Source organism: Gossypium raimondii, chromosome 3 (genome assembly GCF_025698545.1).
Source record: "Gossypium raimondii isolate GPD5lz chromosome 3, ASM2569854v1, whole genome shotgun sequence".
Lineage (NCBI taxonomy): Eukaryota > Viridiplantae > Streptophyta > Magnoliopsida > Malvales > Malvaceae > Gossypium > Gossypium raimondii.
Genome location: NC_068567.1, coordinates 5,870,094 through 5,942,182, shown reverse-complemented (window position 1 = coordinate 5,942,182; position 72,089 = coordinate 5,870,094). Strand labels below are relative to the sequence as shown.

Sequence of the window (72,089 nt, the reverse complement as noted above, 5' to 3'; positions counted from 1 at the left end):
TCCTATTTCAAACAAACATGCACACGACACACGTTATAATAATAATAGAGAAAGAGTGGGGAGGGCCCACATTTCTTTTTAATTATTTTATTATGCCTTTTTTCACATATATTTTCAAGCTATTTTTTTATAAAAGTAAATTTATTATTTCATTTAATAAATAGAAGTATACAATTCACGGAAAAAAAAAATAAATACTCATTATAGATGGTGGATAATCTCCATCAACATAATAAAGACTTTATTATAGTATCAATAGAATATTATGAAACGTTGGTAATTAACTTTTTCACAACTCAAATACGACATATTTTGAATGATTGTAAATACTTAATACGATAAGAAAATTAGTCCCAGATGGTCCAAAATGGCGAGTAAAAATTAATAAAAGAGTCGAACATTCATCAAACTAGGGAAGACTACATCTAATACATTTGCAGTTGCATGTGATTAAAACCACGGTAACAACAAATAGGGTTAGCAGAACCGAAGTTTTCCCCCTATATTTAAGGGTTTCTTTCAGAGTAAAACCTATTTCCGGTGCTGATGATGGACTACTATTGCTTGCTGGGTTTGGTTTCTTCAAAAGTAGAGACAGAAGTACATTTAAAAACCAAAGGAGAAGTACACAATAGATGCACCAGCATTCCAATATTACACGATTAGGTTAAGCACATGACATGAACCAGCAAAAATATTAGAAACAAACAGCAGCAGCATTAGAGTAAAAATATTCAACCAAACACACAAGGCTGCGTGGGACTTCAAACCCTTTGCTGCAAGTCATCAAATTTGCCCATACACTTGGAGGCTAGCAAAGGTCACGATTCAGTTGACTGACTGTTAACAAAAATCAAAGGATTTGGCCTATTTGACCCCAGTTTAACAAAAAAAAATTAAAAATTAAAAATCATTAAATTTATTAAAAATTATTTTATAGATTCGTATAATAGCAAAAGCAAAAGCAAAAGCCTACATTAGAGAGACTTTTTTTTTTTTTAATCATTACATATTCGTATAATAGTATAACATCTCCTCCAGCAGTAATAGGGTCATTGACCTGCAAACCAAAAAAAGATTAGTGAGGAATCAGTTCCATAGTTGATAAATTATACAGTCTTATATATTGTCACAAGTTGGCTATCCGGTTTTGAAAATAAAGTTGGAATATGATTCCTTTTTATTTGTATTTATGTTTTGGAGATTATACTACATGCACGCATTTTATGAAATAGGAAAATGATATTAATGGAGACCCCCCCTGCAAAATACATTAAAATGAAAAAAAATAGAACAAAGAACATGCAACAAACTTCGGCTTTGGAAGGGTTTATGTTTATCAATGTTTTGGGGTTTAGAGGACTCCAGGGAAAAACCAGCTTCAATTTAATAGAGCAAGAAAATGTGGGGTTGCAAGGAAAGGCTATAAGAACATGAAAAGAAAGATTAGATAATTTGTTATTAAACCTGCTTAATTAGATCTTCAAGGGTACTAATTTAAAGTTTAGGGGTTTAATTAAATTTTTTTAAAGAAATGGAAATGAATGAGAATTTCCAAAAATTAGAAAGAGATAAAAAAAAAAGGCATCTGTAATAGGGCCCAATCGACCCAAGCCCAAACATAAAAAAAAACAGCCCAAAATAGTCCCTAGCCCAACAACTAAAGAAAACCTAAGTGAAAAATAAACCCTAGCCGCATGTCTCCCCGACGCCGCCAGCAAGCATCCAACCGCCGCACGCCTCGGGGCCACTCATCCACGAACGCTCCGTGATACCTGCAAACACGGACTCAAAGAGTCCGAGAGAGAATAAAATAGCAAAATAGCAAATTATATTCGTTTTTTGCTTTTGTTTTCGGGCTATAAAAGGCCCTTTTGTAATCTGTAAAAAGGGGATATGGTATTAACGGAGAAAATACACAAGAAATAGAAAAAAGCACTGAATACAGATTGTTTTTTTGATTCAAGGTGAATTTTTTTCGTTTTTTTATTCTCTTTATTTCATTTGTTCTGATTTAAAAATAATAATAATAAAACAAAAGGGAAGAGGCTTACCTGCGTGGTCTTGCCGATGAAACCCGAAGCTCGCTTCGCCATGGACGGCCAGGATTTGAACTGGCCGATTGGTTGAGGGCGACGGCGGCGCGGAAATGAAACCCTAGCAGAGGGTATATGAACTTTTTTTTATTTCTTTTTCTTTCATTCGGGTTTTAATGGTTTTTTAGGGAGAAAATCTGTTTTAAATAACAGATCAAAACGGCGCCGTTTTGGTGGCCATGACCCGCGCGTTGACCCGACCCGGGGAGGATCCGCGCGTTTTGAATTTTAGGGAGATTTGCGCTATGGGTCCCTCCTTTTTGTGGCGCACTTCAATTAAATCCATTTTTATTTCTTTTAATTTTAGCCGCATATTTCGTTTTTGTTTCAATCTGGCCCATATATGCGCAGCGTTTTGGGAAGGCAGGGATAATTTCCCTTTCGATCCTCCATTGTTTCCTGAGCATTCAAGTTGGTTTTTTTTTCATTTATTTCAAATTTGCCCCGTTTTTTCGCCTTTTGTTCAATTTAATCCATTTTTTTGAACTATTTTACTATTTAATTAATTATTTATTATTATATTATACTTGTTTATTATTGTTATTTATTATTTTTAATATTGTAATTATTATTTTCGTGTACATACAAATATTTTTTTTCTTTTTAATTTCAAAAACCTTTTTACTTTTATAAATATGTATATACTGTATATTTATTTAAATGTTTTATATGCATATGTTATATACGTAATTATTATTATTTTATAACATTCATGCATTGTTTTTGTAATACATGTGCATACGCATGGCTTTTATATAATATATACATATATGCACTTTTTTTTAAAGTATATAATATACCTATATATTTTATACATTTTTATTTTATTTTCTTACTTTCACATAGATAAATAAAACTTTTATAGTTTTTTGTTTTTAAAAATATTTATGTACATATGTTTTATTTTTATTTTGTTTTTCTCACGATATACTTATACTTTTCTTTGTAAATATATATACATATGCGTATTTTGATATTTGTTATCTTCACAATTTTCACATATACATACACGTGTTTTGCATGCATATTCTTAGAAACTATTGTGAGCTTGTTGTATATATTTCTTTACCTTCCTTTTATATGTACACTTCTATGTATGCATTAAATATATGTGTACGTATATTTGTAAATTTGTTTGTGTATTATATCTACTTGTATATGTATTTGTAAATACTTATTCATTTATATTTGAAATTAGAGTATCTGTTTCATGTTATACCTTAACATTTTTAGCATCCCTTTTCAAAAAATATATTTTTTGATTTTCTCAAAGTATTGAAATCATCCTATTTTATAAATTCCAAAATATTTGGCATTCACGATTCTCGGGAAAGATTGTGTCCTAACTTACTGGATCGCGATTATTTTTTCGATGAATTTAGAAAGCCAAGTATTTGTTTTGCAATAAATTCGCAAATTTTAAATAAAAAGCTTATTCTCGGGAATTCAAAATGTTGGGTCCTAACTTACTGGTCATGACATTTTCTTCTCGAAATAAGAATTTTCAAAAGCAAAAGGCAATATTCGGGTATTTTGAAGATTTAAAAACATTGTGACCTAACTCATTGGGTGTGGTGTTTTATTTCTTTGAAATAAGAATGTCTTATTATTCATTTCTTTTTAAAATCTTTTCAAATTTTCGACACCAAGGCGTTTAAAAAATCAATTTGGTACCAATTTTGGGCGTTACGAGGGTGCTAATCCTTCCTCGTACGTAACAGACTCCCGAACCTGTTTTCTCAAATTTCGCAGACCAAAATTATTTTTAAGGTGGGCCGATCACACCTTAATAAAGGATCGGTGGCGACTCCAATTTTTTTTTTAAGTCGACAACTAAAATTTTTGTTTTCAAAAAAACGGTTTCGACAGCTTGGCGACTCCGCTGGGGACTTTGAGAGTCGAGCCATGAATTGATTATACTTTGTCTTTTTGTCGAATGTCAAAAGTTTTTTTTAAAAATCATGAGTTCTCTTCGCATTCATTGATTTTTCGTATTGGTATGTTGGCAACTTTGCATTTTGCATTGCATGGTCCGTTTTACCCCCTTATGTGGGAGCGAGAAACTAGTTCTTCGTGAGGTTTTCACATCCGTGTAGGGTAGTGAACCGCTTCCGGGATACATCCGTACCTATGTCTTCGTGAGATTTTCATCTCCGTGCAGCCATAGGGAAATGTATTCCCCTGAACTGAACTCGATCCATATGAGCCTATAATGGGTGAAGATCGAGGAATCTGCTGGTTCGGGTACCTTTACCTTAGAAGCCAAACCGCATATAGTGAACCTTAGGAACTTACCCTAGGTAGAATTACTCAAAACCTTAGTAGATACCAGATTAGGAGTTTTTATTATTTCTTGATTGTATTGGATTTAATGTTTATACCCGATACTAACCCGTTTTGTTTTGTTTTGGTTATGATTGCATTGCATTTGCATTTTAGAAAAGAGATGTTGATTCAAGTTTGATTACTAATTTAGAAAGCCTATCATAAGAAAACGGGTTTCTTGATAAAATGGAAAATAGTACGGCAGCCTGAATGTATTCCAAGAAATACAAGAAGGGCGATGGAAGAATTCGTGACTTACTTCGGGTCCCGAGGATTCAAGATGATTGTCTAAGAGCTTTCAACATTCCAAATTTCTTAAAGAAGCTAATGAGCATTGCGAGGATAGGCAGACAACGGATTGCGACCAGAATGAAGCAGAAGGAGCTAGCAGTGACATCCTTTGGAAGTTCGCGAGGTTTATCTTAACATCCGGATGAAGAAGGAGAAGATGTCTTTGCTTGGAGTATGAGGGCAAAGCCGTATATATATCCGCTTTATGTAAAGAAATTTGTTCTCTAGTAAAGTTTTCTAAATGGAATTGAATCATAATTAACGTCTCTTTATGCATTCATCTCATGCATCGCATCATATGAATTAAAAACCTTCAATTGATCTTAATTAATTAAAATTATTGCTTACTTAATCTGGAAACCAACCAACCAACCCGACACCGATACGGCACTCGAGCAAAGACAAAAGATATGGATCAGAGATTAGAAAAGCTTGAACAGTACCAGAAAGAGATGCAAGACCGACTTCAGCTACAAATGCAGGAGCGGTTAGACAAGATGAAACAAGAGATGTCTGAGAAGATGCGAGAATCCCAAGAAGATATAGTGGCAAAGTTAACCCAACTGATAACTAAGGGAAGTGGTAAAGGAAAGGGCCCCATGGCAAATGTCGGTGAGGGAAATGATGATGAACCTCTCTATTCTCCAGGTTTCACCCCTCCACATATGCAAACTCAAGCTGAATACCCGCGTAAATCTACTGTCACCATCATGCCGCAGCAATTTCGAGCTGGTGTTTCGAGCTTCCAAGCTGGACCGAGATTTAATCCCGAAAATAATCCTATTAACTCTGCCATTCCTGACTTTGATGAAGTGGTTGAGAAGGAAAGAATGAAGGAGGAGTTACCGAAACAGTTAGAAGAAAGGTGTAGGTGGCTCGAGGAGAAGTTCAAGGCAATGGAGGTCACTGAGAGTTATCGAGGCATTGACGCCAAAGAGCTGAGTTTAGTGCTAGATTTGGTACTCCCTCATAAATTTAAGATGCCAGAATTCGAGAAATACAATGGGACAACTTGCCCAGAGGCTCATATCACCATGTTCTGTAGACGAATGGCAGGATATGTTAACAATGACCAGCTCTTGATACATTGTTTCCAAGACAGCCTTACAGGGGCAGCATCCAAATGGTACAATCAGTTGAGTCGTGCCACGATTGGTTCATGGAGGGACTTGGCGCAAGCATTCATGAAACAATATAGTTATGTGACAGACATGGCTCCTGATAGAATCACCCTTCAGAATATGGAGAAGAAGCCGAATGAAAACTTTAGGCAGTATGCACAGAGATGGAGGGAGGTCGCAGTCCAAGTTCAGCCACCGCTCCTGGAAAAGGAAATGACCATGTTGTTCATTAACACCCTGAAAGCACCTTTCATCACACATATGTTAGGAAGTTCCACAAAAAGCTTTCCTGACATAGTCATGAATGATGAAATGATTGAAAGCGCTATAAGGAGCGGGAAAATTGATGCAGAGGAGAGTAACAAGAGGTTAGTCCCAAGGAGAAGAGAAAATGAGGTGAACAACACGGGTTACTCTAAATTAGTTACTGTGAGTCAGCCAAGAAAGGTGGTTGGTAATCAACAGAATTCATCGAGGCAAGATTCCGGCATAAAGATTGAGAGGCCCCAATTCACGCCAATTCCGAGACCGTATAAGGAACTGTATCAAAATTTGTTTGATGCACATGTTGTTTCCCCTTTTCATGTGAAGCCTCTACAACCGTCGTATCCTGAATGGTATGATACGAACGCACAATGCGAATATCATGCAGGAATTACAGGACACTCAATTGAGAATTGCACTGCGTTTAAGAAGCAAGTTGAAAGACTTATCAACATGGGTATTATCAAGTTTGGTGACTCGTCTAGCGTAGGAAATCCGCTACCCAATCATGATTAAGGATGGAGGGACTGCAATGTATGAAGAAGTGGTGAGAAATTTGCACATCGATGCCATATATGCGGACACAATTAAAAGGGTCCGTGTTAGATATTCGCCTTAGAGGTGTTCTAAATAATGAGACTGCAGAGGAAACCCCTAAAGTATTTAGAGTCTATTAGAGTAATGTTCAGAACACACTTGTTGCTTTCAGCCTAGAAGCAATAAGGATTTCTTTGTGAAATAGGCTCACGTCTGAACATTATTATTTTAATGAAATACATTTTTGCAATCATCTTTGAGCAAATGTTCTTTCACTCTTTACGATTTTTTTCATTCTTTTGATTTTTTTTTCTGCCAAACCATTCATTCATTCATTCATTCATTCATATTATTCATACATTCTTTTGTATATTCTTTGGTACCCGCTATGGGTCCCCAAATATCAATGACATGAGTGACGCTGCTACAGACTCAAAATTTCCTTTTGAGTGAAACATGTGTTTAGAGGGATCTCATGACTTTGAAGATGTCATAAATTGTAGCTTATCTCCTGACTTGTTAAGAATGGTAAAGCAATAAGAGAAACAAATGAGACAATAGAGACTGTGACCTTGAGGGAGCATGCATGACCGAAGAAACAAAGCAAGATATTGTTGAGTTACTTCAAGAATTGAAAGATGTCTACGCATGGTCATACCAGGATATGCCCAGGTTAAGCACTGTCATTGCAATCTGAACAACAACACGATATCAGAAATTTGCAGTATGTTCGAGGTTAATATCATGAATGATGCAACGAAAACTCTACCGGAGTAGTGCTTATCACTTTAGTTCATCACGATTTTTTCTATTGAAGTTGAAATTCTTTCTCTCCGGGTATTGGCTGAGCGAGTTGGATGAAGCAGAACGGATCCAATCGCAATGTGATCAATTGAACTTGATAGAAAGAAGAAGACTAAAAGCTATTCATTACGGTCAGATATACCAGAAATGAATGATGCGAGCCTATAACAAAAGGTTCATCCTAGAGAATTCCACGAGGGTGACCAAATGTTGAAGATCTTCCCTCTATAAAAAATGTTTTGGAGGGGAACGGATGCCAAATTGGAAAGAACCTTATGTTATAGAGAAGGTTTTTTTTCCCAAATGAGCTTTGATTGTGAGCAAGATGGATGATAAGTCCTGTAAACTCAGATTCAGTCAGGAAATACTCCGCTTAAAGAAGGAGATGACTAAGGTAAAAACCCACAAATGGCACTTTGAGTCGTTAAAAAATGATGAAGTGAAAAAATGAAAAAGTGAAAATGAAAAAAGAAAATGGAGAGGCTAAGGTGAAAACCCGCAAAGGGCGCCTTAGACCAACGGGGATTTGAGTTGAAAACCCAAAAAGGGCGACTCAAATGTTGACCAAAATGGCGTTTGAAATTTTCAGAGCAACTCAAATACTGATCAGAATGAGGGCTTGCAGTGGTCTTGCTATACCTGAATCAACAGGAAAGGGTAGGCGACATCTTGGGGCATCGACAAAGTACTCCTAAACACATGTTAAACTCAGAATGGTCTTAAAAAAATCTGTACAGAGAAGTTCAAGTTGCGATATCTGGGGCACCTAATCCTTATATTATTTTTTGTTATTCTTGAAACACTTCATTCATTTCCAAGATATGCATTCCTAAATCAATTTCTTTGTTATCCATCTTTATTATCTTTGACAACTTATTCATTTCGAGCTATGCTCAGAACCAACTCAATTCTTATCCATGATCTTTTTTGCAAGCATGTTGCATTAGAATAATGATTAATGGACTAATAAAACTTTCACAAGGGAAGTTTTACATATTACTCTAGAAGTTTCTGAATAATATAGGAACCTCAAACAGGACTATTGTTTAGAACGCACTAGGTTGGAAATCTGATAAAGAAGAGTCTAAATTAAGACTATCCCTTTGAATTTTCTTGTCTAAAGTATTAATTGAACAAAATGGCAAGATGCCATGTTGGTGACAAAGCTTCAATGAACAAGCAAGCAATGATCATCGAATAATAAGAAGAAGTTGTTCTTGGAGAAGATTTCTTCATTTGTGCATGAGCATTCGGTACAACACATTGGGAATGGTGTAAGAGACCAAAAAGTTTCACATCTTGTATCCTTGAATTGTGATAACAGAGGATTGAGAAAAGGCCAAATCTATTACTCTTGGGTTACAACGGGAAAAGATGGTACAAATTTTGCATCCTAGTGGATCAAACTTGGAGGTTTACAGTGAGGGGCAATCTGGTCAAGCGCCTCTTTGGAGACGCTAGCCGAGCAAAGGTGTTATAACACATTAGTGATGAAACCTTAATAAACTTGGAGTAATAATAACCCAAGCGTTAAAATATCATTTTCATGACATTCTGCATTCATTCAAATGTCATTCATACATGTCTAGTTATGAGCATTTGATTCATTCTGATCATGACATCCTAATCATTAGGCATAATTAGGCTCATAAAGTGAATCATACAGGTCATGTTCCATAGAGAGCAGATCGACGAAATCATAAAGCCTTATCTCCCTGACTAATAGTGGAGTAGGTTGAAAAGCAGCAGATCTTGTCTTCATGTACTGGCGTGAAGTAGATCAAAGCTAACAGATCTTATCTTCCCATACTGGTGGCGAAGTAGATCGAAGAAAACAGATCTTGTCTTCATGTACTGGCGCGAAGTAGATCAAAGAAACAGATCTTGTCTCCCCATACTGGTGGTGGAGTAGATCAAAGAAAACAGATCTTGTCTTCATGTCTTGGCGTGAAGTAGATCAAAGAAGATCTTGTCTCCCATACTGGTGGTGGAGTAGATCAAAGATAGCAGATCTTGTCTTCATGTACTGGCGTGAAGTAGATCAAAAAAACAAATCTTGTCTCCCCATACTGGTGGTGGAGTAGATCAAAGAAAACAGATCTTGTCTTCATGTACTGGCGTGAAGTAGATCAAAGAAACAGATCTTGTCTCCCCATACTGGTGGTGGAGTAGATCAAAGATAGCAGATCTTGTCTTCATGTACTGGCGTGAAGTAGATCAAATATAGCAGATCTTGTCTTCCCATACTGGTGGTGGAGTATATCGAAGAAAATAGATCTTATCTTCATGTACTGGCGTGAAGTAGATCAAATATAGTAGATCCTGTCTTCCTATATCGATAGCGAAGTGGATCGAATATACATATTCTATCTCCCCATACTGGTGGTGGAGTAGATCGAAGAAAATAGATCTTATCTTCATGTACTGGCGTGAAGTAGATCAAATATAGTATGTCCTGTCTTCCTATATCGGTAGCGAAGTGGATCGAATATACATATTCTATCTCCCCATACTGGTGGTGGAGTAGATCGAAGAAAATAGATCTTATCTTCATGTACTTGCGTGAAGTAGATCAAAGATAGTAGGTCCTGTCTTCCTATATCGGTAGCGAAGTGGATCAAATATACATATTTTATATTCCCATACTGGTGGCGAAACAGATCGAAGAAAGTAGATCTTGTCTTCATGTACTGGCGTGAAGTAGATCAAAGATAACAGATCTTGTCTTCCCATACTGGTGGCGAAGTAGATCGAAAGAAGAAAGCAGATCTTGTCTTCATGTATTGGCATGAAGTAGATCAAAGATAGTAGATCTTATCTTCATGTATTGACGTGAGGTAGATCAAAGATAGCAGATCTTGTCTTCCCATACTGGTGGCAAAGTAGATCGAAGATAGCAGATCTTGTCTTCATGTATTGGCGTGAAGTAGATCCAAGGTACAAATCTTATCCCCCTGAAGTTGCAGTGGGCAAATTGAAGATGGCGAATCTCATCTCTCTCAAGTTGCAGTAGAGCAGATCACATCAGATTTATCTTGAAGTTGTAGCAGAACAAGTTGAAGCTATAAGTCTTATTTTCCTGAAGTTGCAGTGGAGCAGATTAAAGATGACAAATTTTGTTCTTTTTGAGAAGCTACAACATACGAATTCTATCACCCTGACATTACAATAGAGTAGATTGAAGCACTAGTTCTTATACCTCTGAAGATGGAGTAGGAAGAAACAAGGCTACTGGAAAGAGAAGCATGGAATAAGTTGGGGCTCAGTAGGACCGGGCACAATTGGGCCTTGTAGTCTTTGCTCTATTCCCATTACACGACAATGAGCAAAGAGGGGCAGCTGTAATAGGGCCCAATCGACCCAGGCCCAAACATAAAAAAAAAACAGCCCAAAATAGTCCCTAGCCCAGCAACTAAAGAAAACCTAAGTGAAAAATAAACCCTAGCCGCATGTGCGCTTGACGCCGCCAACAAGCATCCAACCGCCGACGCCTCGGGCCACTCATCCACGAACGCTCCGTGATACCTGCAAACACGGACTCAAAGAGTCCGAGAGAGAATAAAATAGCAAAATAGCAAATTATTTTCGTTTTTTGCTTTTGTTTTGCTATAAAAGGCCCTTCATGTCTCTAAAAAGGGATATGGTATTAACGGAGAAAATACACAAGAAATAGAAAAAAGCACCGAATCTGATTGTTTTTTGATTCAAGGTGATTTTTTTTCGTTTTTTTATTCTCTTTATTTCATTTGTTCTGATTTAAAAAATAATAATAATAAAAGAAAAGGGAAGAGGCTTACCTGCGTGGTCTTGCCGATGAAACCCAAAGCTCGCTTCGCCATGGACAGCCAGGATTTGAACTGGCCGATTGGTCGAGGGCGACGGCGGCGCGGAAATGAAACCCTAGCAGAGGGTATATGAACTTTTTTTTATTTCTTTTTCTTTCATTCGGGTTTTAATGATTTTTTAGGGAGAAAATCTGTTTTAAATAACAGATCAAAATGGTGCCGTTTTGGTGGCCATGACCCGCGCGTTGACCCGACCCGAGGAGAATCTGCGCGTTTTGAATTTTGGGGAGATTTGCACTATGGGTCCCTCCTTTTTGTGGCGCACTTCAATTAAATCCATTTTTATTTCTTTTAATTTTAGCCGCATATTTCGTTTTTGTTTCAATCTGGCCCATATCTGCACAGCGTTTTGGGAAGGCAGGGATAATTTCCCTTTCATCCTCCATTGTTTCCTGAGCATTCAAGTTGGTTTTTTTTTCATTTATTTCAAATTTGCCCCGTTTTTTCGCCTTTTGTTCAATTTAATCCATTTTTTTGAACTATTTTACTATTTAATTATTTATTTATTATTATATTATACTTGTTTATTATTGTTATTTATTATTTTTAATATTGTAATTATTATTTTCGTGTACATACAAACATTTTTTTCTTTTTAATTTCAAAAACCTTTTTACTTTTATAAATATGTATATCTGTATATTTATTTAAATGTTTTATATGCATATGTTATATACGTAATTATTATTATTTTATAACATTCATGCATTGTTTTTATAATACATGTGCATACGCATGGCTTTTATCTAATATATACATATATGCACTTTTTTTAAAGTATATAATATACCTATATATTTTATACATTTTTATTTTATTTTCTTACTTTCACATAAATAAATAAAACTTTTATAGTTTTTTTGTTTTTAAAAATATTTATGTACATATGTTTTTATTTTTATTTCGTTTTTCTCATGATATACTTATACTTTTCTTTGTAAATATATATACATATGCGTATTTTGATATTTGTTATCTTCACAATTTTCACATATACATACACGTGCTTTGCATGCATATTCTTAGAAACTATTGTGAGCTTGTTGTATATATTTCTTTACCTTCCTTTTATATGTACACTTCTATGTATGCATTAAATATATGTGTACGTATATTTGTAAATTTGTTTGTGTATTATATCTACTTGTATATGTATTTGTAAATACTTATTCATTTATATTTGAAATTAGAGTATCTGTTTCATGTTATACCTTAACATTTTTAGCATCCCTTTTCAAAAAATATATATTTTGACTTTCTCAAAGTATTGAAATCATCCTATTTTATAAATTCCAAAATATTTGGCATTCACGATTCTCGGGAAAGATTGTGTCCTAACTTACTGGATCGCGATTATTTTTTCGATGAATTTGGAAAGCCAAGTATTTGTTTTGCAATAAATTCACAAATTTTAAATAAAAAGCTTATTCTCGGGAATTCAAAATGTTGGGTCCTAACTTACTGGCCATGACATTTTCTTCTCAAAATAAGAATTTTCAAAAGCAAAAGGCAATATTCGGGTATTTTGAAGATTTAAAAACATTGTGGCCAAACTCACTGGGTGTGGTGTTTTATTTCTTTGAAATAAGAATGTCTTATTATTTGTTTCCTTTTAAAATCTTTTCAAATTTTCGACACCAAGGCGTTTAAAAAATCAATTTGGTACCAATTTTGGGCGTTACGAGGGTGCTAATCCTTCCTCGTACGTAACAGACTCTCGAACTGTTTTCTCAAATTTCGCAGACCAAAATTATTTTTAAGGTGGGCCGATCACACCTTAATAAAGGATCGGTGGCGACTCCAATTTTTGTTTTTTTTTTAAGTCGACAACTAAAATTTTTGTTTTCAAAAAAACGGTTTCGACAGCATCTTTTTGGGGTTAAATAAGTGGGTCTTTTGGCTGGGGAAAAAACTCACTTGGGATAAATCGGCAGATGGTAGAGATGATGAATTGATGTTATACGAGGAAAGCTAACAGGTGATCTGTTAGAGGAGAAGAAGAGATTCCTAACAGCTACTAGGTTGGCCAGAGCCTGGTGATTGAAAAGGTCGACGAGCGTTATTCTCGAGGATTGAAAAGGAATATGCCATTCAAACTGCTGATTGCGGAGCTTATCTCTAGAGAAGCTTCAGAATTCCCCTCTCTAGTTTCTGACAAGTTGTTTAAATATTTTACTATATTATTAAGAAATAAAGATAAATTATAATTCAAATCCTCCCTGATTTCTTCTCTAATCTTTTTTTCTCCCAAATTTGTTTAAATATTTAAAAATAGGTTTCGCCTCTCAATTTTTATTGGAACATCTTAATTACATTGTTGGTGTTGACACCATTTTTTGGATGAAAACGGGGTCGACTTGGTTTTTTTGAAAATGAAAACGAAAATGGGAGTCGATCACAAAGCGCCTTTTGCGAGTTTTCGCCTTGGCCTCTCCTTTTCTTTTTCCTTTTTCTTTTTCTTTTCTCTTTTTTATTTTTATTTTGACTTTGCTTTTGATTTATTTTTCTTCTTTTTTGAATTGGATCTGAACTCTTGGGATTAGGCAAGTCCTTGTTATTCCTTTCGAAGAATATTCTCTGATATCAAATTTCCTTCATAGAGCCTTTTGGGGTACAACTACGATAAGAAAACATCTTAAAGGGATAGAAACTCGACTTCAAATGGGCAAAACTATGTTGACTCCACGAGAAAGGCGTTGCCCCAGCAAAGGATTGCATCGTTCCTACTACAAATTTCTATCATCGTGCTATTGTGCAGATTTCTTTATCAGCGTTTATCCTTGGCATATCCTGGTATGATCCTATAAAGACATCTTTGAACAAAGTTTTGCTTCATCTTTGAGGACAGGTCAATTTTAATCTTTGCCAAGCTCGCAATAATTCCTTGTGAAGTAGGATCTGTCTATCCTCTCGCGCTACCATCCCCAACAAGTCCAGAGATAGGCTAAAATCCATGTCATTTTCAAAGTCATGTGATTCCTCTAAAAACATATCTCGCCCAAAAGGAAAATCTGGGTCTGTAGCAGGGTCATTCGCGAAATTGATATCTAAGGACCCGTAATAAGTACCGAAGAATATATAAAAGAATGTATAAATTTACGAATGATTATTTATACAATATGATTATGAATGAATGAATAACAATTTAGAAACAAATTCAAAAGAATGAAAGAATCTGGAATTGTTTGTAGAGAATGAAAATATTGGCTCAGTAATAATTGCAAATATGTATTTCATTAAAATAACAACGTTCAAACATGAGCCTATTTCACAAAGGAAATTTCTATTATTTTTAGGCTAAAAGCAACAAAAACGTTCTGAACATTACTTTAAAAAGCTCTAGAGACTATAGGGTTTTCTTCCGCAGTCGAATTGCTTAAAACATTTCCACGTTTATAAGGCGGATATCTAACAAGGTCCCTTCTTCAGTTGCTTGGGCATTGCATTCACTCCACTCGTCAATTATGATTGGGTGATGGATTTTCTACACTAGAGGAATCATCAAATTTAACGACGCCCATACTGATAAGCCTTTCAATCAGTTTCTTAAAGGCAATACAGTTTTCTATGGAATGCCCCGTATTTCCCGCATGATACTCGCATTGTGCATTCACATCATGCCATTTGGGGTACGGAGGCTGTGGAGGTTTTGTGTAGAGAGGGGCGAAAATACACGCGTTGAATAAGCTTTGATACAGCTCCTTATACGACATCGGAATTGGCGTGAACTGGAGGTTCTCAATGCCTTGTTTCACATAAGATTCTTGTCTTGATAAACCTTGTTGCCTAGCGACCCCTTTACCTGGATGACTTACTGACCTTGAGTAACTTGTATTGTTCACCTCATTTTCTCTTCTCCTTGGGGTTGACCTCTTATCACTATCTTCTGCCTTAATTTTTTCGGCTCTTATAGCATTCTCAATTATTTCACCATTCATAACTATGTCAGAAAAGCTTTTTGTTGCACTTCCTAACATATGCGTAATGAACGGGGCCTTCAGCGTATTGATGAAAAGCATTGTTGTCTCTTTTTCCAGGAGTGGTGGCTGAACTTGTACGACAATCTCCCTCCACCTTTGTGCGTATTGCCTAAAAATTTCATTAGGCTTTTTCTCCATATTTTGCAGGGTCATTCTGTCAGGGACCATATCAGCTACATGACTGTATTGTTTCATAAAGGCTTGTGCTAAATCCCTCCAAGAACTAATCTGGGTATGCGTTAATTGATTGTACCACTTAAACGCTGCCCCTGTGAGGCTATCTTGAAAGCAGTGTATGAGCAGTTGGTCGTTGTTGACGTATCTAGCCATACGCCTACAGAACATAGTAATATGTGCCTCCGGGCAACTAGTCCCATTGTACTTCTTAAATTCTGGCATTTTGAACTTATGGGGCAGTACCAGATCTGGGACCAAGCTTAAGTCTTTAGCATCAATCCCTCGATAATTCTCAATGCTTTCCATGGCCTTGAACCTTTTCTCGAGCCATTTGCATCTTTCTTCTAACTGCTTTGGCAATCCTTCTGTCATTTTCTCTTTCTCAGCCACTTCGTCGAAATCTAGGACGATAGGGTTGGTAGGGTTTTCTTCGGGGTTAGAGCTTACTCCAATTTGGAAGTTCATTGGCATCGAGGTGCCTGTCGGAAATAGCTGAGGTCTAATTGTAACAGGGGATTTGTGTGGGTACACTCAGTTTGAGCTTGCGCGTGCGGAGGGGTGAAACTTGGGGGATAGAGAGGGCTATCATTATTTTCTTCTTCTGTATGAACCACAAGGTCTTTTCCTTTGTCGTTTCCCCCTTTCAACAACTGCGTCAATTCAGCTATCATACTTTTTTGAGACTCTATCATTTTGTTCCTCATATCTTGTTGAATCTTCTCTAACCGCTCTTGCATTTGTTCTTGTATCTCCTTTTGGAGTTGTTCGAGTCTTTCGAATCTTTGATCCATGGCTTTTGTCTTGCGACGGGTACCGTAGTGATAAACGGTTAGCGAATTTTGGTTAGTTTTCAGGGTAATTCTGTCATAATTTTAAATTAATTAGGCTCCCTTTTTAAAACTTTAATGCATATGATGATATGTAGATGCATGAAATGAATGCCTAAAGAGACATTGATTCTAATTCAATTACATTTAGGAAACTTTTCTAGAAAGCAAATTCCTTTACATAAAGCAGATGCATGTACAGCCTCGCCCTTATATTCCAAGAGGCAACATCGATCTTTTTCTTCATCCGCAAGTTTGAGATAATCTCGCCAATTTCTAAAAGATGCCACTACTAGCTCATTTTCTTGATCTTGGTCGCGATCCATCATCTGTCCATAAGGTCGTCAGCTTCCTTAAGGGAGTTGGAACGTCGAAGGCTCTTAGACAATTGCCTTGAATCCTCAGGCCACGAAGTAGGGTCACGAACTCTTCCATCGCCATTCTTATGTTTCTCAAAATATGTTCGGGAAGTTGTATTATTTTCCAGTTTATCAAGGAATTCGTATTCCATGACAAGCTTTCTAATTTAGCAATCGGATTTGAATCAATATCTCTTTCCTAAATGCAATGCAATCATAATCAAAACACAACGAGATGGGTTAGTACAAAATAGAAGCACACAAGGAAAACAAAAGTACCTAGTCGAGTAATCACTAGGGATTGGGAGTGGTTCTACCTAGGGTGGGCTCCTAAGGTTTACTACATGAGGTTTGATTCTAAAGTAAAGGTACCCGAACCAGTAGATTCCTCGATCCTCACCCATTATAGGCTCATATAGACCGAGTTCAGTTCAGGGGGATACATTTCCCTATGGCCATGCGGAGATGAAAATCTCACGAAGACATAGGTACGGATGTAAACCAAAAGTGATTCACTATCCCATGCGGAGGTGAAAACCTCACGAAGGCGTAGCTTCTCACTCCCACTTAAAAGGGTGTGACCAACGGTCATGCAATGCAATGTGCGGAGATATAAAAATAAAATACAGAACATGATGAAAAATATAACTCACAACAAAGAAAATGCAATGAGAGGATCGTAAATTTAAATCAATTTTAAACTTTCGACAAAAAGACAATAAATAATCAACACGTGGCTTGACTCTCTTATTTTAAGTCCCTAGCGGAGTCGCCAAGCTGTTGACACCATTTTTTGGATGAAAACGGGGTCGACTTGGTTTTTTTGAAAATGAAAACGAAAATTGGAGTCGCCACCAATCTTTTTTGATGAGGTGTGATCGGGTCACCTCGAAGAATGATTATTTTTAATAAACGGTTTAGATTTATTAAGACAACGCTTTTGGTCTACGAAATTCAAAAAAATGGGTTCGGGAGTCAGTTACGCACGAGGAAGGATTAGCACCCTCGATGCGCCCAAAATTGGTACCTAGTTGATTACTCAATGTCTTGGTGTCGAAAATTAAAAACTCGAAAAGAATTTAAAAATACGATCCCTCTTTACATTGCGTTTTTTAAAAATGACTCGAATAAATCAAAATGAAAAATGCCTTCTTATCTCGAATTAATAAGATGTCACATCCAGTAAATTAGAACACGACACCTCGTATTTTTTGAGAGTAAGCTTGCCTTTTATTTTGCATTTAAACCGCATGCGTTTTAATTTTAAAAAGGATATTCAGTTATTTAGAATCAACACGAGAAAAATCGAAGCTCAGTGAGTTAGGGCACGATTTTTTCAAATTTTCTAAATACATAATATTGCCTTTATTTTCAAAATTTTATGTGTTTGAAAATTTAAAAGGATATTTTTGCTATTCGGGTTTAGCGAGAAAATCGAGACTCAGTAAGTTAGAGTACAATTTCTCGAATCCCAAAACGCGAAATATTGCCTTATTTTAGAATTTTTTTTGAATAATGACGATTACAACACTTGAACAAGGTGTATTTGCTTTGTTCGTGATAAAATAGACCGGTTTATTATTATGGGTATATACAAATCAAACATAACTTTGAAGCGATGAAATGAAATGAAACGATAATATAGAACATGAAATGATAATTCACGAATAAAATATCATGTTAATAAATGACAATAATGTGAAAACAAATGAACAAAATACGCGTGTATAATGATAATAATCATACCACATGCATCACTTTAACACGCCAATATTAATAATCCGAGTAAACGAAATAATCGAGAACAATTTTACGTAACTAATAACATATGAGATCAATTGAAATGAATGGTAAATATGTCAAGCAAACAAAACATGAAATTTAAAACAAAAAATACTAATGTAGTTTAAAATAAATAAAATACAATAAATAAAAACACAAAACGGTGTCCTTCTCTTTATCAAAATAAAAGATAAAAATAATTAAAAGGTTAAAGGACAATATATATATCTATGATAGTTTAAAACAAACAATGTAAAATAAAAATTTTAAATAAATATTAGGTGAAACATTTAAAATAAAAAATATATGTAAAACTTAAAATGCATAATAATAAAGAAGAGTTCTTTAAAAAATAACAAATGAATTAATTAATAATATTTTTAAAAAAAATAATAAATTAATTAAACAAAATAGGACGAGATTAAAATCGGGCCCAAATTTTGAGGTTTAAATCGCAAATAAATGAAAGATGATGGTTCTGGACTGAAATGAAACGCGCCCAAGGCTCGAAGGACCTTCAGGGAAATATTCCCCAGTCCAAGACGCGACGTTTCAGCCGAGAGACTAAACATGGTCGAAGGACCTGATTACAACAGAATCAAAATTTGCAGCCCAAATCTAAAAGAAATAAAGAGTCATATTGCACATCAACGCAAGATGGGGGGATTAAATGCATAAATTACCCATTAAGGCAAAGCATGCGCATATCCCCCATCAAACGGCGCCGTTTCAATCAACATAAAGCTAAAAATTTATGCTTCTGCAGTTTCATTTTCTTTGCAAAGAACACAAATAAAAAATAAAAAAATAAAAGGAGAATCCTTTTTACGCTAGGGTTCTAAGACTAGAAGCCCAGCCATTGTAACGCCTCCCCACCGCCTGGTGGTTGGAGCCTCACGAGGCGTCTCCCACCAGCTTTGGAGCGTTCAGAGACCAAGGCTCAAAGCGGGAAACGAGGGAACGGAAAGCCTCGCCTTTCTAAACTTCGCGTCCGACGACGGCGAAGGGCCGACGGCGACGACGGCTTCAGGGGCCGATTCAGGTGAGTCCTTTCTTTTCTCTTTTTTGATTTTTTTAATTACTTTAAAATAGATTTGCAAAGAAGAAAAAAAATAAAATAAAACAAAATAAGAAAAGATAAATAAGAAAAAACCGAAGAAGAAATAGCAAGGATTCAACCTTTTAAAATTTCTATTCCGCCTTTTGATTTCTGATGTGGGTTTTACAAAGAAAATCCCCCAAAATACAGTGATGAAGCCCCCCCTTCATTTCGGTTTACAAATCGGTTTTTATACCCGAAAGAAAATAAAATAAAAATTCAATCCTTGCTATTGTCTTCTGTGTCTTTGCTTGTTTCTGTCTTTTGCAGGTGAAGTCAACGGAAAGATTTTTCCATCTTGGTGCAAGGCCGTACCAGAAGAGCAGACCTCGGGCGGTGGGCGTGCTGACAATGCACATGGGAGCAGCGGCGCAAAAGGGGCATTAGGGTTTATGTTTTCTTTTCTGAAAACTTTAGGTTGTGGGCTTAGGGTTTGAGTTTGATTTTGGGCCTTAGGTCTGTTATTGTAATTGGGTCGGTAGGATATTTTGGGTCTTATTTGGTTTGATTTGAGTGTGTTGGGCCCGGGCTAAAATTGGGCTTATACAGTTGGTACCAAGGTTTTTCAATATCTTTCAAACGTCAGGTTATTTATCACCTCTTGCTCCTGATTGTTTAAATAAATTGCAATATCCTTCTAATTTCTTGAAATCTTTAAAATTATTTAAATTTTAAAAATAAGGAGGCTTTATATTTGACCCCTCAATTTTATTTTTTTAGAAAACCTTAAATTACTTTGTAAGAGAAAATTAAAATTGCAATTATTAAGATTATAAGAGAAAGAAATCAAACATTATAATATTTAATACAATGATAATATCAAATAATTCTTTACATTTTTAATTATACTCAAGTTTTCTTTAACAGTCAGACATTAATTCTTTCTTTTTTTCATATGAAACATACTTATTTGTTCAATCCAGCTCGAGTTTCTATTTATCGATGAAAATATGCTTTTTATTTAAATTAATTATAAAATATATCAATATTAAAATAAAATATTTACTTTTTAAATAATAGATTTCGCATTTAAACCTAATTAAAGTAAGTAAAGTTAATTAAGGCAAAATAAAAAGCCCTTCTATGTACCAAAAATAAAGTTAACATAATAAATTTCCAAATATATTTTTATAATAATCATTAATCCGAATTTGAGTAACATTCAATTTAAACTTGTCAAATATTTCAATAATTTATGTCATGAAAATCCAACCCAAATACATATTTGGTGACATATAAATGGAACTCAAAATAAACACACTGAAATTCAACCATTTATTGATATAATTCAATGTACATTACTACAAAACTCTCATTGATATAATTCAACGAATTATTATTTTTCCTACGTAGCCCATCATGAAATAGATGCTTCCCGGATTAGCAACCTGTTTGGCATTCAAGAAAATGAAAGTAAACATGTTAGTGAGTAATAAATACATATAGAATCCAACACAGACTGTTAAAAAATGTGTTCATATTTGATGCAAAGAAATGAACCAAAAGATTTTATTGGAAACAACTTGAGTTAACAGGGAATTAGGAACACATTGCAAACGAGATGAACAATATTTAGTACAGTGGTATAGGTATAATTAATTATATATACGGAGGATCATCCCCCATAGTTTCATGTTATGAATACCTTTTATTTGTACCTATGTTTTGAAGATTATACTACATGCACGCATATTATGAAATAGGAAAATGATATTAATGGAGATCCCATTGCAAAATATATGAAAGAACAAAACGAGATGACAGATAAAACAATTTGGATCCGTAAGATAATGAAGGATTAACTAAGCAACTATGGCTCTTCTACTGTGTTTCATTGGTGTGGTCATTATGGCTTGGTAGAAATGAACTGCTTAATAACATTAACAAAAATTGTTTTTGGAAAGCTGGAAAGGTTTATCAAAACGAAAAAGAAAAGAATTGGTTTTGGAGAAGTTTAGCAAGAAAGTTGTGGGAGAAAGGGAAGGTGTTAGTGATAACAAGGTTCCTGGGTTTCGATTTCATCCATCTGAGGAAGAGCTTCTAGCGTTTTTGTCTTAGACCAAAAGTTGACAGGAAACCCCTCAGAATCGACCTAATCAAACGTATTGAGATTTACAAGTTTGATCTCTGGGATCTCCCAAGTATGTTCTAAAATTCGGTTAATATACGAGATTGCACCGGTGCCAACACAACCCACCATATCACCATTAAAACCAGCAAGGAAAATGGTCGACGGTGAGAATCCAGTGGGTCTCGTTTTAACCCACCCATATTTTTGGGGAAAAGAACCGGTTACCGATGAGGTTAGGAATCCAGCCATAAGGTTGAAAATGGAAGGGATTGGCAATTGGTGTAGCTGAAAAGGATATACTGAGATATAGAGGGTCTGGTACTCTGATAGTTTTGGGACATAGTCAAAATAATAGGGTTTTAGGTTTGTTTAAAAAGATGGGGTTTTAGGTTGGTAAACAAATTTTTTGAGTACTTTAAAAATTGGAAAACAATATTTTGAACTCCTTGCAATTTTGGACGTTAGACGGCTACATCTCCGAACGACCCAGGGCCGGGCCTGCTGGTACAACTATGGAGAAGTTGAAGAACAGTGGGTGGGGTGGTGAAGTGGAGATGATGGAGGGTCAAGGAGAAGACAATGAAGGAAAGCTTCAAAAGATTGAAATCTGAGACGGGAGAAATAAGCGAGGAACAAAATAATATCAGGGAAGGGCAAAAACAGGTGAAAGAGAACTTCGGAATCATCGAATCCGAGTGCGAGGAATTGAAGAGGGAAACTAGGTTCATAATCCAGCGAAGTGCCATAACTCAGGTTAAACTTGATCCTTTTTCTTTAGTATATTACAAATAGTGGGAAGTCATTAGCAAGGCTCTTCCTTAGATCTTAGGGCTTTAACCATGTGCCCCTTCCTTTGGGTTGTTGACAGGTTAAACTTCCTCTTATGTGTTCCATTTAAGCAAACCGCTAAGCTAAAGAAGTTGCAGAGTTCATGAACCAGGGTAAGGCCAGTAGCTGTAAGAAAGCAACAAAAGAAGAAGAAGATGGTGGCTTTGTTGTTGGACGGCTGCTTATTGGTCATTATGGTTGGCTAGGAATGAACTAATTTTCCAGAGAAAGATTTTGCCTATCGATCGATGAAATTATCTTCCTAACCAATCATCGATCATGACAAAGAATACAGAAACCTGTTTCATTACTTAAGGCCAAATTTGGGGGGTAATGGGGGGAGTTGTCAAGACCACATGCAACTGTGGAACACCTTTCTCTGGTTGTCTGAAGCGAAAGATTAATGAAGGAAAAAAAAAACCCCAAAAAGAAAGAAAATTACTGAGAGGAAGAGAGGCGAATATATCATTGTGGAGCAGTTGCAGGAAGCTCAACATCAGCTTGGACATTTGTTTCTGCATTTATACGGCCTCTCATACATTTACACACAATAGCAGAAGTTATAAAGGCAGCCAGAAGCAAAGCCAAAGTTGCCCATTTCCCATTAAACTTGAATGTTTCAGAGACGCTAACACTCATTGTTGATGATGAGTTGTTGTTTGTCTCCATTTTTTGTTCAAGGCTTCAAGCTTTAACGTTGATGTCTAATGAAATGGTGGAAAATATAAATGGCAACGTATAAGTCGGCAACCTTGGACGTTGGTTGGCCATTCTTCTTTGAATCCCATCCTAGAAAATACTGTCTTTTTGTTTTTACAAATTACACGTAAAGGGACTAAACTATTAGTAAGTTTACGTTTCGATTACTTAATTTTAAAAAGTTACAAAATGGTCATTAAACTATTTGAAAGTTTTCATTTAAGTCATGGGGCTATTAAAATTATTGCTATACGACCTTCTATGTTCACATCGATTATACTAATCGAAAGCTCTAATTTCTTTTCTCTTCTACAGTTCATTATTTTTCAAGCAACTTTAAACGTTACGAATCTGCAAACAAAAAAGTTAAACAACTTTTTTTTTCGATTTCTGATACTAATTATCAAATCGATTTAAATTTAAGGTATATTATTCTACTTGTCAATGAAAACTGAATACTGATCCACTGTACCAATTGTCAAATCATTACTTGGAGTTCATCAGTTGGATTTTTTTTTTAACTTAATACTCCAGTGACTTACATAAAAACTTTCAAAAGTCTAGTGACCTAAACAAAAACTTTTAAATAATTTAATAATTATTTTGTATTTTTTTTAAAATTATATAGTCGATTCCATGAGTTTTGAAGAGGTTTCCTGGAAGGCACAGTCTTCCCGTCCGCAACGATTGAATAGTGGTATTAGAATGAAAAGGGACTTGACAGACCAACCCATGAACAAAAAGGAAACTGTGGCCATCCATTCCCACCACAGGCCCAAACCCAACTGCAGATCAAATATTAATAATTTGTTTTACGCTTATTTTAGTTTCTTAATTTCTATTTTTAGGCTTTCTTGAAATTTAATTATTTTAAAATAACATTTAAATTTTAACTTTTCAATTTTTATTATAGTTTTATCTTGACCTCTTTCGCATCTTCGTCCCTATAAGCTTTCTCATTTATGAAGTTTTTTTTAAAGTAAATATAATTAGAAAGGAATAGAGAAAGGAGAAAGAGTGAGATTTTATGCAAAGTTTTAAAATCGGATTGTGCTATTCAGTTGGATCAAACATCAATTAACCAGTTATATATGTGTATAGATATAATTATAATCATTTTAAATTGGTAAAAATAAAATTAAGAATAATAAAAATGCTACCAAAAGCTAGCTTGGTGATATTGTAAACTTCCATATTATCATCTCTAAACATAATCAGTTGATCAATCTTCCACCTTTTGCAAAAAAATGTAAAATATGTCTGATTAATGCAGAATTTTGATCTCTTCGCTAATGACTCCTTGATAGCTCCAATGACTTTCATGTTGTCTGTCTGCACCACAACTTTATCGTGTTGTATTTCTTATGTCAGTGTCACACCATTAAAAATGCCCCATAACTCAGCTTCAAAAATAATACGCTTCCCCAATTGTGATTAAAAATGATTTCTCAAAACACCACTTGCCGCAAAATAACTTGTATTGATTTTAACGGCTCCATCGAATTTGACACGAATCCACCTTTTGGTTTCCACCATCTCCGTATTCGAGTTAGGTCTCAATGAGATCCCTCCCCTGCAAACAGAGATGATCATTGGCTAGCCCAACTATGCACGCATTTGACAATCTCCTCTACATTTCATGGCACCCCTTCTGATTAATTTTTTTAAGATGTTGGTGTACCGTGAACATCCTCTTTTCTTTTCTTTTTTTTTTCATTTTTGGCACATTTATACCGCCATATATAAAAGGAAGTACCCAAGTCCTTCCACAATGGACACCTAGTCCATTGCTTTTTTCTTTTCTTTTTTATTGACATGAGAACATAATTGGTAAATTTTAATTCCAATCCCTTTATATATTTTTTAAGATTATAATAATGGTTAAATTTCTATTTGATCTTTATATTTTTCTCAAATTTGAGATTTAATCTATATACTTAATTTTAATATGATTTGGCACATCAACTTTTATTTAATGTCATTAGTTAGTTTAAATATACTTTATTCTAATTAAAATGATTATGTGAATTTTTAGAATTGTTAGTACTATTAATTTTTTTATTAAATTTAGATCTCACAATGTTAGTTTTTGTTACATGGATGCCAAGTGTGTTTTTATTATTATTTCAAAATGACACACCAACAAATTCAACAAAAGAATGTTAATAGTGTTACTAAATGGACATAAATTTTAAATTCAAAAATAGAGATACTAAATTCTTGAAAATAAAAATATAAAGTTTAAATTCCAAACATATGAAAAATACGAAAATCTAAATAAATTCTAACATTTAAAATTTTACTCTATAATTTAATAAATAATTAAATAAATAAACAAAACCAAGTTAAATTACACGAATATATCGAAAAAAAGTTAATTGGCCAAATAAGTTAGGGGTTTAAATTTAGGAAAATATGTCGTTTTAGAGAGAATGTGTGAAAGCGTCAACTGGACACACTTTCGATCCAATTGACAAGAAAGTGGGCGCGTTTTTACACTCTCTTAAAAAACGACTTATTTCCTTAATTTAAAAAAAACGGACGCATTTAACCAATTAACTTTTATTTTCGATATATTTTACTAAGTTAGCTCAGAACCATACTGTTGAAAAACATGTTTTGTTGCCAAATGTAGAGACAACTTCCAAAAAGGTTTGGGATTGGGATGGAATAAAGTACATATTCTAAACAATCTAACTTTGAATCTTTGTTTCGATTTCCCAATGTCCCTTTATTTGACACCCAACATGGTCCACTATGATTGCTGAAGGAGGACTGAATCATCATACGATTCCATAAATATTCCATGCAACTTCTTCATCTTCTCATTGGATGGTTTTTCTATTACATTTACTTTTAATATTTCTTAATTAAAACTAATATCAATATTTTATATATCATTAGTGTTTTTTAAAATTTAATTTCACAAACAAAATTAAAAATTATCATGTATATATATATATGTATATTTGTTTTAATTGTTTACTATACCATACAATTATTTATTTATGGAGTTCTAAAACTTCATTGATTATTTATCAAATATTCTTCTAAAATTATTGGAGTTAATATGGAAAGGAAAAAATAGTCTTATCCTTATTTAAACAATTAATTATATTTCATTTATAAACGTTTATTAAATATAGCTCTAAATTTATTTCTTTCACGAATTAACTGTATATCAATTTAGTTATAAAGATAGTAAAATACCACACATGACTACAACAAGAGTCTCATTCATATATAATTCAACAACTCAATTATTCAATACTAAAATTTGGTAACAAACATAGTCCATATCATGAATGCATTCCACAACAATAACCTGTTTGAAATTTGAGAAAATAAAAATAAATATGTTAATGAGTAATAAATATAGAGTTTCTCGAATTTCAAACAGGTTATTGTTGCGGAATGCATTCATGATATGGACTATGTTTGTTACCAAGTTTTAGTATTGAATAATTGAGTTGTTGAATTATATATGAATGAGACTCTTGTTGTAGTCAGGTGTGTGGTGTTTTACCACCACAAACTATTTGTTATGTTGTCTTCGATCTATCAATTTTAAGCGATTTTACTATCATCAAATATAATAGAAATAATTATATGTTATTATTTACTATTATAAAATATTAGTCCAAATTGAAAGTGATCTAATTTGATTAAATTATATTGGGCTTTAGTTATTTATAAAGTATGGGCCAAATATGTGTAGATACGTTAATAACTAATTTCTAATTGATGATGAGTTGATTAGAAATTAGAGTTAATGTGCAAAAATTATATATTAGGGTTATGATACCCAAATTATACACAAGATAATTTTTTTATCTCATCTTTAGAAAAGAGAGCAAATATTCTCTGAATTTCTTATGTTCTAATTTGGAAGATCAAAACTTCAAAGATCTGTAAATTTCAAGAAATCGATAAATTCAGATACGTTTCCGCATCTAGTTTTGTTATTGATCATTTGACATGACAGATCCCAATTTATGGCATGTTAAGTTTTGTCGAAACCATTTTATTGAATAAGATCGACTTTTTATTTAAAAAAACGAAAATGGGAGTCGCCACCAATCTTTTTTTATGATGTGTGATCCGGTCTCCTCGTAAATTAATCGTTTTAATAAACATTTTGATTTACTAAAACAAAGAATTTTGGTCTACAAAATTCAGGAAACGAGTTCGGGATTCGGTTACGCACGAGGAAGGATTAGCACCCTCGTAACGCCCAAAATTGGTATCTAGTTGATTAATTAAAGTCTTAGTGTTGAAATTTGAAAATTTGAAGGAAGTTTAAAACATGGTCCCTTTTTGCATAACGATATTTTTATTTGAAATCATTTAGTTAAATCCAAACTTATATAAGAAGCTTTCTTATTTCGAGTTAACGAAAATGTCATGTCTTATAAGTTAGGACATGACACCTCGTATTCTCGAAAATAAAATCGCTTGTCATATAATTATTATTTAAATCTCATATATTTTAGTTTTAAAATGTATATCAAATTATCTAGATTCAAGGAGAAAGTCTAACCCCGTAAGTTAGGGTACGACTTCTCGAATCTCCAAATACAGAACATTGCCTTAATTTTAAATTTTCTTTCATCGAGTAATGACAAATGTAATATTTAAAACAACGTGTATCTATCTTAATTGGATATAATACAACAATGGGTAAATATGTCTAAACGTGATTCGTGACGAGATTTTGATGAAATAATATAAAATGGTAATGTATAAAAAATGGAACGATGATACACTAAAGATAAAATGTCGCGCTTAGTGAATGATAATAATATAAATATACTAATAAAACCAAATCATAATGAATATAATGGCGATAATCACATAATATTTACTATTCTAATACTAATATAAATAATCAAAATAATAAATAATAACAATAATAATAATAATAATAATAATAATAATAATAATAATAATAATAATAATAGGGCAACAAAATATGCACACAAAAGAAAAGAACAATATAAATTTTAAATATAAAAGAATAAGGAAATAAATAAATAAATATAAAGGAAAATACTTTATAAAACATTGAAAATAAATGACTAAATCAAAATGTAAATGGATTTTAGATTTTCCAGTAATAGATTTTTCAAACTCTCAAGATGATCAAATATTTTAGATTTTAGTTTTTTCAAGGCTTAATGATAAATTTGGCCACTAACATTTGCATGTTCTGTCAAAATGACCCTAATGGGAAAAAATAACGTTTGCAGGTATAATGGAAATTTTAAAAGAAATAAATATATATAAAAAAATAAGACATGTGACAAACTTATAACTCTAATTATGGCATAAAAAAAGTGTATTGCCAGTGTATCAAAATTTGAGGTGCCATCAAAATTTAGTTTCAAGAGATATTCTCTTAGAGCACCTTCTTCAGTGGTTGCAACATACATTAGATCCTAATTTGGGAAATCAAAATATAAAGGTTCATAATCCTCTAGAGCTCTACTAGCTAGGAAAACCGCTATTGCACTCCCCTTTACTGCCTTCTAGTTTACATAGATTATATCAAATTCGAAAAGTAAAATTTTCCATCGAGCCATTCAAGACGGTTGACTCCATCATGTGATTTAGAGGGTCTATTTTCGAGATGAGCCAAGTCGTATGGTACAACATGTACTATCTCAGCCTCTAGGTAGTCCAAACTAAGACGTAACATAGCTTCTCGGCTGGCGAATATCTTGTCTCATATTCGGTGAACTTCTTACTAAGGTAATAAATTGCTCTTTCTTTCCTCCCTGATTCATTATATTGACCTAAAAAATCCTTTCTTTTTCTTTTTCTTTTCCTCTCAAGATCTCCTTGGTCCGACCATGGAGTCGTCGTAGCTCCACCGTGGCCACCAGTCATCGACGACGACGACAGTTGCCTCCGGTAGTCAAAAAATCTCTAAAATACCCTATTTGTCTCCCCTTTTCACGTAGAACTCTGATTTCGGGTTAAAATCCCTAAAAGTTTAGTCAAAATTCAACAAAAATAAGAGAAACCTTTCGGTTTCTTCCCCATTATTGACGCGGCCTTAGGTGAATCCCTAGGGATTTGGAAGCCTTTCAAACCAGAAGGGAACATCGACGGCGGTGTAGGTAAGCCAAATAAAAAATCTTTCGTTTCTTTTTTTTTATATGTATGTTCTTCAAAAATAAAAATAAAAAGTCATTGGAACAACTTTTTTTAAAAATTTTGTTTTTTTGCATTCTATTTTTTTCTTCTTTTTTTGTTACGTTATATGGTTTCGGTTTTTATAATCGAAATATATTACAAAATATCATTTTTTTTTGCTTTTCTTTTCCTGTTCTTTGCTACTTTGTGTCTTCTTTTAGTTTTTTTCTCTTTTTGCAAGCACTTGAGGCGATCAACGGCTCTAGGGAGCCACACTTTGCCATTTTGCTGAAATGGTGGTAGAGGAGGCATGTTTGCTAACGTGGCAGAGGCGGCAGCTGGAAGAACTAAGGGGAAACTAGTGTTTCTGATGTGTTTAGGATAGTGGGCTTTGGGCTTAGGTTGTTTTTGGATTTTAGGGTTTGTAAATGGATTTGGTCATTGGGCTTGTAATTTGGACTTTTAATTGACTTTTATTTGTTTTTGTTTTTTGATATTTGTCCGGGCCGAGAAAAATTGGGCTTCTACAACTACCCCTCTTTGCTCATTGTCGTGTAACGAGAAGGGAGCAAAGACTTTAAAAGAGGACCAATTTTGTCCGGCCTTGTTGAATTTTGACTTTTCTGGTGCTTCTTTTTTTTAAGTAGCCTATTTTTTCAGTCCATTGGTTACTCTACTTCACTGTATCTGCTCCGCTACAACTTTAGGAAGACAAGATTTTAGTGTTACAGTTTCATCTTGTTCCATTGTAACTTCAAGGAGATAAGATTTGTGTTGTAGTTTCAATCCATTCCACTGCAATTTCAGGGATATGATATTTGTAGCTTCATATTACTCCATTGCATCTTTAGAGAGATAAAATTTGTTATGGTAGATTCAATTCGACCCACTACAACTTCACGGGTATAGGATTTGTAGCTTCATCTTACTCCAATGCAACTTCAGAGAGATAAGATTCGTTATGGTAGATTTAATCTGACCCACTGTAACTTTAGGGGTATAGAATTTGTAGCTTTATCTTGCTCCACTGTATATTTAGAGAGAAAGGTTTATTATGGTAGATTTAATTTGACCCACTGCAACTTCAGAGGTATAGGATTTGTAGTTTCGTATTGCTCCACTGCAACTTTATGAAGATAAGACTTGCTATGGTAGATTTAATTCGACCCACTGCAACTTCAGAGATACAGGATTTGTAGCTTTATCTTGCTCCACTACAACTTCAGGAAGATAAGATTCATTATGGCAGATTCAATTAGACCCACTGCAACTTCAGAGGTATAGGGTTTGTAGCTTCATCTTGCTCCACTGTATATTTAGGGAGATAAGATTTATTATGGCAGATTAAATCTGACCTACTACAACTTCAGGGGTATAGGATTTGTAGCTTCATCTTGCTTCACTGCAACTTCAAGAAGATAAGACTCACTATGGTAGATTCTATTTAACCCACTGCAACTTCAGGGGTATAGGATTTGTAGCTTCATCTTGCTCCATTGCAACTTCAGGAAGATAAGACTCGCTATGGTAGATTCAATCCGACCCACTACAACTTCAGGGGTATAGGATTTGTAGCTTTATCTTACTCCACTGTAACTTCAGAGAGATAAGACTCGCTATGGTAGATTCAATCCAACCCACTGTAAATTTCAAGGGTATAGGATTTGTAGCTTTATCTTGCTCTACTACAACTTCAGAGAGATAAGACTCGCTATGGTAGATTCAATTCGACCCACTATAAATTTTAGGGGTATAGGATTTGTAGCTTTATCTTGCTCCACTATAACTTCAGGGAGATAAGATTTGCTATGGTAACTTCAATCTGACCCACTATAACTTCAGGGGCATAAGATTTGTAACTTCATCTTGCTCCGCTACAATTTCAGGAAGATAAGGTTTGCTATGGTAACTTTAATCCGACCTACACAACTTTAGGGGTATAGGATTTGAAGCTTCAATATACTCCACTATAACTTTAGGGAGATAAAATTCGCTAATGTAGATTCAATCCAACCCACTACAACTTTAGGGGTATAGGATTTGTAGCTTTATCTACTCTACTACAACTTCAGGGAGATAAGATTCTTTATAGAAACATCAATCCGACCCACTGCCACTTTAGGGGTATAGGATTTGTAGCTTTAATATGCTCCACTGTAATTTCAAGGAGATAATATTTGCTATGGTAGATTCAATCTGACCCACTACAACTTCAGGGGTATAGGTTTTGTATCTTCAATTTGCTCCACTGTAACTTCATCCCCATTTTAGTGCTTAGGTTGACATTGCTCGTTGTTCGTTAAGGTTTTATCACTGATGTGTTACCATGCCTTCTTGTTCAAATATGGTATTTTTGACAGGAAACTCGAAGAGGTAATCACAATGTAAACTATTCATTCTAAGATATTTCCAACCATTAAATTTGGTTAGTTATAACTAATGGTCCTATTTCAGGTCCCTATACTATTTAGAAATCTTTCAAAGTAATATGCAGAAATCTTTTTAGTTTAATATTGTTTTTCAGTAGTCATTATTTCAATGCAAAAAATGCTTGAAAAGGTCATAAAAATGGACAAGACTAAAATTTATTGAGGGTAAAACTCTTAATAAAAATATTAATCTAATTGGTAAACGTTGCCAGAACACAAAGTGAGTAAGATGAAATTAGGTGCCCCAGATACCGCAGTACAAGCTTCTTCAAGCAAACTTGTTAAAGACCATTCTGAGCCTGATATGTGTTTAGGAGATCTAAAATACTTTGTTGATGCCCTAAGATGCAAAGTTTTTCCTTCCTGTTACCTTTGAGGGGAAACGACTATTACATGACCATTCTTGGGCCCAATTTTGAGCCGCCCTTTTCAGGTTTTCAACTCAAAACTCCCTTGGTCTCAAGACGTCCTTTACGAGTTTTCACCTTGGCCTCTTTCTTTTTTTATGTGAAGTATTTCTTGATTAAATCAAAATTCACAGGGTTAGACAAGTTTTTGCCATCCATCTCGGTGAGAATTAATGCTCGTCTAGAAAAAATACTTTCTTTACCACATAAGGTCCTTCCTAATTCGGCATCCATTTTCTTTTGAAGACCTTTTGTATAGGAAGAATCTTTTTCAACACCAGGTCTCCTTCTTGAAATTCTCTAGGCGAACCTTTTTGTCATAAGCTCGTATCATTCATTTATAGTGCATCTGACCATAACAGATAACTTTTAACGTATTCTCTTTGATCAAGTTTAATTAATCATATCGAGATTGAATCTATTCTACTTCATCTAAATTCAACTCTGATAAAACTCGGAGAGAAGGAATCTTGACTTCAATGGGCAAGACTGCCTCTATTCCATAAACCAATGAGAAAGGTGTTGCCTCAATGGAAGTTCTAACAAACGTTCGATAAGCATAGAAAGCAAATGGTAACTTCTCATGCCAATCTTTATAACTCTCTGTCATTTTTCCCACGATCTTTTTAATATTTTTATTGGTTGCCTCCACTGCACCATTCATTTTTAGGCGATACGGTGACAAGTTATGATGTTTGATCATAAATTGACTATAGACCTCCGTTATCGTATTGTTGTTCAAATTTAATGCATTGTCAGATATGATCCTTTCTAGCATTCCATATCGACATATGATTTCTTTCTTCAAGAATTCGTTAACTGCTGACTTTGTGATATTGGCATAAGAAGCAGTTTCTACCCATTTGGTGAAGTAACTGATGACCACAAAGATGAATCGATGCCCATTGGAAGCTTTTGGTAAGGTCAACCAATGACATCCATGCCCCATATAGAGAAAAACCATAGAGAAGTCATAACATGAAGAGATGAATGAGGCACATGAATTTTGTCTCCATAAATTTGACATTTATGACATCTTTTGGCATAATTGATGCAATCCCTTTCCATGGTGGACCAATAATATCTGAATCTAATTATTTTCCTAGTCATTGTAAAACCATTAGCATGTGTTCTGCAAACACTTTCATGGACTTCTTCTAGGATTTTTTTTTGGCCTCAATAGCATCTACACACCTTAGTAACACTTGGTTTTTTCTTTTTTTTGTATAGGATCTTTCCACCTAAGACGTACTTATTGGCCAGCATTCGTAGGATCCTTTCATCATTCTCAGTTTCCAGCTCAGGGTATTCACAATTCTTTACATATCGTAATATGTCATGGTACCAAGGGTGATCATCTCTTTCTTCTTCCTCGATGTTGTAACAATGGGCTAAGGCCTCATAAGTGCTCATCTGGATAGGTTTTACATCCTCTTGTCTGTTCACTTTGATTATGGAAGCTAAGGTAGCTAAGACATCGACCATCTAATTTTCATCTCGCGGGAGGTAGCAAAAGGTGATACCATCAAACTCCTCAATTAACTTGAAAACCAACTCTCGATAATCAATCAACTTGGGATCTCTCGTTTCCCATTCACCTTTGAGTTAATAGATTACTAGTGCAAAATCCCCATATACCTCCAGTACCTTGATCTTGCATTCTATAACTGCACGGATACCCATAATGCACGCCTCGTATTCTGTCATGTTATTTGTGCAATCAAAATCAAGTTTACTATTAAAAGGAAAATGATCTCCATCTGGGGATAACAAGACTGCCCCAATTCCGTTACCCACGACATTTGAGGCGCCATCAAAATTTAGTTTCTAGGGATATTCTCTTGGAGCACCTTCTTCAGTGATTGCAACATACATTAGATCCTCATTTGGGAAATCAAAATATAAAGGTTCGTAATCCTCTAGAGCTCTACTAGCTAGGAAAACTGCTATTGCACTCCCTTTTACTGTTTTCTAGTTTACATAGATTATATCAAATTCGGATAGCAAAATTTTCCATTAAGTCATTCAACGCAGTTGACTCCATCATGTGCTTTAGAGGGTCTATTTTCGAGATGAGCCACGTCGTATGGTACAACATGTACTATCTCAGCCTCTAGGTAGTCCAAACTAAGGCGTAAGACAGCTTCTCGATTGGCGAATATCTTGTCTCCCATTCGGTGAACTTCTTACTGAGGTAATAGATTGCTCTTTTTTCCTCCCTGACTCATCATATTGATCTAGTACGCATCCCATGGAATTTCCAAATACTGCAGGTACAGTATCAATGGTTTATCTGGGCTAGGTGACATTAGTACTGGGGCATTGGATAAATAATGTTTAACCTTGTCGAAGGTCTTCTGGCATTCCTCATTCCATACACCTGGGTCACGTTTCTTAAGGAGACGGAATATGGGGTCACACTTCTCAGTTAGTTGTGAAATGAACCAGGCAATGTAATTTAATCTCCCTAAGAAACCTTGAACCTCTTTTTGGATACACAGCGATGGTAACTCCTGTATAACCTTAACTTTATCCGGGTTAATCTCGAACCCTTTCTCCTTGACTACAAATCCTAGCAATTTACCCGACGTGGCCTTGAAGGTGCATTGTGTTGTATTCAACTTTAGTTGTAACTTTCTCAACTTCAAAAATAGTTCCTCAAGTAATAAAACTTTCCTTATAATAAAGTAAGTTTTCAACTCTCCAATATTAATTCATATTAAAAATCTTATTCTCAAATAAAACTGCATGATACTTTAAGCAACTAAAAGAAAATATATGGTCAAATGACAGAAAAATACATAATAACTAACAATCTTAAGTTTTATCAACATTGTTGTTAGTGCGAGAAAGACATGAGTTCAAGTGCATTAGAGAGCATTATCCTCCTATTTAAAGATTGAGGAAGGATTATATAGGTAGTTCCAAATATTATATAAAATAATAATAATAAAATCAAATGCGGCATTATTCCTAAAAATTATGTAATAATTATACTATGGTAAATTATAATATGGTAAATATAATACATGTAATATATCATTCAAAATTCGATACTTTTTTTGTTATATTTTCAACAATTTATATTATATGTACGTGGGATTATAGAATGATTAAAACATATAATTAGTTTATCCTAATCCTAATTTATTTGAGAAGACTTGTATGTTTAGTCTCATAATCCACGTGATTAATTAAGAAAAACCAACATAATCCAATGACTGCTTTTGGGCGATATTTTTATAAGATTAAAGTGGGAAAGGTCCAACCTTGTGGAAAACAGAGCCACTTGGTTATGGATTTTGTTTAACAATGGCTTTATTCATAAATTAGCTCAAAAGTTATATCCCAATTTTCAAATTCATCCTTAAAACTTTTTCACCTTTAAACTTTTAATTTTTCTTTTCAAATTAGATTGATTCATGATAAAAGAAAATGCTCCTCAAATTGTAATTAGAAAAACAGAAATACAATCTAAAAATGGGAGAAAACGAAAAGAGTTTGTTTCTTTTCAATTGAGTCTAAAAACAAATTAAAAATAGGAGGATAGTGATGGAGACGAGGGTGGTGAACTTCCTAACATCATCTCCTCGATGCTTTCACTTTGAAAAATATTCTCATTCTGGGTGGCTTCACTTTGCCAACTACTGCACTTTTCTTCCTCATCTCCCTTTGTACGCTTTTTTAGATGAGAGTACCATTAGTTCTTTATTTCATTGTCTGTTCTTCCTGGTAAACTTTTAGCTAGGGTTGATCATCTGTTATCTATATTCATATAATTACTAATCCGAATTTGAGTAACATCACATAAAACTCAATTTAAACTAGTCAAATATTTAAAGAAATTATTTTATAAAAATCCACCCCAAATACAAACGTGATGACATAGAAAATACATGGTACTTAAAATAAACACACTCAAATTCAACAACCCATTTATATAATTCAATGTAATAAACTTCAAATCCGCATTAATACAAAAGTCTCGTTAATATAATTCAACGACTCATGATTCCGTACATAACCCAGCATGGATGCTTCCTGGAATAACAACCTGTTTGGCATTCAAGAAAATGAAAGTAAACATCTTAGTGAGTAAATCTAAGCTGAAGGATTATATAGAGAAATGGGGTGAGCTCCTTGTTGTGACAAAGCAAATGTGAAGAAAGGGCCATGGTCTCCTGAAGAAGACTCTAAGCTGAAGTATCATAGATAGAAATGGGGAGAGTTCCTTGTTGTGACAAAGCAAATGTGAAGAAAGGGCCATGGTCTCCTGAAGAAGACTCTAAGCTGAAGTATCATAGATAGAAATGGGGAGAGTTCCTTGTTGTGACAAAGCAAATGTGAAGAAAGGGCCATGGTCTCCTGAAAAAGACTAAGCTGAAGGATTATATAGAGAAATGGGGAGATCTCCTTGTTGTGACAAAGCAAATGTCATTAGGAAAGGTAAGCAGCACCAAAAGTTGATTAAAGTGAAAACACAGATAGATACAACATGCCATGAAGCAGAGACACGTCCATCGGATAATATCATTCTCCAAGCTCAACTTCAGCTTCGACTTTGAGATCTGCACAGCCTCTCTTACATTTATACACAGTTGCATATATGATCAACCCAAGCATGACAACCAGAAGCAGAACCAAAGGTGTCCCCTTCCTATTAAACTTTAAGCTCTCCTCGATGCTAACACTCGTCGTTGCAGGTGATCCATTATTTGAATCCATCACAAAATGCTTTCGCAACTCTACTGCTTAAAACTAAGAGAAAATATTTTAAGCCAAAGATGACAAGGGGTTTGAGGCAAATAAAAGGGAAGAGAGGAGTTTAGAGTTATTAGAGGATGGGGGTCCCAGTTTGAATAAAGAAGTTTATAGGACAAATCTGCAAAAAATAAAATAATTGAAATTATAGTTTGAACCTAAACTGCGCCACTGTAGATTTTAGTTTATAGATGTTAACTGGATGAAGCTATTGAGTAAAAGTGTTGGGACAAATTTGGAGCTCAAAACAGTGATACAACAAATGTCACGTACCTTTATTACTAGATTTTAATGGGTTTTAGTAGTAGGGATAAGCGTTCGGTCTAATCGAGTTGAAAAAATTTCGAGTTAATTATGTTAATGAGTCCTATTTTATCATCTAACTCAATTTAAATTCTTTCCAAATCGAGTCAAGTGAAATGAAATTCAAGTCGGACCGAATCGAGTGAAATTGTTCAACTTAAATTTTTTAAAAAAATTAAACATGTCAAATTAAAATCTTATTGCAATATAATTAATTTCATGTTAAAGCACATAAATTTGAAACCATATATATTTGAAAACCATAAATTAGGGGTGTAATCAAGTCGATCCGAACCAAAATACTCGGCCGAGCTCAATCGAACATCTATTTTTAAGCTCGAGCTTGATTAAGCTCGTTTATCAATTTTTGTGCTCGAGCTCGGCTCAGTAATTAAACTTAGGGTTAATAATATAAAGAGAGGTTAATGACATAATTTTATAAAATAAAAATATGAAAAGCTCGATAAGGTTCACGAGTGGTTCGAGTAAAGTATTATTAAGCTTGAATTCGACTCTATTGATAGCTCAAGCTTGGCTTAATAATTATCGAATCAAGTTTGAAATTTTTTTTGAGTCAAACTTGAATAGCTTACGAGCACCAATATCTAATTTTCAACCCTAACCTAAACCAAAATAAAATCTAGACTAAAAATAATTATTTAATTCTTGATATTTTCTTTCCTCTCACTACACCAAAATAGGGATATAGCGGCGCTTTTCGCGGCGTTTGGATAAAAAATGCCACTAAAAATCGAGCATTAGCGGCATTTTACGAAAAACGCCGCAAATTATCGAGCATTAGCGGCTCTACATAAAAAAACGCCGCTAAAACCAAGCATTAGCAACGTTTTACAAAAAGCGCCGCAATAGAGTCACACAGAACGACGTCGTTTTCATATATTTGGGAACATTAGTGGCGGTTTTTCCCAAGCGCCGCTAAAACTCCGTTCTTCAGCGGCGTTTTATAAAAAGCGCCGCAATGGAGTAACACAGAATGATGCCGTTTTCATATATTTGGGAACATTAGTGGCGGTTTTGCCCAAGCGCCGCTAATACTCCATTCTTCAGCGGCGTTTTACAAAAAGCGTCGCAAATAGAGTAACACAGAATGACGCCGTTTTCATATATTTGGGAACACTAGTGGCGGTTTTTGCCCAAACGCCGCTAATACTCCATTCTTCAGCGGCGTTTGGCGTTAAGCGTCGGTAACGTACCGGTATTTTAGCCGTGTTTTTGCGTCTGCGCCGCTAATGGTCTTATCTTTAGCGGCATTTTTTATAAACCGCCGCTGATGCTCCGCTCTAAAGCGGCGTTTATGGAGAATCGCCGCTAATGTTCCGGTCTATAGCGGTGTTCCTGGAGCAGCGCCTGTAATTCTCAAACGCCGCTAATTAGAAAATCTAAAATATTAGTTCATTCTTTTATATATTCTCAATTAATGTTTGAATTATATTATTATATTATAAGTTATATATTATGAAACATATATATATTAATATTGTGTTAGTTACGTATGTACATTTGTTTGTTAGCTTAAAAATAGAGCATATATTGGGATCTAAATTAAAGTTGTTATACATTATATTAATTTGAATAATTTCAGTAAGTTATAAATTATAATGTTGGTTATATTTAACTTATACATACTGCATAAAATTGAAATAATTTTATAAATTCATATTAATGTATCAATTTAAAATAATGTCATAACAATTATCAAAAAAAAATCTACTAAAAATCATTAAACTTATAAATAAAGACAAATAAATTAAATTAAAAAATTAGCGGCGCTTATACAGAAAACGCCACTGTAGAACAAGATTTGTGGTGTTTATTGCAAAAACGCCGCAAAATGTGTAACCGAAACGACTTCGTTTTTATACTGTTTATTGGTATTAGCGGCGTTTTTTGTAAAAACGCTGCAAATGAAAGTTATGTATTTTAGGGTTTTGGGATTAATATTTAAGTTTTGTTGTATACGGTTTAGGGTTTTAGGGTTCGATACATAATTTTTATTAATTTAGGATTACAATTTTATGTTTAGGGTTTTGGGTTTAGGTTTACGGCTTGAGGAATAGGGTTTAGGGTTTGAGTTTACATGTTAGTTTTAATGCGAGGTTTACGGCTTATAAGATATATTAATGATCAAATTTACTGTTTTACGGCTTGATGTTTATGGTTTATGGTTTATGGTTCACACTTATTGATTTGAATGTTACAATACTTGGTTTTTGCGTTCGGATTTGCATGAAGAATACGAGTTAGCTAGGGTTTAGCCTTTAATTTTAATGTTTACGGGTTATAGGGATTAATAGCTTTGGGTTTTAGGGTACAAAACCAAAAAAAAATTAAAATTCTTTCTGCTTTTTACTTCTTATTATGTCACTAGTATATAGGATTATAAGAGATGGGTTATATATATAAATAATATGCCACGATATGCATATATATATGTTATATATTATACATACTGCATAAAATTGAAATAATTTTATAAATACATATTGATGTATCAATTTAAAATAATGTCATAACAATTATCAAAATAAAAATCTACTAAAAATCATTAGACTTATAAATAAAGACAAATAAAATAAATTGAAAAATTAGCGGCGTTTATCTGAAAACGCTTTATAGAACAAGATTTGTAACCGAAACGACTTCGTTTTTATACTGTTTATTGGTATTAGCGGCGTTTTTTGTAAAAACGCCGCAAATGAAAGTTATGTATTTTAGGGTTTTGGGATTAATATTTAAGTTTTGTTGCATACGGTTTGGGGTTTTAGGGTTTGATACATAATGTTTATTAATTTAGGATTATAATTTTATATTTAGGGTTTTGGGTTTAGGTTTATGGCTTGAGGAATGGGGTTTAGGGTTTGAGTTTACATGTTAGTTTTAATGCAAGGTTTACGGCTTATAAGATGTAATGATAAAATTTACTGTTTTACGGCTTGATGTTTATGGTTTATGGTTCACACTTATTGATTTGAATGTTACAATACTTGGTTTTTGCGTTCGGATTTGCATGAAGAATACGAGTTAGCTAGGGTTTAGCCTTTAATTTTAATGTTTACGGGTTATAGGGATTAATAGCTTTGGGTTTTAGGGTACAAAACCAAAAAAAAATTAAAATTCTTTCTGCTTTTTACTTCTTATTAGGATTATAAGTGACAGGGTTATATATATAATATATGCCACGATATATATCTATGCATATATATATGTTATATATTATATATATAGTACTGCATAAAATTGAAATAATTTTATAAATGCATATTAATGTATCAATTTAAAATAATGTCATAACAATTATAAAAAAAAAATCTATTAAAAATCATTAAACTTATAAATAAAGACAAATAAAATAAATTGAAAAAATAGCGGCGCTTATACAGAAAACGCCGCTATAGAACAAGATTTGTGGCATTTATTGCAAAAACGCCGCAAAATGTGTAACTGAAACAACTTCGTTTTTATACTGTTTATTGGTATTAGGGGCGTTTTTTGTAAAAACGCCGCAAATGAAAGTTTTGTAGAATATTGTATTGGGATTAATATTTATAAATTTTAATGTTGTTAATGTTTAAATTAATCATACTGTATAAAATTAAAATTTTTTTTATAAATTTTATCAATTAAAAAAAGTATTAAGTAAGAAACTTATTAAAAATAATAATTATAAATAAAAAGAAAAAATATATATTATAACAACTGAATTATTAGTGGCGTTTTTATGAAAAATGCATAAATATATTTAATTGAAACAGCGTCGTTTAGTGAGAGATCGATTTGGGTATACCCCTCTCCAGTATAATTTCATTTTCCTCTTCTAAAATCCCTAAGTTCTGAAATCCCTAACTCCATTTACTGTTTTTGCTTTCTCCCATTTCTGAAAATCAATTCTATATCTCTTTCAAATTTACTTGTTTGGCTGTTTCAATTTCTTGCAAAACTGATAAAAATCGGGTTCGTACATTCCGTAGACACAGACAGTTGACGGAGAACGTCGAGGAGCATCGTCGGAATTGGTGGTCGGGGGAATAATTGTTCAAGATTCGCTTTCCCCATTCTGCCTCCGTATACATTGGGTTTTCCCCAATTTGTTAATTTTATTTTTCCTTCCCTGTTATTGTGCTGAGAAACTGACATTAAAAAAAATATACTCTGTTTATAGGGTTTTCGATCTTCCTCTTCAATTTTTGTTCATCGTTTTGAAGGTAATGTAATGCTTCGAATGTTTATTTATTTTCTGAATGGTTTCATTGGTTAGGAACTGATTTTATAGGGTTTATGTTTAGGGTTTCATTCAATTCCATTTCATTGCTTCCTTTTTTGTTTTCTGCATCGTTTAGCAGGTGAGGGATTTAGGTACAATTTCTTTCTGATTCCTTCTGTGCTAATACAAGATTAAGTTGAAAAGCATTAACGTGTGTTCTGTGCTAATATATTTTTACCATCATATTGCTAAGAAACTTAAGTGATGTTTATTGTGTTGTGTGATTAAATGCTGCATCATTGGCATGGCATAATGCTACAATTTCATTTTCCTCACGTCCTTTATCTTTATGAGTGAATAGCGTTAAACTTGTTTATATAAAAAAATTATGTTAGTTCGTTGGTTTCTTGTCCCATTTGTAATTTTGCATCAAATTGTTTGTTATTAAGGGGCAAGAAAATAATATTAACAGTTTAAATTAACTCCAAACTCGACCTTAAAAATTAGCTTGTTCACTTTTCACACCCTATTTATCTTATGCTTGAGATTAAATCCATTTATTCGAGAAAAAAATCTATTTATAGTAAATGTTCTTTTCTACCCAATTTCATCTATAAAATTTGAATGATCAGTATATTAAGAAAACCTTGAACTCTTATGCTTTTCATAGAAGGCTTTGATTATAGATAAAAATCAATTGAGTAATACCCAAAGCTGCAAACAAATTTCTTCAAATATTAAGTTGTCAATACTCAATTTTAGTGTGTGTATATATTAAAATTTGAGAGTTTGAAACAATTTTAGTCATGTAGATTAAATATTTTGGTAACATTTTATAATCAATAAAATCCCAACCAAATTAAACATAAAAATATTTAGCAAAAATTTATTATGCATTTTGTCATATTCGTATGTTCTAATTAGTTTATTACTTTTAATCAAAATGATAAGAAGATTCTTATTTAGTCGCTAACCTCTACCGATGCTAGAAAAAGATTCGGTGAAGAAAGATAAATGCAATGGACATTATTTCTAGCATTTTGCTATAATGTAAGGTAGGGTTTGAAAATTAAAATTTCGAAAAAGATTCCGGTGAATAAAGATAAATGCAATGGACATTATTATTGATACATTAATATGAATTGTTATGACACCAAATAAATTTTAAACATTAAATTTTAAACATTAAATTTTAATTTTAAACACCAAATAAATTTAAAGATTATTTTGAGTAAATTGCAATTATATTTTTAATTTAATTCATCAACAATTTCAAACATTAAATTTAAGCTTAAAATATGTTATTATTTTTATATTTTAATTTAATTCATCAACAATTTCAAACATTAAATTTAAGCTTAAAATATGTTATTATTTTATCTATTTACTTAGGTAATATGTTTATAAAGGTTAAAAGTATTAACTTATATGTCTCTATCTTTGCATATCGTATCAAATTAATTTCTAATATTTAGTTTATATCTAATATTTTTGTTTTTTATTTAAATTGAGGTCTAATTAGATACAAATCTAAAATAATGATTTTCTTAAATATTTTAAGAAAAACAAAATAAAACCCATGTTCTCATAATAACTACCAAGGAAAATAAATATCTTGTATTTATTTTTATTGAGTGTTGTTTAGTCTAGTTGTGTAGAGCATGCCTAATATTAACATATACCATTTTAAGGTACATTAACAGGTTATATAACTTACATAATACGACATAATACATAAATATATATCATATCTTAACTTACATAGTGAAATAATACTTATAAGTGAAAAACTTACCCTTGTAATATCTGCTGAAAATCGACTTCCAAGAATTAAGAAATGGACCGGTCTTGGATGAATTTATCAAGGGTAAGCAACGAATATCGAAATGGAGTACTGACTTTTCGAATTTTGCATTTCAATATTCAAGCCAAGAAAACATGATTCTTTGCCCTCAGTAACAAGTGTGTCAACATAAACGGCATTATCGTGAAGTTGTATACGAGCATTTAATTGTTGATGGGTTTGTTCGGGTTATAAAAATGGTTTTTCCATGGAGAATGCCCGCCTAGTACTTCCTCGTCAACAATGGATGTTTCTTATCCTGGTAGATCTTACCATCAGTCCGTTGGAGGGGATGACATGGAAGGTATGTTGCGGGATACATTTAATATGCACAGTCATGGTTTGCATTCGTTCCCAGCCGACTTTGTGCCATCTGCTGATTGTAATATTGGTGCAAAGACTTTTACCGAACTGGGAACAAGTGTACCTCCTGAAGAGCCGAATGGAGAAGCGGCAAAGTTCTACACGTTACTTAATGACATGAACGAAGAACTATATGAGGGGTCAAAATTCTCCAAAATGGCTTTCTGCGTTCGTCTTTTCCAGTTAAAATGTTTGGGAGGGTGGACCGGAAACTCTTTGACAATGCTGCTAGAGTTTTTGAGAGAAATGTTTCCGTTTGCAAAAATCCCTCAGTCATGCAAAGATATGAAGAAAATGATAAAAGACTTAGGTCTTGGGTACAACAAAATTCATAGTTGCCGGAATGACTGCATGTTGTATTGGGGCGATCGAAGAAACCAACAGTGCTGTCATGTATGCGGCGAATCCTGTTGGATAAATAGAAACACAGAAGATGGGAACGACGACAAAAATGATGCACAACCAAGAACGAAGCCGGTCAAGATTTTGCGGTATTTTCCGCTGATACCAAGGCTTCAAAGGCTTTTCATGTCGTCGAAGACAGCGGAGTCAATGACGTGGCACCATGATGGACGAACCGATGATGGATTATTAAGGCATCCGGCAGATTCTTTAGCTTGGAAATCATTCGACAATAAATTTCCAACCTTTGCAAGCGATCCTAGGAGTGTGAGGCTTGGCCTAGCATCTGATGGATTTAATCCTTACAAGATCATGAGCACTGCGTACAGTACTTGGCCAGTAGTGCTTGTTCCTTACAATCTGCCTCCGTGGATTTGCATGAAGCAACCTTCCCTTATCTTATCTATGATTATCCCTGGAGAGAAAGGGCCCGGAAATGATATCGACGTTTATTTACAGCCACTTATTGAAGAGTTAAAACAATTATGGGCTGGTGTCGAGACATACGATGTGCTGAGAAATGAGAACTTTAAATTACGTGCAGCTTTGATGTGGACCATTAATGAGTTCCCCGCTTATGCCAATTTATCCAATTGGAGTACAAATGGTCGTTATGCGTGTCCTTGTTGTGCTGCACAAACATGTTCGCAATGGTTATACAATGGGAAAAAGTTCTCTTACATGGGGCATCGACGGTGGTTACCGGAAAATCATAAATTTAGATTTCAGAGTTCAGTATTTGACGGTACCGAAGAGTTCAGAGAAGCTCCTTCGCAGACAAGTGGATCTAATATCTTGTTCATGTTGAAAGATATAAATTTCAGTTATGGAAATATGAACCACTCAGCAAACACGCAAATAAATATAAGATCAAATGATGAAGCTGATGATGACTCCGATGAAGAGGATGATCCCAATGAGGCGAACTTGTGGAAAAAAATAAGTATATTTTTTGAGTTGCCTTATTGAGAGCATCAGCTTTTATGACACAATCTTGATGTTATGCACATTGAGAAAAATGTCTGCGAGAACATTGTGGGTACAATTTTGAATGTAGATGGAAAATAAAAGACAATCTTCAGAGTCGACTTGATTTAGTTCAAATGGGAATTCGACCTAATCTTCATCCGAATCCACTTCCTAATGGGAAATATCGGTTGCCGCCTTCAATTTTTTCGATGTCAAGGACAGAGAAAGAAGTGTTCTGTACGGTGTTGAAGGATATAAAGGTTCAAGATGCGTATGCATCAAATATATCTCGATGTGTTAGTGTTAAAGATTGAAGACTGTATTCGCTAAAATCACATGACTATCACATCTTGATGCAAGATTTACTGCCAGTTGCTCTACGATATTGTATGTCGAAGAAGGTGACGTCTTGTATAATTGAACTATCCAATATAACGAAAGCCAATTGTGGCAAAGTTTTGGATGTTCAAGAACTTCAGAAGGTACAGGATATAGCCGCATTGACTTTATGCAACATGGAGAAAATCTTCCCACCTTCCTTCTTCACTATTATGGTTTACTTGATAATCCATCTCTCGGGAAAAGTAATTCTTGGCGGACCCGTTTTCTACCGATGGATGTATCCCATAGAAAGGTGTTAATTTATTTTAAAAACTCTCCTTCCCTAAACCCTATATTCCTTTAAGTACAACTTTTCATAATGTTGCATATCGTGTTTAGGTTCCTATCCAAATTAAAGTCTTACTGCCGCAACAAGCGTTATCCAGAAGGATCGATTGCTGAAGCCTACTTAGTAGAGGAATGTATGACCTTCTATTCGCGATATTTGGATGATGTCGAAACAAGGTTGAGCAGACCAAATAGAAATGCTGGACTCACGGATCATAACTTGGCCGATACTTATTTGTTCCAAAGTTTTGGAGAACCAATCGGCAAAGTGGAAATTGCAGAATTAGATGATTTTTCGTGGGTACAAGCACATCGGTATGTTCTGTTTCACCACGAATCAATGGAACCTTTACGCAAGTAAGTTCTAAAAATTTGATAAATATTCATCACCTTTAAATTGTTTATCTTCTAACAAGCGGAACATATTTTTTACATAGTGAGTACAAACAAATACTGAGATCTCGTTCGCGCTCCCGAAGAACACAACTTCGAGATATCAATAAGTTGTTCACAGAATCTTTCCATGAATGGTTAACCCAAACGGTATGCAATTGTAGCTTTCATCGACATATAATTATAATCTTTTCTCATAAAATTTTTATCAACTTAGTTTACTTTTCATACAATAGGTTTGGAGTGGGAAAAACGTGACCACACGAAGTTAAATGGCTTTCCCAAGGTCCAAATCGGGTGGTTAAAAGATATAGTGCGTTCATCATAAACGGATTCAGATTTCATACAAAACATCGCGAGAGATTGAGGAGAACGCAAAATTGTGGAATAGTTGTTAATTCCTCAATTACTAGTTATGCTAGTGCTAGGGACAACAATCCTGTCGGGGGAAATGTAGAATATTTCGGACTTCTTACTGATATAATTGAGTTGGATTTCTATGGAAAATGGAAAGTTGTCTTATTTCGAGGTGATTGGGCCGATGTTAATACTGGTCGTGGAATTAAGCAAGATCAATTTGGTTTCACAATGGTGAACTTCACTCGATTGATTTATACAGGACAACAATTGATTGATGAGCCGTACGTATTTTCTTCTCAAGTCAAACAAGTTTTTTACTCAAAAGATCCAATTGATGAGGGTTGGTACGTTGTACTCCGTAACATCCCTAGGGACTTGTTTGACATGGGCAGTGGAAGTAGAGATGGCATTGACGACAGAACACAAACTTTGCTATTTCCAGAACAAAACTTAAACGAAAACATCCCTAGTACTAGTACACACAGTCAATGGGTCCGCCAGGATACGGATGAAGATATTTATGGAGTATAATATAGTAAGCTTTTACGATTATTTAATTATATAGACGAACATATTATTATTGTAATTGTATATTAAGTTTTTAACTAATTTATTTGTATTCCAGATAAAATGCCTAGAAGACCCATGCGAGCGCACCGCATTGTTCAAGGTACTCCAGACTCGGTGGATACAAACAGCACTGAACAACAGACTGCTATTGGATCTTCGAATGTTTCGGTTACACCTGAAGAACCTATAGAAGCTCAAAGTAATTTAGCATTTAATTTACATGTGTGTTGACTTATTATTTATTTAATTTTATTAATTTCTTATATTACAATACTTTTATTTTCCAGCTGAAACTGGTGGGACGCGGAGAGTTCGCGGTCGTACGCTACTGAGGGATTTATACGATCTAGATCCAGTCGAGCGTGTCCAAGTATCCAGTAATAGCTTTGGTCAGCCTGTTGGATCAGAAGCTTGCCTTTTAGCAGGATACATAGGCATTCTAGCACGGAATGCAAATATGTTGCCAATTAACTTCGAGTCATGGCATAAAGTGCCCGAGAGTAACAAGAACCAAGCTCTCGATAACATTAAGGTAACAAAATGTGTATATCATTTATAATACTTGGGTTTAAGTTTCGTTTACATTTACTTTCTTAAGTTGTGTTTTTTGTAGGGGAGATTTGCTCTAAAGGTCTCCGATGCTTATGTAAATAAGGCATTGGGAAAAAGATGGAGAGACCATAAGAGCACTTTAAAGAAAAACTATTTTAAGACAAAAACAACACTCGACGAGAGATTACAAAATGTCCTGCCGTGAATGCTGAGGTACCAGTGGGAAGAGGTCGTTAGATTTTGGACTTCGAAGAAAGGAGAGGTATGTGTTACTACAAAAATCTTGTAATTATTTTGGTTTATAGTATTTACTAATTAACGTACTAATAATTTCATAACGTAGGATCGTGAACGAGTTGGAACAAGTAGTAGGCGAAACAAAATTCACGCACAATTTGGGTCGAGAAGTTTTATGTGTGTAGCTCAGTAGAGGTATTTTGAATTTTTAATCTTGGCGATATTTATTACTTTCTATCAAATAATATTTTTACTATTGTATTGTAGGAAGTGTTGTCGGTCAAAAGTTGGATGCCTTCAACTTTTGACATTACATAGGAAGAAAGATGGAAACCCTATGACTCTGAAGTCGCAGAAATTATGGTACGTTTGCTTAATACAATTTGACTTGTTTTAATTATTTATACTGCTTATTTTCTAATGGTTTATTTCATTTCTTGTAATGCAAATATTGTTAAGTTATGTTGCATTTGTTTTTTAATATATGTTGTGTTCTTAACTATGTGATTTATTTTTAGGAAAAACTCAAGGATAAAAAGCGAGTCTGAAGCGATTGCTTCCAAAGTGATAGTTCTGTTCATATTGACGACATTGATAACCGGATTATCACCAAGTTTTGGGTCCCGAAAGGTATGGTCGGGTTCGATTTCAATGATCTTTTGTTAACCCATCCCAATATTTTGGATCCATTTCATAGCAAGACATGCATTTGGGGAGTCGGGCTCAAGCTGAAGTTCAGAGGTTAAGAGACCAGATAGCTCAGATGCAAGCGACAATGAGTGAGCAAATTACACAACTTAAAGCGGAGGCAACATCGAGAGAAGCTGAGGTTCAAAAAGATATGAAGAACTCCACTACAACTTAAAGCAGATCAAAGAATGAGAGAAGTAGAGGCGAAGAGAGAAGCGAGGTTCAACGAAAGTATGAACAACTCCAATGACTTAAAGAAGATGCGGCAATGAGAGAAGCGGCATTGCAATGAGGGAATTAGAGGTGCGGCGAGGGAAGCGAAACGACTTAAAAGTTCGATGAACTCCAGCAGCAGCTTCAGAATATGATGAAGATGTTTCAGCAGTCGCAACCGACGTCGTCTTAGACTATCGTTTAAATATACTTCAATTTTGACTTTGGTATTATCATTTTAACTTTTACAATTTTTGTCAGAATAATTCGAATTTTATTTTAAATATTATACAGATTTGGTTAGATTTGGTTGGTTAGATTTGGTTTCTTCTGATTTGTTTTTACAGGAGGGGGGCTGAAAACAAAATAAAAATATATTCAAATCTGCCAAAATTAGTGGCGTTTTTATAAAAGCGCCGCTAAAAACCATGAGGTATAGCGGCGTTTGTTTTTTAAGCGCCGCTAAAAGAATAAGGTCTATAGCGGCGTTTTATGGAAAAGCACCGCTAAAGAACCAGGTCTATAGCGGCGTTTTAAGGTTAAGCGCCGCTAAAGAACATGGTCTATAGCAGCGTTTGATGGGTGAGCGCCGCTAAAGACCACGGTCTATAGCGGCGTTTTGATGCAAAAGCGCCGCGAAAGATGACGGTCTATAGTGGCGTTTGATGCAGAAGCGCCGTGAAAAATGTCGGTCTATAGCGGCGTTTGCTGCAAAAGCGCCGCTAAAGACCATGGTCTATAGCGGCGTTTGATGTAGAAGCGCCGCTAAAGACCATTGTCTATAGCGGCGTTTATTGTAAAAAGCGCCGCTAAAGTTACCGACGCAGTCATTAGCGGCGTTCTTTGCGGCGCTTTTCTAAGCGCCGCTAAAAGTATTTGCGGCGCTAAAAAACGCCGCTATAGCCCTAAAAAAGCGCCGCTAAAAGCCTGTTTTGGTGTAGTGTCTCTTTTCCTTTCCTTTTTTTCTCTACCTTTTCTTCTCTATTCTCTCACCTCACGTCCCAAACCCCCTAAAGAAACAATAGAAAATAGGTGTAAGTGTCACAATCTAAACCCAAACTGTGCCACTATGGATTTTAGTTTATAGTACAAATCTCACGTAGATTTTAATGGACTTTGGGGACAAAGTACCATTTTCTTTTCTTACTAGATTTTGATGGGAATAAAAAAGTCTAGAGAAAGTAATGCAGCATCTTCTTGTCTTCTGTCTCTTTTCAACATCTCAGCAACTTTTTTCTTTCATGTTTTTAATTTCTCAAGTTTTCATTCTCAACTCTCGTACATTTGAATATGTTTATCATTTGTATTAACAAATGAAATTTAAGTCCAAAGTTGACCACATATTTTTATCTTACTAGTAATTCCAAAATATATCTTATAACATTAACATGATTCATCATTCTTGAAGCTGCCCATTCTACCTTTCACATAGTAGATTAACAATCTCACTGTTTTTGTGAGGATTAAGATATCAGTTAAATTGAATAAATTAAAATAACTGAATTTATTTATTTATTCTATTTGCTTATTTGGTTTAGATAGCTGATTATCAATTTTGAATATTCTGAACAAATCCCTGTATGAACTCATTTCATTTTGATTCTTTTGTTATGGCTTCTTCATGTATTTTGCCATTTTTTTCACATAGATACTTCCTGAGTTTAGTTTTATTAAAGATTTCAAATAGATACTTCCTGAAATAACAAGCATTCAAGATTATCAAAGTGAACATCTTAGTAACACTGTTAATAAATGTGTTCATATTTGATGCAAAGCAATGAAGCAAAATATTTTATTAGTAACAATTTGTTTGCTGTTAAGAATGTACAAATCCCCATAGTTTGAGAGCTTCCAAATCAATCTGATGTTCTTCCTATCACAAGTACTTCTTGTGTAATGCATATCATATGATTCTTTCTTGCAAATTTAAATATTTTGCCAACCATGGGACTACATATTAATTCCAAATGCTATTTTTGGCTACAATATACATATATATAAACCAACCATCAGGTATAGTCTACTGCCATTAATGAATGTATCGGACATTAAGAGCAAAATATATATTACAAACAACACATCTATATAAAATCAAACCAGACACTGATAAGTTGTAATCATATAATATAAAACAGTACTACAAAATTACAACTAGTTTTAAACATTTCTTTGAACTCTTTACTAACTGCAATAATTGGTTGCGGGCTTTCTTTTTCTGTGTCATATTAGTCCGGGCATCCATACTTATTATGAGCTTTTCCAGAATCATTGCATTATCTAAGAAATAACTAACCATTTCAATCATATGTGTGTTGAAGCATGAAATTTTAATCTCTTTGAGGTGAAATGACAAACAAGAAGGAACTTCTAAAGCCTTCCATTGAGCTCCCGCAACAACCTAAACTCATGACAAAAAGAAAAAGAAGTTATTTGGTTTGTACCTTGAATTTAGGTGATCTCAAACATGCTTTTGATTTCTTGTAAGTTTATGTAATTGTGGATGTAATTGACACTAAAACAATCAACTGCAACAAATACATGTACATATACAAAGATTTCATACCGGAAAATTGAGGGTAAGTGTTTTTAGATTAGGTATACGATGTAGAAACTTTACAAGCCAAATTTCTCTCCCATTAAAACCACGACCAAGAAATTCGAATTCAATAAGGTTGTGAAATATAGGAAGTTGACTTGTTCGGAAAATCTGCACACAAGAACTTGGTCGGAAAATCTGCACACACAAACTTGGATTTATACTATAATGTTAAAAACGAAAAAAACACATGAATACAAAGTTTACTAACCCCTTCATTAATGCTTAAACGTAGAGACCGTACATTGCAAATTCCTTGAATAAGATGAGCTGCAATTGCTTGAGAATCAATCGTATCAAACCCGCAGATTTTAATATGAGCTTTTTCTAGAGACTTCATGGTACTCAAAGTATAACCTTGAGCTACAGCGTCAGTATATTGAAAATAAACAAGATTTGGAGCATTAATCACCACCACATACTTTAAATCTGCGAATTCTCCGAGATTAAAATCTAAAATAAATCTCTTAAGCGAAGGAGTTTGGATATTGATGTCACTTGTATAAAAATCACATTCAATAAAAGCCAAATCTTCTAAGACATGGCAATTGGAAATGAACCTAAGAACGGAATCACCGAAAAATGAGTCTCTAAAGTGCAAAGTCTTCAGATTCCCTAAACAAACGTCAGATGGGAACTTAAAATTATGACCTACTGCATCCAATTTCAGTGTCACCAGTGAGCCGCAAGTGAATAAAACAGCTGGTAAAATATCCTCACGATAACTTAACTGCAAATCAATTTCCTTAACACCACGGCACAATGCAGCACATATCCAACCAGAGATATCAAAATCATGATCTCCATCATTCCAATCATTCCATGAACAAATCATATGACTTAGCCTAAAGCAATCTAATCTTACCTGATCGGGGGATTTCAATAACCTATCAACAAAGTTCTTGAAGCTGTCAATATTTCTGTCAGTCAAACCACTCATTGAACAAGCATCAAATTCAATGGTAGACATTGAAGCAAAGAGGTATCTCCACTTGGTTGAAATAATAGAGGTTCGAACTGCTTCTTTAATGGGAAGGAATGACAAAATATGACAAAGAATAGGATCCGGAAAACTACTGATCCTGTCTTCGACACACATCGCCATAAGATAAGAAAACTACAGACCGGTCCGACGGCAGGCGATAGGAACCAGAGAGTTTTTCGCTTTTGTTTTGTTATGTCTGCCTTCGGAGCAAACTTTGGAGACTTGAGAATAGAGGAGGCCACACAGGATCGGATTTGTAGAAGAAAGAAAAAGAAAAGTCTTTGCTTTGTATAAGCGGCTGGATATGCGAAAATTTAGTGTTAAATGCCAATATTTCCCTACCTTTATATAAGATTTAAGGTTAATATCAAAATTGGTCCCTTAACTTTTACCTAATCTAAGGACATTTACCATTGATCTGGTGGTTTAAGTTTTCGTATTCGTTACAAGCAATTAATTGATTTAGTATAAGTTACCTTATTAGAAGTAGAATTTTTTATCATATTAATCTCTACTCTACTTTACTCGAGTTCATTCTCGAGGAATCCCATTTCATTTAAAGCATTTCGTTGGATTCTTTACTCTTTATTTTCTAATCTCACTGGAAATCATATAATGACACTTTCTACTTGAGTAGCTATTTGTGCAAGTATTTTACGATTCAGAATCAACTGTTTCTTGTACATATATATTATGTATTAATCTACTATAATTATAGGATACCCCCACTCCGCTAATTACTGCATTTATTCAAGTGATTCACAAACGACTAAAATCTCTTTTTTTTCCTATCTCTATCCTAATGAACCGAAACCAAACCTCTTATTCTTTATTAAGTAATAGTTCGAGTAAGTCTTGAATGAGCCTCTCGAAAGCTTGATGCAAACAAACTAATTTTTGTTCGACATTTACGAGCTATATATCTCTGATTAAGTTTGGTTATTGAATAAAAGAAATTTTGATAAATAACTAATTCTTTCTTTTAGTTATTCTTTTCTAGTTTATTAATAACAAAACTTATTCTTCCAATATATAAAATAAAAATTCCAATGACTTTTGCTACTCTAATCATCCCGACTATGATTTTTCCTTTTTCTAAGCATTTCATTTCGCTCTGAAATAAGAAATTGTATTGATACTAGGTATAAAAAAAGTATATTAACTAAAATAAATGAGTAAATAGATATGGATAAATAAATAGCGGGTTCCATCATTTCTATGGTTACTTCTTAAATGGTGAGGTTCTCTTTATAAATTGGAGCTCATTCCTTCATTTAATTGGTAACTTGTACAGTTCACAATCTTCGGCTCTACTCATAAATTTTCTAGTAATAGATTTTCCAAACTCTCAAGATGGTCAAATATTTTAGATTTTAGTTTTTTCAAGGCTTAATGATAAATTTGGCCACTAATATTTGCATGCTCTGTTAAGATGGCTCTAATGGTAAAAAATAACATTTGCAAGTATAATGGAAATTTTAAAAGAAATAAATATATAAAAGAAATAAGACATTTGACAAATTTATAACTCTAATTATGGCGTAAAAAAGTGTACTACCAAGTGTATCAAATAGTACTCACCCTAAAATTATTGACTAATTAAACATTTTATAAAAAATTTAATGTGTCAACAAATGATAAAAAAAAGCATTGACACTTAATATTAATCACCACTAAATTATAAATTATTAATTGTTATAAAATAAAGAGAGGTGGAGAGAATAAAGAACAAAGAAAATATGAAAGCAATAGAGGATGTACTTTATTGATAAAAAAGAGTAATTAAAATGCTTCATCGAGTCTCTATTTATAGGCATAAGAAGTATTAAACAAGTAGAGATCTAATTCTAATAACTATTAGGATTTAAAGGACATTAAAACTTTATCTTGATCATAATGGACATCCACTTAATAAGATATTCATAGCACCCCCTTGGATGTCCATTGGTAGATAATGTGCCTCGTTAAAACTTTATTAGGAAAAATCATGTGGGATAAAAACCTAATAAAGGAAAAAGAGTACACAATCTATAATATGCACAATATGTTGCCTCATTAAAAACCTTACCAGGAAAACCCAATGGGACAAAACATCGATTAAGAGAAAAAGAGTGCAACGCGTATTTACTCCCCCTCATGAAAACATCACATATTTTCTCATATTCTACGTATTCAATCTTAAATACTAGTTTTCCTAATGACTATTTCAATGTATTTGCTAAGCATTTATATTACCATTCTTTTAAAAGTCATTAGTAAGGGAAATATGGGGAAATATATTTTGATCTCCTCAGAGTTTCAACAATAATTATAACAAACATTAATCATGATTCTTTTATAAAACACAAATAGGTATTTTGGATCATTTTATTATCCTCCTTCAACTACTATTCACTAAGTCAAATTTACCACATATGTTCAAATTATTTCAATTCATATAAATGAACAATTTCTCGAGAATTTCAATATGCTTCTAGCATCCTAAATCCTTCAAGAATTTTAATATAAACTTTACTATATAGTGATTCATAAAATATTGTAACAATAACCATTAGACGCAAGTTAAATCTTTTATGAATTATCAATTTAATAATATATCTAAAGGTTATTGCATTCACCACAAAAGAATATTATATCTTTTCATAATCAATGTTAGGACTTAGTGAAAAACTTCATATTTTTATTCTGCTTTTGCAAAACTACTTCAATTGCGCCCTCATTGGCTTTATACCTTTAGATATTTGGACTGCTGGTCCAAAAACTCCACGAATTTAATTTTACTTGAGTTGTGTCTTTCTATTTTGATCAATTTATTCCATATCTATATTTCTCAATAGATTTATTCAAGGTCCTCCTTTTATTTCATTATTTCAATAATAATATTGCATGAAAACTTATTGTCAACCACTTTTATTATTCGGTTCTACATTTTCTTGAATTGACATAACTTATTGAGATCTCTTATTTTCATTATTTTAAAATTTAGTTTCAGGTATCTGAATCTCTTCTGAATTTTTATTTATTAGTTATGTCTTGGGTCTCTTCTGGAGCATCCGCCTCCACTATATAACCATCTAGAAGAATTTTTATCTTTGGAACCAATCAATCTATTATTTCAGGGAATACAATAAATCTAGTAGGATAGACTTCTAAACGCCTCCATTGATTCTTTATTTCATAATCACCATCACAAAACATGCGCGAATTTCAAATCAAAATATATCTATTCATGTTGTCATGATTAGTCTCCAATTACATCCTCAATTACAACAACAATCATTATCTCTATATTTTTATTTTTCTTAATTGTTATGTACTGCTACATTTACTTCAGGGACTAAAGCAAAACTAGTAGGAAGAATTTCATAGTTTTTCATTAGTAACTTATTATTTTGCTTAGCTACTAGAAGGTATGAGATTGTTCGAAAATAGTGTTAAAGCAATTTTCACAATATTGCTACTGCAGAAGCACATTAGATATTTCTATCATATAGTGTAATGGATTCTTTCGAGGAATATATATAATACAAATATATGAATATCTCATGTTATTTATATATATAGTTTTAATGTAAAACACATTAGGTTTTATTCAACATATATATTCTTGATCGAAAAATAATATTATATTTTATAAAATTTTACATCACAAGGAGCTAAAATATAAGCTCTTAAAGCGCTTTTACGCTTTGATACAATATTAGCTCTTCAGAGCATATAATCATTTTATTGTATAACCTTAATGAATGTTTAATTTATTTTAAATAAAATTTTATTTATTCATATAAAAATAAAATGAATAGGTATAAATAAAATATATATTAAACATAACAAATAATAAATTCATGTCATTAATAAATCACTATAGTTAGATAATATATATATTATATATCATACCACAATAAAATACAAAATATTATAATATCAAATTAAAATAACTTTACAGACTATAAAAGTTTAAACATAAACATTCTCTAACCTCCGCCTCTTATGACATAATTTCATCTAAAATTTTACAATGATATAAAATTATCACAAACAGGATGAATATCCCAAAGTTCACGATAAATAAGTATTTTTACTCACACTCTGCAATAATCATATGTCTTAATCAAAATCAAAATTAAACCAATCAATTCTATTAAAATGAAAAAATATTTATATCCACATAAAAATCTCAATAACTAAATGTGTGAAGGGTTTTATAAATTCATAGATATATGAATAGTGAATTATATAAATTAAATTAAACTTTTTAATATAAATCAAATCAAATTTCAAAAGAAGTTGATTAAATTGACTTACGTTACCATGATGAGAAGTAGTGATTATAAACATCCTTTGTAATGAATAAAAGAGATTATCCCTAAGCAAATATCAAAAATAAACTTTGAGAGTGAATCTTATAATGAGTTAATCAAAACAATGATAACATATAATGAAAGAAGAATGAAAAATAATAATCGATATGAAATATTAAATAAAAGAAACTTCGTAAAAACTTTGCATCTTGCCATCAAAGATGTTAAAATTGTGAAGGATAAATATGATTATCGATAAAAGGAACTATCACTTTGAGCAAGATAGTGCTGATAACATATTATAAAATAGAGAGAGATGGAGAGAATAAAGAACAAAGAAAATATGAAAGTAATATATAATAAATATATATTTTTATTTTTAATTTTTAATTTTTAATTTTAATTTTAATTTTAAAATACTTTTAAAATATTTTTATTTTTAAAACAAAATTTTAATGTTTATTAAAAAATGGGCCGGGTCGGGCCGGACTCGGGCTTATGATTTTTTCTCGGGCCGGGCCTGAGCAAAATTCCAGGCTCATATTTTGGGCCGGCCCCGGTCCTAGGAGGCAGGCCGAAAATTTTTTCCGGGCCCAGCCTGAACACGGCCCGGCCCATGGACAGGTCTAGCTTTGACCAAAAGGGTGGGGCTTTGGATTGAAAAAGGGTGGGGCTAAGTACTCCAATGTCTTCCTTGCCTAAATCCAGCCGACAATTCAAAACATGATCAATAACTTTTTAGTATAAACTACAAAAATGGTCACTTTTGTTTGCCTTAAATTACATATTAGTCACTTATATTTGAAATGTTACGTTTTAGTTACTTATGTTATTATTTTGTTACGAAGTGGTCACTCTACCGTTAAACTTCGTTACCTCCCTAACGGCAGTCCTACATGACAGTCTAAATGGGTTTTAAATACCAACTTGGATGTCTAGTTGCTAGGATAAAAATAGATTTTTAATTAAATAAATTTAATTTGGACTACCACATAGGACATCCAAGTTGGCATTTAAAACTCATTTGGACAGGCACGTAGGATCATCGTTAGGGAGGTAACAGAGCTTAACGGTAGAGTGACCAGTTTGTAACAAAACAATAACGTAAGTAACTAAAACGTAACATTTCAAACATAAGTGACTAATATATAATATGAGGCAAACAAAAGTGATTATTTTTGTAGTTTACCCAACTTTTATTTTGCCAAAGAGAATGGTTGTCCCCACCCTTTATCAAAGAGACTGGTGGTTCAAAACAAGTAGGTGACACGTGTATTGGGTTGGTTTATTTTCCCTTTTGGTCCCTTCATTTTCATTTAAGAATTTGGGGAAAGAAACCTCATCAATATTCAAAATTAAACTCTGCAATTCTGGTTGACTCTGTTTCTGGGAAAACGGGAAATAAATCATTTGAATTTCATTTGTACGCTTTTTAATTAAAAGATTGCTTTTAGAAAGTTGGAAAATAATATACGTGTAAAACAAAATAACTCCGCCCAATGTATTGTGAGCGAGCAATATACCCGCCTTTCGCTTTGTTTTCACGTCTGGTGACAATGGACCTAGGATAAGCTTTACTATACAACATTGGGTAAATTCCACACGCAAATCATTCAATTATCAAATTTTACTCACTTCCGCTAAATTTTCAAACAAAAAGCTGACGTGAAATGGAATTTTCTCTTAAATAATAATATTATTTTAAAAATTGCCCCTAATAGTTTTGGTTTCTTTATTTCATCACCGCCATTTTTCATCATCTCTTTATTAATTAGACTGTATTAATAGACCCTCCCCTGCCATTTTATGTAATGATAAAATTTGGTAAAAATAAAATTCATAAATTTTATGTAATAATAAAAATAAATAAATAAATTACTGATTAATTGAAAAAAACATAATGTAAAATGTATTTACCTTCTCCAATGGATACACTGTCTTGTCGCAAGAGGCACATTTGTCTTGAGTTCCACAGAACATTGATGTAAATTTGCTAGAAGTCTTATTCTGTAACAAATTACATAAAATTTGACATTTATCAATACAAAAAACAAATGTATTCTGGTCCATACTTTTAATTAGTTGATATTTATTCATTATTCTTGTAATAGTGATAAATGCAATGTGATCCAAATGTATTTATCATTGTAATTTGAGTCCATATTATAAATTAATGATATTTGAGTAAAAAAAATTATCGTATGTTGAAATATACCGTGTTTACAGGGGCGAAGCCAAAAAATTATTTTAGGGGTCGAAATTAAATTTTAGTTTTTAATAGCCTATATCTTTATAACTTTTAAAGGATTAAATCAAATTTTTATTATTTTTAAGGGGTTAAAGTGTAATTTTATCTTTACTAATTTAAAATTTTAAAATTTTTAAAAGACCTAAATGGATAAATTTTCATTTTAGGGGGGACCGGGGCTCTTGCTAGCTGTCTGGATATGCCACTGCATGTAGATAATGTAAAGGTAAAATCAACCTTAGGTGTCAATGAAAAATTGATATGTTCATAAATTTTTGTCCTTCACTCTGAAGAAAACCTAATAATATTGTTGTATTGAAGCTGTTGAATATCATAAACCCTAACTAGTGAAGATTGAGAATGCATGGAGGAAGGTTTTACCTTCTTTTCATAAAATTTTGTTTTGGGGTTAAAATGATTTTTTTAGTCCTAATAAAAATGGCAGGGGAGGGTCTATTAATACAGTCTAATTAATACAGTCTTTTTCTTTTCTTACTAGATTTTGTAATCAATACAGGCTGCCACCCTTTTCTTTTCTTACTAGATTTTGATGGGAATAAAAAGTCAAGGGAAAGTAATGCAGCATCTTCTTTTCTTTCATCTCGGCAACCTTTTTCTTTCATGTTTTTAATTTGTCAAATTTTCATTCTCAACCCTCGTAAATTTGAATATTTTTATCTTACTAGTAATTCTAACAAAATATCTTATAACATTAACATGATTCATCATTCATGAAGTTGCCCATTCTACCTTTCACATAGTAGATTAACAATCTCACTGTTTTTGTGAGGATTAAGATACCAAAAAAATACCTTTCACATATGCTCAAAATTATTGAGTAATGAATGAGAAATTGATGCTTAAAGTAAGTCACTGGTGAATTATGTTGAGAAAAATGGAAAGCTTAATCCCACATTAGTTAAATACCAAGTGTGGAATATGTTTATATATATAAATTAACTTAATAGTTATTGAATGATTAAATTAAAGGGGTAAGGAGTGTACCTGCACAACGAGGTTAAACATTGTTAAGAGCGATCACGAACCCTAAACATGAATGATAAAAACAAACCTACAAAATACCCCAAAAAAAAACCTAAAAGACATAAATAGGAGGATTGTCTTCGATCTTCATTCATATAAAGATGAGTAGAAAACAATTCCTTTAGTATTGAATAATGAGATCCATCACTGATAAATTATAAACCAAGTACTTTTCTTTTAAATAAAACAATTTTTTCCCACTTCCTCCTCTCCATTCTACATCTTTTATGTACATGTATTTATATAATAAAAATTGACCTTTAGTATAGCATGTTTATATGTAACATTAATTATTCTTTCACTATTTACATACATACGTAAAGTGATCTTTCCGAGTAGTAGTTATTAAATTATTTATATCTTGATCTACAGAATTCGAAATTAAGATTCGTTTTTTTTTTAAAACCTCTTATCATAAAAATTTTATATTTTCTACTTAAGCCAATTAATACAGTCTTTTTCTTCAAATCTTCCCATGTTTTGCTGTTAGACAGCTCTGACCTTTCTTCATTAAAAATTAAATATCTTTCAATACAAGTCTTGTAACAACCTAAAAGCTAGTTGTGTCGAAACTGGTGGTTGCGAAATCCCGTTTTCCGATTATCGAGTCCCTAATTAATATTTATGAGTCAATTATAATATTATATTACATTTTGATTTGACGAATTTGTTAATTGGATACTTAGGCAAGATACAAGTATTCCGACCCTAAAGTCAATGGTGTTGGAAAATGAGGCACCGAGACCTCATTTCCGTAATTTGAGCCCGTATAAAATATTATTAAATATTTACAAAATTATTATTATTAAGATAAATTAGATTTTAAATGAGTAATTTTGTCAATCTAGTAACTAATTAACTAAATCATAAAAGTTGCAACAATTAATCGTTAGATAATTTTAATTGCAAATAAACTAAAATAATAATTAAACTAAGGATTAAAATGAGGATAATTCCACCTTATAATGTTAGTGGACGGTTGGTAGCATGGTTTCTTAACATAATAATAAAGTTATAATTAAATGATTATAATATATATTATAAAATAAATAACTAATACAAGTGGAAAGAAGGAAAAGATGGTCATCAACTTTCTTTCTCCAACCGAAGCACAAAAGAGTCTTGCATGGCCATTGTCTTTCTTCAAATGATATTTTATTATTTTATTATTATTGTCATTATTAATATTATTGTTATTATATTATGAAATAAATTAAAATATGACAAATGGATGGTAATGATAAAACACATGTGTAATAATATGTAAATGTACAAATGTAATATTTATATTGTTTATTAAATAGCTATTTATTATTATTAACTATATATATATATATAAGATATAAAGTAAAAGAAAAAAAAGAGAGAGAAAGGGAGAAGAAAGTTACAGAGAAGAAACAACGAAAATAAGGGAAAGAAAAGAACAAGGGGGAAATTAGAGAATTGAAGCTTGGAGCTTATTTTGGTAAGTCAATCAAGTCCTTTTCTTTTAATTTTGATATTTTAGAAGCTTTAGAATAAGGTTTTGACGAAACTAAGTTAACATATTGAAAGTTTATGAGTTCTTAAGTATAGTTTATGTTGAACAAAAACATGAATTAGGGACTTAATTGAATGAATTTCAAGCTAGAATTGATAAAAGGATTAAATTGAAAAGTAAGCTACAAATTTTTATGTTGTAGGGACTAAATTGAGGAAAATTCGAAGTTAGGAAAATTTTCTGAAAATTTAATAGTTAAATTTGAGTTTGGATGGAATTTGAATAGAAAAGAAGTATGAATTGAGTTAGGAAAGTAAGTAAACTTAGTTAGAATTAAATTGTAAAATAAGTTATAAGAAATAGTTTTGGACAGCAGCAGTGGTCTAACTTTGAAAAATCACCAAAAATTGCGGGAATTGAATTAGAAGATGAATAAAATATGAAATTAAAGCTTATTGAGTCTAGTTTCTCATAGAAGAAATGGTGTAAGCAATGGAATTGAAAATCATGAGATATAATTAATTTTGTGTGACAAGGTCAGAATGATTTCGAGTTCCCCTGTTCTGACTTTGGAAAATCATTAAAAATTTTAAAAACATAATTATGGGATAAAATTATATTTTTAGAATATTGAATGAGTCTATTTTCAAAAGAAACAAACAAGAACATTATTCGAATTCCGTACAATGAGATAATTAATTTTTAGTGAAGAGGGGTCAGAACTGTCGAGTAGTGAAACAGGGGAAACTTTAAAGAATAAACTGTACTATTTTGCTGAACCAAAAATTCTGAAAATTTTATGGCAAGAAGATATGTGAGTCTTGTTTCAGGTAAAATTAACGGATCTTAATTTGGAGCTCTGTAGCTCGAGATATAAATAAATTAGTGACTCTGACTCAGACGGATAGCTTGAATTTACATACAAGAAAATAGTGGTAGTATGGATAATGTTGTTTAAATGTGTTATACACATTAAGGATGTGGAATGGAGAGGAGGAGGAGGAAAAAATTGGAAAATATATGAATGATTTGTGTATAATTGGTAATACGCTCGATTATAATTGATAAACGATGAAATAGAAATGATGCATATATTTTGTGCAATATTGGTCATGGTTTGAGCTCAGGTGGGAAAATAAAGTTTCATAGTACGTACGTATGATATACTTAGCACGTGATTTGGCATGAAGTAATGTTATGAATGGTTTATAAATGAACTCATGTTGGTAAGTTACGTGTAAATAATACAGTAATATATTTTTATAAATTGTTAGTGATATGATTTGAATTGTGAATATGAGAAATTGTGATTTGAATGAAATGAGAATAAAGCATTAAATTGCATGAGTATGTATTGGGTATCGTAGGCCCTAATTATTATGATCATAATATTTTGAGGATATAATTGTGAAAATATAAATGTTTGAATAAAATATTTAATTTAGATGAAGTTTTATAACTCGGTTAAATACGTTTACAAGTGTATATGTTCTGGTAATGCCTCGTACCCTATTCCGGTGTTGGATACGGGTAAGGGGTGTTACATGAATTATTGAATAGATCAGAAATTGGACCAAATAAAAAATAATCGGGGAAATGACAAATTTATATTGTTGATAAGATTATATGTTTTGAACGGATGAATGGTTGATGATTTATATTGTTGTATAAATGTGTATACTTGTGGTACCATTGAGGGTACATTGGTTAGGCACTTAAGATGGTTAATTTAGCATGATTTGAGTATGTTTAATAACATTTTGAATAGGTCTAATGGCTGGTAGATGAATTGCTTAGTGTCCAAGAAATCTTGAAATGATAAACTTGATGTTTAAGGTTCATTTAGGTGCACATGGGCTGCCACATGGCCATGTGCCACACACGGTCTGCGACAGAGTTGTGTGCATCAAGTCAGTGAGTCACACAATCTGCGATATGGCTGTGTGTATCAAGTCAATGAGTTACACGATTTAAAACACGGGCTGGGACACGTAGTCGTGTCCCAATTTCAAATATTCACACGGCCGTGTGTCCCATATTTTTGAAAATTTTCATATTTTCCTGAAATTTCCTGACTTGTTTCAAATTAGTCCTTAAGCGTTTTAAGATTATTTCTATAGTCCTTTAAGCTCGATTAAGCCTTGTAAATGTAAGTTATTATTGCAATTCAATTACTTTATGGTGTTTGGGAAATTATATTATAAAGATCATGGTTTTACCTGTTTATTTCTATTAACTTGCTGTAGCATTCCCGTAACCCTATTCCTGTGATGAATACGGGTTAAGGGTGTTACAGCAAATCAAAATAAGGTCACAAGGCTGTGTCACAAACTGTGTGAGTATTCGAAATAGGGATATACGACCGTGCCTCCAGATCGTGTAACAACCTAATGATATGTGGAAAAACTTGCACTTAAAATCAAAATGACACGCGATCATATGTTGTGACCGTATGTGACACACGACCCAAACAAATAAAAGTCCATTAATAGTCCAAATAATAAGCCCAATGACCAAATCCATTTGCAAACCCTAAAATCCAAAAAAAACCTAAGCCCAAAGCCCACTATCCTAAACATATCAAAAACCCTAGTTTCCCCTTAGCCCTTCCAGCTATCGCCTCTGCCACGTCAGCAAGCACGCCTCCTCTGCCACCATTTCACCAAAATGGCAAAGTATGGCTCCGCAGTGCCATTGATCGCCCTGAGAACATGCAAAAAAGAGAAAAAAAAACAAAAAAAGAAACAGAGAAGCAGATAATATGAAAAGAACAGCAAAAAAAATGATATTTTGTAATATATTTCAGTTATAAAAACCGAAACCATGTAACGTAGCAAAAAAAAGAAGAAGAAGAAAATAGAATACAAAAAAAAAAGTTTAAAATAAAGTTGTCCCATTTACTTTTTTTTAAGAACATATATATATATATAAAGAAACGAAAGATTTTTTTTTTGGCTTACCTACACCACCGTCGGTGTTCCCTTCTGGCTTGAAAGGCTTCTGATTCCCTAGGCACCTAAGACCGCGTAGAAAATGGGGAAGAAATCGAAAGATTTCTCTTGTTTTTGTTGAGATTTGACTAAACTTTTAGGGATTTTAACCCCAAATTGGAGTTCTACGTGAAAAGGGGAGTCAAATAGGGTATTTTGGATATTTTTCGGCCATCGGAGGCGGCGGTCACTGTTGTCGACGATTGGTGACCACGGCAAAGCTACGGCAGCTCCCATGGCTACACCAAGGAAAGTTCTAGAGAAAAAGAAAAAGAAATTAATTTTTAATAAAAAACAGGTTTAGAATGATATTTTTTAAATTTTTTTTAACTTATATAGGCTTACTGAAACGACGACATTTTAGCCTGGCTTCGGAAGCCCCAAAACGACGTCGTTTTGGACATAACCTAATGACCCGACCCAGATCTTCTAGTATCCGCATGTTTTTAAAGGAGGGGTTAAATTGCCGCCCAAGTCCTTCCGCCTTAGCCATTTTTCAATTGGTCATAATTTTGGTTTTTCTTCTTTTTAAAATTATGCCATTTAATTTCAGTTTATTTTCGTTTTGGTCCTCAGACTGTTGACTCTCTCGAGAGTGACACGTGTATTGGGGTTGGCTTATTTGCCCTTTTGGTCCCTACATTTTTATTATATTTTATTCTAACCCTTTATTTATTGCATTTTTTATTTATACATTAAAATCTTATTATAATTTTGATTTAGTCCCTTGTTTATTTAATTAAGTCCTTGTACTTTTTATTTTGTTTTGATTTAATCCTTTGTTTGCTTTTTTTTAATTTATGCTTTAAATTTATTTTAGCTTTCAATTTAGTCCTTTGCCTACTTATTTTTATTTTTTTATTTCCAACACTTTTATTTTTATGATTATTTATATTTTGCCCTCTCTAAATATTGCAATTTTATTTACATACTTGAGTAGTTTTTTTTATTTTTTATTTTTTGTCATTAGATATTATTATTACTATTATTATCATGTTATAGTCATTTATGATTTTACCTCATTACCTTTACTACAATCATTTCATTTTTTATTATTTCATTGTAATGTTATTTTGTTTGTACCTATGTAGCTATTTTATTTTATTTTGCCATTATTTTATTGTATATTATGCTTATTTTGTTAATACCATAATTTTGCCATCATCGTAAATTATGCTACATACATTCATCCCTTTTTCGGTGTAAGCACATAAAAAAATTAAAACCAATGCAATGTTCGTTATTTTCGAGATTTGAGGAGTCGTGCTCCTAACTGACGAAGTATGGCCTCTTCCTAGAACCGAAATAACCAAACATCCTATTTAAAATTCAAGACACGTAGAACTTAGGTAATAATCAAATGACGAGTATTATTGTTTTCGAGGGTTCGAGATATCGTGCCCTAACTTACGAAACATGATCTTTTTTTCTCGATTAACTTAAAATAAGAAGGTTCTTTCCATAAAATTTAATTTAGTTAGAGATATTTTAATCAAATAACATCATGAAAAAAAGGGATCGTACTTTAAATTTTCTTTGAATTCTCAATTCTCGACACTAAGTTATCAAGTAATCAATTAGGTACTAATTTTGGGCGTTATGAGGGTGCTAATCATTTCTCATGTGTAACCGACTCCCGAACTCACTTTCTTGATTTTGTAGACTGAAAATCATCGTTTTAATAAATCTAACATTTTATAAAAATGATCAAATTACGAGGTGATCCAATCACACCAAATAAAAAGGATTTGTGGTGACTTTATTTTTATTTTAAAATAAAAAGTCGAATACAAAAAAAAGTTTTCGACAGTTTGGTGACTCAATTGGAGACCGAATAAGAGAGTTGAGTCGTGAGTTGGTTATTTTTGGTCTTTTTATCGATAATTGATAAATTGATTTAAATTAACGATCCCTTCCTTGCATTTCTTTCTTTATGTTTTATTTTGATGGTAAATCATGTCTTTGTTATCTCAGGTTACATAGCGATCTAATACATCTGTTTTATTGGTTTGAGTTTCTCTTTATATTTTCACATATTGCATGGCATAATCATTCCATTCTACCCTTCTTAAGTAGGAGTGAGAAGCTATTCCTTCGTGAGGTCTTTACCTTTGCATATGATAGTGAACCGCTTTCAGGATACATCCGTACCTATGTCTTTGTGTGGTTTTCACCTCCGCACGGACATAGGGAAATGTATTCCCCCAAACTGAACTCGGTTCATATAAGCCTATAATAGGTAAGGATCAAGGAATCTACCAGTTCAAGTACCCTTACTTTAAAACAAAACTACATGTAGTGAACCCTAAGAGCCAGCCATGGGAAAAACCATGTCAAACCTTTAGCGGTTACCCGAATAGATTCCAAAAAAGAGACATTTTAATTATTATTCTTTGCTTTGTATTCAAGCTTTATACAAAGTGTACTGGCGTGTTTCATTTTACTTTAGTTGTGGTTGCATTGCAATTTCATTTTAGAGGAAAAGTGTTGATTCGTGTTCAATTGCTAAATAGAGAGTTTGTCATGGAAAAGAGTTTCTTGATAAAGTGAAAGTATCCATTTTATGTAAAGAAACTCGTTTTCTACTAAAGTTGTTCTGATGGAATTGAACTAGAATTAGTGCCTTTTCGTATGCATCCTTTCCATTCATTAACATTACATTTCATTACATGCAATAAATTTCATGAAATCCAAAAGTGCGCCAAGTTCAAAACTCTAGTACAGAGTCTGATGGACAACAAAGAATTCTTTGAAGACATTGAGGATTCGGAAGGGGAAGATGTTTGTGGCTTTGAAGAGGGAACTGAGGAAGGGAACCTATAAAAAATGCATCCCCATATCTCCTAAAGTGTTCTGAATAATTGAACTGTGGAGGAGATCCTTATAGTATTTAGGACTATTTCAGAGTAGTGTTGAAGAACACACCTGTTGCTCTAAGCTTGGGAGTAGTAGGGATCTTTTAATGAAAATGTGCATGTCCATTATCTTTATTTCAATGAAAACAATGCATTTTTATATCCCACTTGGCAAATATTCTACTTTTTTTTCTCTTTTTTCTCATACTCATACCACAAATTTAATCATTTTTAATTTTATTTATTCATTGGGTCTCCTTTTATTTCTATAATAGGTCTCCAGATATTAATGACATGAGTGACGCTGCTATTAACTCAGAGTCTCATTTTGAGTAGGATATATGTCTAGAAGAACCTTAGGACTTTGAAGATGATTGAGATTGTAACTTGTCTCTTGATTTGTTAAGGATGGTAGAGCAAGATAAAAAACAGATCCTATCTTACAAAGAGTCAGTGGAAATTGTGAGCTTAGAGGATGAAACAAAAAAGAAAGAGGTGAAAATCAGAACTTGCATCACTGTAGAGACAAGGCGAGATCTCGTTGAGTTACTCCAAGAATTCAAAGATGTCTTCACATGGTCGTATCAAAATATACTTAGTCTAAGTACTGATATTGTGGTTCACCGGCTTCTCATAAAGGAAAAATGCAAGTCAATTCTGCAGAAACTTCGAAGGATAAGGTCTGACTTACTATTGAAAATAAAAGAGGTCAAGAAACAATTTGACGTTGGTTTCCTACAAGTGGTCAAATATTCAGAGTGGGTAGCCAATATAGTCTCCGTCCCTAAGAAAGATGGAAAAGTGCGAATGTATGTAGACTACAGGGATTTAAACAATGTCAGCCCGAAGGACAATTTCTCGTTGCCTCACATTGATGCCCTAGTGGACAACACAGCAAGTCATCCACTGTTTTCCTTCATGGATGGTTTCTTTGGATACAACTAGATAAAGATGCATCATGAAGATATGAAGAAGACTACATTCGTGACAATGTGAGGAATATTTTGTTATAAAGTGATGTCATTCGAATTGAAAAATGCTAGGGTAACATATCAAAGAGTCATGGTAACTTTGTTTCATGATATGATGTATAAAGAAAATGAGGTTTATGTCGATGATATGATCGTAAAATCCGAAACAGAAAAAGAACATGTGAAAATCTTGAGAAAACTATTTTTGAAGTTGAGAAAATTACAGCTAAAGTTGAATCCAACAAAATGCACCTTTGGGGCCACGTCGGGTAAATTGTTAGGATTTGTAGTCAAGGAGAAAGGGTTCAAGATTGACCTGGATAAAGTTAAGGTTATACAGGAGTTACCATCACCGTGTACCTAAAAAGAGGTTCGAGGTTTCTTAGGGAGATTAAATTATATTGCCCGATTCATTTCATAACTAATTAAGAACTGTGACCCCATATTCCGTCTCCTTAAGAAACGTGACCCAGGCATATGGGATGAGAAATGCCAGAAGACCTTTGACAAGGTTAAACATTATTTGTCCAATGCCCTAGTGCTGATGCTACCTAGCCCAGATAAACCATTGATACTGTATCTACAGTATTTGAAAATTTCATGGGATGCATACTAGGTCAATATGATGAGTCAGGGAAGAAAGAAAGAGCAATCTATTACCTCAGCAAGAAGTTCATCGAATGCGAGACAAGATATTCGCCAATCGAGAACCTGTGTTACGCCTTAGTTTGGACTACCTAGAGGCTGGGATAGTACATGTTGTACCATACGACTTAGTTCATCTCGAAAATATACCCTCTAAAGCACATGACAGAGTCAACCGCGTTAATGGCTCGATGGCAAATTTTGTTCTCTGAATTTGATATAATCTATGTAAACTAGAAGGCAGTAAAGAGGAGTGTAATATCGGTATTCCTAGCTAGTAGAGCTCTAGAGGATTACGAACCTTTATATTTTGATTTCCTAAATGAGGATCTAATATATGTTGCAACCGCTGAAGAAGGTGAAACGACGTCGTTTTGGGGGAGGTCGGTTCGACCCGACCCGATTGGCGGAGGATTCACGCGTTTTTAAGGCCAAATGGGATATTTGCATTGTGGGTCCTTCAGCTTTGTCACTCATTTTCAATTTGACCCTTTTGTTCATTCTTTTGCGTTTTAATTTGACCCCAAGGTTTTTGCGCTTGTTTCATTTTGGTCCTACGTGAAACAGTGCGCATGAGGGCTGGGAATAATTTTCTCTTCAGTCCCTGCACCTTTGCGCATTTTTTTATTTTTATTTTACTCATTAAATCTACCTTGATTTCCTTTTATTTTAAAATTTACCCCAAAGAGTTCGGCTAGGTTGCATTTTAATCCTTGACTATTTACTTTTATTTTGTTTTTTTTATATATCATGTTTATTTTATTTATTTACTTATTATTTTATATTCTTTATGGGCATATTAAAATTGTAATGTTTATTTTGACTTTGCTTGTTGTTCGCATTTTCCATGCTTAAGATTGTTTTTTTTTTGCATGTTTACACTTGTTCATTATCTTTTTATTATTATTTGCTTATGCATATGAACATTATGATCCATTATCATCAATGCTATGAACATTAAATTGTATTATGCATGCTATCGTTGTTCCAAATTTACGTCGCGCTATCATTATTAGCCAAATACGACCGATTTTACGTTTTTAAACGATTTCTTTTTAAACACAATTAAATAAACTATACATATATCATTTTTTAAATATTAATTTTTACCCAAATTCGCAAAAAATGAAAATTTTAAAACAATACAATATTTTATATTTGGGAGATTCGAGAAATCGCACCCTAACTTACGGGGTTTCAATTTTCTTGTTGAACTCAAATAATCGAATATACTTCAAACATTAAAATACATGAGATTTAAACAAAAATTATGTGATGAGCGATTTTATTTCCGAGAGTAAGGGACGTCATGTCCTAACTTACGGAACATGACCTCTTCATTAACTTGAAATAAGAAAGGTCTTCATATACGCTTGGATTTAACTAAATGATTTCGAATAAATTTGTCATCATGCAAAAAAAGAGATCGTACTGTAAATTTCCTTCAAATTTTCAAATTTCAACACTAAAAATATCAAGTAATCAACAATGTATCAATTTTAGAAGTTACGAGGGTGCTAATCCTTTCTCATGCATAACCGACTCCCGAACCCACTTTATGGATTTTTGTAAACCAAAAAACAATATTTTAATAAATCAAACTATTTATTAAAACGATCAAATTGCAAGGTGATCTGATCACACATAGTAAAAAGGATTGGTGCCGACTCCCATTTTCGTTTTTAAAATAAAGTCGACCTTTCACAAAAAAATAATTTCGACACATATATTTTAATTTTTTTAGTATTTTTATGTATTATATATATTTAAAAATTATGTAAAAAATGATATAATATAAAAAATTTTAATATAGGCGGGCCAATTCGAACCCAAATTTTAGCATTTTTATCCGGATTGAGTTTGGAAAAATTTTTATTCCCATTTTTCGAGCCAAGCCTAGACCTAACAAATGAACTTAAATTTTTACTTGAGATCGATCCAACCCGACCCGACCTATGATAGCCTCTACCTAGAATCTTATAAACTTTAAGAATAAAAATGGAAGCAGCAGTCTAAAATAGACCACTAGATGAACCAATTACAAGTAATTCCAAATATATATATATATATATATATCCTTATACAAAAAGATAGATTCATCATTCTTGAAGCTGCCAATTCTACCTTTCACATAGTAGATTACAAATCTCGCTGTTTTCTGTGAGGAATATATTAAAATTATTCGACTTTCAGTTTTACATATTTGATACAAATAGATCCATTAAGATATAAACACACCCCTGATATTGAAATGTGGAAAAATATATAATTTAGTTCTTAAACTTGTTTTTTTTGTATCTAGTTGATCTTTAAATTTGTATTCCATCAATTAAGTTTGTCTTTCTACACTAACACCGTTAATTTGTGTTAGCATAACATTTTTAACCAAATTGGTAATGCCACGTGGTAGCCTCTTCGAAGCATCACATGGCAAACATAATTTATATTTTTATATTTTAATTTATGTTTGCCGCGTGGCATTCTGAGAGGCTATTACATGGCATCACTAGACTAGCTAGCAGTGTCATGTCAACACAATTAACGATGTTAGTGCAAAGATACCAATTAAAGGAGCCAGCCCCACAAAATAGAAATTTTGTCATTTTGGCTTTTTAAATTTTAAAAAATTTTAAATTAGTAAAAGTAAAATTATACTTTGGTCCCCCTAAAAATGATAAAAATTTGATTTAATCTTTTAAAAATTATAAAGATATAGACAATTTCATTCCGGCTCCCCTAAATTTTTTTCTTGATTTCGTTCCTGATACCAACTTGGTTGACAGAATACAAGTTCAAGGATCAATTAGGTCTAAAAAAAAAATTTAAGGACATATATAAATCAACCCAAAAATTAAAATATTAAAATATAAAATAATCCAACCCAATTAAGTTATTCAAATAAAAAGTAATCAACCTAATTAATTAATTTAATCTGAATATATATTTAGAATAATTTGAATATAAATTACATATTCCAATATAAAATAACATGACTCAACTCAACCCAAACACAACACAACCCAATTAATTTAATTTAATCTAAACATAAATTTAAATATCCAATTAATTAATTTTTATTTTATAAAATAGAAATCTTTAAACAAACAAAACCAACCAAAATTGACCACATTGTGGTGGAAAGGTAATTTTCACCCAAATGTAAAGTGCTTTAGCTTTTCGCTTTTCATTTTGTATTTTATGATGAAATTATCAAAATACACTGGTTTATATTAATTATTTAAATATATATTTAAATGTATAAATATATATATATTTAAATATATAAATTAATTTATACCTTATTTATTTTTATATTAAATAATTTAAACACCATGTACTATTATACTA

General features: G+C 33.1%; 2 protein-coding genes across 2 annotated transcripts; both read right to left on the bottom strand.

Annotated features, from left to right (window-relative positions):
• Positions 1-32,497: 32,497 nt before the first annotated feature.
• LOC105795628 (uncharacterized) lies at positions 32,498-33,564 on the bottom strand. The gene is made up of 2 exons (XM_012625315.1): positions 33,332-33,564; positions 32,498-32,618 (listed from the first exon to the last, which is right to left on the bottom strand). The coding sequence occupies exons 1-2, from the start codon at positions 33,562-33,564 to the stop codon at positions 32,498-32,500; spliced, it is 354 nt and encodes a 117-aa protein (XP_012480769.1).
• Positions 33,565-50,922: 17,358 nt separating this feature from the next.
• Positions 50,923-52,462, bottom strand: LOC105795627 (F-box/LRR-repeat protein At4g14103). The gene has a single exon (XM_052628992.1). The coding sequence runs from the start codon at positions 52,325-52,327 to the stop codon at positions 51,386-51,388; it is 942 nt and encodes a 313-aa protein (XP_052484952.1). The 5' UTR covers positions 52,328-52,462; the 3' UTR covers positions 50,923-51,385.
• Positions 52,463-72,089: the final 19,627 nt, after the last annotated feature.

Excerpts from the sequence above, each read along its gene's own strand:
- LOC105795628 (XM_012625315.1), bottom strand. The coding sequence starts at position 33,564 with ATGGTCGATGTCTTAGCTACCTTAGCTTCCATAATCAAAGTGAACAGA. Across the intron at positions 32,619-33,331 it reads CTACGAATGCTGGCCAATAA|AACTTCCATTGAGGCAACAC; the intron begins GTACGTCTTAGG and ends AACGTTTGTTAG.
- LOC105795627 (XM_052628992.1), bottom strand. The coding sequence starts at position 52,327 with ATGGCGATGTGTGTCGAAGACAGGATCAGTAGTTTTCCGGATCCTATT.